General features: G+C 42.2%; 8 protein-coding genes, 1 long non-coding RNA gene and 1 other non-coding gene across 14 annotated transcripts in view; 6 read left to right on the plus strand and 4 right to left on the minus strand.

Moving 5' to 3' along the window:
- The first annotated feature begins 5,327 nt into the window (after nucleotides 1-5,327).
- On the plus strand, nucleotides 5,328-6,770 carry LOC4332658 (aspartic proteinase nepenthesin-1). Its single transcript, XM_026023736.2, has one exon. It carries the CDS (start codon nucleotides 5,358-5,360, stop codon nucleotides 6,660-6,662), a length of 1,305 nt encoding a protein of 434 aa, XP_025879521.1. The 5' UTR covers nucleotides 5,328-5,357; the 3' UTR covers nucleotides 6,663-6,770.
- Nucleotides 6,771-6,797: 27 nt separating this feature from the next.
- LOC136355602 (uncharacterized) lies at nucleotides 6,798-7,312 on the minus strand. The gene is made up of 2 exons (XR_010739918.1): nucleotides 7,245-7,312; nucleotides 6,798-7,008 (listed from the first exon to the last, which is right to left on the minus strand). It is a non-coding gene; the product is annotated as an uncharacterized lncRNA (long non-coding RNA).
- Nucleotides 7,313-7,391: 79 nt separating this feature from the next.
- LOC4332659 (inactive glucose-6-phosphate 1-dehydrogenase 4, chloroplastic) lies at nucleotides 7,392-13,356 on the minus strand. Its single transcript, XM_026023735.2, has 12 exons — nucleotides 13,177-13,356; nucleotides 12,484-12,703; nucleotides 11,983-12,239; nucleotides 10,674-10,768; nucleotides 10,086-10,200; nucleotides 9,741-9,946; nucleotides 9,418-9,526; nucleotides 9,300-9,340; nucleotides 8,659-8,779; nucleotides 8,377-8,576; nucleotides 7,854-8,054; nucleotides 7,392-7,780 (listed from the first exon to the last, which is right to left on the minus strand). The coding sequence occupies exons 1-12, from the start codon at nucleotides 13,258-13,260 to the stop codon at nucleotides 7,540-7,542; spliced, it is 1,890 nt and encodes a 629-aa protein (XP_025879520.1). The 5' UTR covers nucleotides 13,261-13,356; the 3' UTR covers nucleotides 7,392-7,539.
- A 275-nt stretch (nucleotides 13,357-13,631) lies between these two features.
- Nucleotides 13,632-18,856, minus strand: TGA2.2 (transcription factor TGA2.2-like). Of its 3 annotated transcripts, NM_001402144.1 has the most exons (10): nucleotides 18,635-18,803; nucleotides 18,095-18,140; nucleotides 17,822-18,009; nucleotides 16,710-16,790; nucleotides 16,564-16,623; nucleotides 15,404-15,481; nucleotides 15,248-15,299; nucleotides 14,876-15,147; nucleotides 14,486-14,731; nucleotides 13,645-14,220 (listed from the first exon to the last, which is right to left on the minus strand). In NM_001402144.1, exons 3-10 carry the CDS (start codon nucleotides 17,885-17,887, stop codon nucleotides 14,074-14,076), a joined length of 1,002 nt encoding a protein of 333 aa, NP_001389073.1. In that variant the 5' UTR covers nucleotides 17,888-18,009; nucleotides 18,095-18,140; nucleotides 18,635-18,803; the 3' UTR covers nucleotides 13,645-14,073. The 3 variants fall into 3 exon arrangements, with proteins under 3 accessions (XP_015632467.1, NP_001389073.1, NP_001389074.1); XM_015776981.3 differs by lacking the exon at nucleotides 18,095-18,140 and having other exon boundaries at nucleotides 13,632-14,220; nucleotides 18,635-18,856; NM_001402145.1 differs by having other exon boundaries at nucleotides 17,822-18,140; nucleotides 18,635-18,778.
- A 432-nt stretch (nucleotides 18,857-19,288) lies between these two features.
- Nucleotides 19,289-19,361, plus strand: TRNAA-CGC (transfer RNA alanine (anticodon CGC)). The gene has a single exon. It is a non-coding gene; the product is annotated as a tRNA-Ala (tRNA).
- Nucleotides 19,362-35,533: 16,172 nt separating this feature from the next.
- LOC4332662 (uncharacterized) lies at nucleotides 35,534-36,370 on the plus strand. Its single transcript, XM_015773731.3, has one exon. It carries the CDS (start codon nucleotides 35,633-35,635, stop codon nucleotides 36,164-36,166), a length of 534 nt encoding a protein of 177 aa, XP_015629217.1. The 5' UTR covers nucleotides 35,534-35,632; the 3' UTR covers nucleotides 36,167-36,370.
- An 8,955-nt stretch (nucleotides 36,371-45,325) lies between these two features.
- On the plus strand, nucleotides 45,326-50,055 carry LOC4332663 (SNF1-related protein kinase regulatory subunit beta-1). Its single transcript, XM_015777463.3, has 4 exons — nucleotides 45,326-45,703; nucleotides 48,085-48,266; nucleotides 48,358-48,520; nucleotides 49,338-50,055. Exons 1-4 carry the CDS (start codon nucleotides 45,476-45,478, stop codon nucleotides 49,650-49,652), a joined length of 888 nt encoding a protein of 295 aa, XP_015632949.1. The 5' UTR covers nucleotides 45,326-45,475; the 3' UTR covers nucleotides 49,653-50,055.
- Nucleotides 50,056-55,532: 5,477 nt separating this feature from the next.
- LOC107277387 (uncharacterized) lies at nucleotides 55,533-57,379 on the plus strand. Its single transcript, XM_015775615.3, has 2 exons — nucleotides 55,533-56,565; nucleotides 56,692-57,379. The coding sequence occupies exons 1-2, from the start codon at nucleotides 55,668-55,670 to the stop codon at nucleotides 57,090-57,092; spliced, it is 1,299 nt and encodes a 432-aa protein (XP_015631101.1). The 5' UTR covers nucleotides 55,533-55,667; the 3' UTR covers nucleotides 57,093-57,379.
- A 3,045-nt stretch (nucleotides 57,380-60,424) lies between these two features.
- LOC4332664 (calmodulin-1) lies at nucleotides 60,425-62,200 on the plus strand. Its single transcript, XM_015775616.3, has 2 exons — nucleotides 60,425-60,631; nucleotides 61,462-62,200. The coding sequence occupies exons 1-2, from the start codon at nucleotides 60,556-60,558 to the stop codon at nucleotides 61,833-61,835; spliced, it is 450 nt and encodes a 149-aa protein (XP_015631102.1). The 5' UTR covers nucleotides 60,425-60,555; the 3' UTR covers nucleotides 61,836-62,200.
- A 1,816-nt stretch (nucleotides 62,201-64,016) lies between these two features.
- Nucleotides 64,017-69,289, minus strand: part of LOC4332665 (CBL-interacting protein kinase 31-like) — a 5,699-nt gene continuing 426 nt past the window's right edge. The window contains exons 2-16 of one of the 3 annotated variants that reach the window (XM_066308141.1): nucleotides 67,860-68,098; nucleotides 67,305-67,433; nucleotides 66,888-66,950; nucleotides 66,709-66,780; nucleotides 66,483-66,590; nucleotides 66,321-66,401; nucleotides 66,174-66,227; nucleotides 65,945-66,070; nucleotides 65,775-65,864; nucleotides 65,359-65,481; nucleotides 65,155-65,265; nucleotides 64,897-65,010; nucleotides 64,704-64,760; nucleotides 64,550-64,624; nucleotides 64,017-64,458 (exon numbers count right to left, since the gene is read on the minus strand). In XM_066308141.1, coding sequence (XP_066164238.1) covers nucleotides 64,375-64,458; nucleotides 64,550-64,624; nucleotides 64,704-64,760; nucleotides 64,897-65,010; nucleotides 65,155-65,265; nucleotides 65,359-65,481; nucleotides 65,775-65,864; nucleotides 65,945-66,070; nucleotides 66,174-66,227; nucleotides 66,321-66,401; nucleotides 66,483-66,590; nucleotides 66,709-66,780; nucleotides 66,888-66,929 — 1,137 coding nt within the window. In that variant the 5' untranslated portion in view covers nucleotides 66,930-66,950; nucleotides 67,305-67,433; nucleotides 67,860-68,098 and the 3' untranslated portion in view covers nucleotides 64,017-64,374. Of the gene's footprint in view, nucleotides 64,459-64,549; nucleotides 64,625-64,703; nucleotides 64,761-64,896; nucleotides 65,011-65,154; nucleotides 65,266-65,358; nucleotides 65,482-65,774; nucleotides 65,865-65,944; nucleotides 66,071-66,173; nucleotides 66,228-66,320; nucleotides 66,402-66,482; nucleotides 66,591-66,708; nucleotides 66,781-66,887; nucleotides 66,951-67,304; nucleotides 67,482-67,859; nucleotides 68,099-69,289 lie in introns of all 3 variants that reach the window. The other 2 variants (XM_015775611.3, NM_001402147.1) reach the window with 2 other exon arrangements.

A 69,289-nucleotide genomic window follows, 5' to 3' on the forward strand; every position in this document is an offset into this window, starting at 1 on the left:
GAGTCGCCGCCGCCGAGGAACCCTTGACCTCGACCTCACGCTGTTGCGGACAGATCTAGCGGCCCCTCACCGGCCATTGACCCTGATGTGGACATCACTTCATCGGATACGCACATAACTTCACACGTTCCAATGATAATTCCAAGTCCAAGTCCAGTTCGGTCTCCGGAAACAGCACTGACTTTAAACGGACCTAGCGCCTTCATGCCAACTCCGATTTGGGTAATCTTGGACTTCGTGGAAAGCTTATCTCGCTACCTTTCAAGCGCATCTGGTCTCATATCCAAATTCATCTCGAGTCAACGGGAATCGCCAAAACAAGACAGTGTTGTTGATGAAACCAAACTTGGGCCTTGGGCCTTATAATAGACTAGTCCCTTCTCGGAAGTGTCTCCCTCCACCTCCACAAATTAGCACTTAACCCTAGCTTTATTTTCCTCTATAAATAGCTTTGTACATCCTAAAAACATTTGGGTTTTGTTTAGTTGAATTTTGCCAAGTGCCATTCACCTTATCTCTAGTTCTCGTTCGATTAGTCGGCGACTATTGATTCAGAGCCCCCAATAGTCGGTGTGTTAATTTGCCGGGTCGATTAGATCTACCACTTCAATCGAAACTATTTCTTTGTGCTTAATCACCTATTTGCAGTATTTAGATTGCATCTTATCTTGTTCTTGCAGTGTTCTCTCGTTTGTATTGCAGGGATCATCAACTGCGCGTCACGGTTGGTACGACATCATTTGTGGTGTAGCGATTGCACGACATCCTGGACTTGTTCTGGTTGGTAGCCACGTCGCAAACGTCGCACTCGATCAAAGCGAGAATTATCCCCTCACCAGAAGATCGGGCCACGAGAGAGAGCGTCATCAGACCCCGCCTCCTCATATGAAGGATGAGCGCGCGGCTTCTGGCTCTATCTGCTCCACCTGGGTCATCACCAACACACAGTCGTCCAGTGGGGATCCCACTGCCTCCCCCTCCCCCTCCCCCCGGCCTCGCCGCGGCGGTGTGCTCGGCCGGAGGGTGGTGCGGCCGGCGACGGTGGCTCTTGGGGGATCTTAGTTTCCCCCAGGTGGCGACGCGAGCTCGCCAGCCTCCCAGCCCCCCTCGTGCGGGCCGGCCAGTGGGGCGAGGCAGGAAAAGATGGCCGGCGACAGGCGGCGGGGTGGTGTGGTGATGAGGCGGCGGCGGGCCGGGCGCAGGCAGGAAAAAAGGGGAAAGAGAGTAGGTGTTGACGTGGACACCCTGACATGTGGGGCCCACGCTGACTCAGCGAGCACGTCGGCTAAAATCGGGGTCAAAACCACTTAAGGACCTATAGTGAACGGTTTTATATGTTGAGAGATGTTATATATCTGGTTTTATAGTTGGAGGACGATTTTGTAACACGATGACAAGTTGAGAGACTATCGGTGTACTTTTTCCTACTTCTCGTCCTAATCTCGCGGGCAGACTCGCTGAAGTTAGTGCCTGATCGTTGGTTCTAGGAGCCTGCCGATCCCCAAGTTCGCAACGTGTTCGTTCATCTTGCATGCATAATTCTTCCTCCGTTTTAAAATATAATAAGACACAACCATCCTTAACTTAAAAACCAAGAAACAACTATTATCACCTCTTAATTTATATCACCCTAATAAATATAATGAATGCATCCAATAGAATTAGAGATCTTGAGAGTAGAGGATTTAAAAATAATAATAATTTAATAAAGAAGAGGTGCTAATTAATTACATGCATGTATGCAAGTTTTATCAAGTTTTCTATTATGGAACATTTGAAGAAAAATAGTTGTGACTTATATTATGAAACTGAGGGAGTATTTATGTAAATACAACCTGCCTGCCTGCCTACCACGTCCCGGCCGGGTCCGTCACGGAGGTTGCTGTTGATGATCAACACAACGTCATAAAGTTCGAGTCCACCGGCGAATTCCTACCGATTCAAAACAAATGAGAAATTAAGTGAGGGTAGAGCATCAGAAACATCTTAAAATTCTACCCCCCAAAATCTATCTATCTATCTATCCGCCCGTCCGTTATATATTAAGATAGCCTTAAAGAAGTCATCATATTCACTATATATAGAGACAAAAAATTATCACATAAATCTCTACTATTATAAAGATTGAAGATATTTTTGTCGGTATTTTGATATGTCATCAGTGTATGAGTCGGTTTTTAAATTTGTTCGCTTTTGAAAACATAGATCCATATTTGAGTCGGTTTTTAAGTTCATTCACTTTTGTAAATACATAAGGAATGGTATAAGAAATCTCATTAAAAAAACTCGCATCCTAACCTAAGACGATCAGACTAATCCTAATTCCAGCCCATGATTTTCCAACAAAAAAATATATCCAAGCAAATTTAATACAGTAAATTTCATTCTAACTAAACCGTTTAGCAATAATAAGATTAAAATAGCATTCACCCGTTGCAACGCACGGACATTTTTCTAGTAAAAAAGAAGAAAATATTTAATTGTTAGGTCATGCTGGGTTCGAATTATAACGGTAGAGATTGATTGATACAGTTGTATACAAAATACGATTATATTTATAGAAATAGAAGCTAAGTGTTGTATATAAAATCTAAGTCCATAGAAATATATCTATGCATGTTTGGGGGACCTTCTAGCAACTGCAGTTTCTCCCAGAATAAGAAGCTCTCCCAAATAGTATAGCTTTTTTTCAGATTCTGAGAAGTTGTAGTTGTAGAATTCAGAAAATGAACTAGAAAACAGAAGCTAGAAAACCCAGCTTCTCCAGATTCTCATAAGCTAGATACTACCAGCTGCTTCTCAGAATCTTAAGCTACCCCCAAACAGGCCCAGTTGTATATAAAATTTAAATATACTTCTACATATAATGGTGAATTATCTAGCTCTACACAATACTATGCGGGGGCAATCCCCTAGATTTAGTTATGGGAATTCTAAACTGTTAAATTTTCCATCCCTTTCATAGATTGGTTAAAATTGACTTCCTAAAAACAAAAACGTGTGGACTCTAGAAAAATTCCAACAGAAACCGCCCCTCCTTCCCGTGATATCACATTCGATTATCTGATTGGGAGCCAAAGCGCATCCCTAGAAGTGGAGAAGGACAAATCGACAATTGCAGGATAGAGAATAGAAAATATTAAAAATGATTAAGGAATCAGTTGGAACCGATTTTTGACAAAAATCCTTAAATTATCAGATAGGGGATGCTCAGCCATGAAAAAGTAAGGTTTGTTCCAGCAACAAAACTAGTACCAATGAAGTCGGTCCGGATGACTCTTCGACGAAGTCGATCAGGACAAATAATACCAACTGCTCCGTGTTTTTTTCCCTTCTCTGCTTGCGCTGTTATCCCAGTCCAGTTGTCCCAAGAATCTTCCATTTCAGCAGCTTTTGGAGGTTCGCACAAGCATGCGGATGCGCGAGGCCAGTAATGCGTTCCCACTGCATGTTCGAAGTCCACCATAACCCGCATATTAAATTTGTGGATTCTATTGACAACGTTATCTGTATACGATTCAATTTGCTAGGTTCATATTGATTTTATTGTGAAATCGCACACATTTTCTATTACATAGTACAATGTTTTGAATTTCTCAACAAAATAAAGCTACTACTTTTTTGTGCATGGTTTTTTTTTGTACATTAAAGAACACATACACCACTCACGCATACCCCAGTCTTGATCCTTTTAACACACACTCAAGAACACTGAGATATATTCATGAACATCATTAAATTATTGTTAAAAGTGTATCCACATGCGTGTAATTATCTGTACATGTATTTAAACTATAATTTATTATAGTCATCAATTTTAATTAATTTGCTAATAAATCTACGTGGATTTCTACATTATGTGATGCAATTGTATTCATATATAATTCTGACCACTTGTTTATTTTATCCATATTTTGAAATCCAGTTGTCTTTAAATTGTACTATCTTCATCTCAAAATATAAAAGATTTTAATAATGTAGATGCATAACCAAAATTTAAAGACTTTTAGGATGGAGGTAATACATGTTACTTGTCATTGTCTTTTTTCTTTTCTTGGTTGTGTACATCTTGACTATAAGAGACCGAAAGTATCATGATATAATTATTTTAATTTTAATAAAGGAATTTATTTGCCTCTCTTCTAATCTAAGTCATCTAAGTATATTTTTTGTTGATATGGATGGCCATATTTTTTTATCCTATTGATGTAGAATTAAAAGGAATTTTAAAGTAGTAAATCTACTATCTAGCACTATTAATGTACAATCCAAGTTTTCCCATTCCTTCAAATTGACATGTTATATATCAGACACATTACTGACATGTCCTAAAATTAAACTATTTGGAGAGGGTAAATTCTAAAATCCCCTTACTACCAGCGCCACGATTATGGGGTGTGAGGGTGATGATGTGGTCAATGGATTAACTTTGGGAAACTCTTTTTAATCACTTAGGTGGACGTACACTCATTTATTACATGTCAACTAAATGATTACGAAAAAAATCTAAAAAAATTGACAAAACATATTAATATATAATATATTACTTCACAAACATATATATTTAAATTTGACTTCTACAAGTTATGAATATATGTATATATGCTAGTTAGAGTTTGATTTGTTATTTTTGTTACAACTGCGAAAGTCCAATTTAAACTTACATATTTGTAGAGTGATATATTACATAACAATCTATCTTTTATTGTTTCAAAGATTTCTTTCATAACCATTTAGTTAATATGTAATTAATAAATGAGTAAACATACATTCAAATGATTAAATCATGTCCGCTAATTTCTCTTTGTCAAATTCCTATTAGATTAGTAGTTTTCCACGGGACTTTTGTAATACCTGTACGTTCTAATTAAGTAGACCTAAGAGCTACTAATATATATTCAGTTATCTGAGAGGAACTTAGCTTTCATACGTTTGGTTCCTGAGGGAACTGCGAGGAAATATCAATGTTAATATGGTGTGAATGTGTGGTGAGTACTTTACAAGGTACTAGAGCTACCTTCCGATTAACCATAAAAAAACATCAAAATGTGAACGTGTGAGGAACAGACTGAGTCCGCTACGACCTGTTATGTTGAATTGCGAGAATCTTTTAGCGTGGAGAAGCGCGCGAGACCAAAAATAGTCTTATACAGCAGTAGTTTGTAGTTGCTGACGCTAACACGCGCATAAACTCGCTATATATAGAGTTAATACGCTTGGTACTTGCATCACAAACTCATCTAGCTAGCGGGCTAGCACTGGCACTGGCACTGGCACTGGCACTGGCACCGGAGAGAGTTAACAGACACAGTCAACAGATACTTCTTGCACATCGGTTAATCAAGCAACCGGTCGAGATGCAAAATCTAGCCTTCGTCATAGTCACATTGCTTGCAGCGCTTGCCATTTCTCGCTGCAATGCTGCGGCGACCGTCCGGATGCAGCTCACGCACGCCGACGCCGGGCGCGGCCTGGCCGCGCGGGAGCTGATGCAGCGCATGGCGCTGCGCAGCAAGGCCCGCGCAGCGCGGCGGCTCTCGAGCTCAGCGAGCGCGCCGGTATCCCCCGGGACCTACGACAACGGCGTCCCTACGACGGAGTACCTGGTGCACTTGGCCATCGGCACGCCGCCGCAGCCCGTGCAGCTGACGCTCGACACCGGCAGCGACCTCATCTGGACGCAGTGCCAGCCGTGCCCCGCATGCTTCGACCAGGCTCTCCCTTACTTCGACCCGTCGACATCCTCCACGCTCTCGCTGACTTCCTGCGACTCCACGCTGTGCCAGGGCCTGCCGGTTGCGTCGTGCGGCAGCCCAAAGTTCTGGCCGAACCAGACATGCGTATACACGTACTCCTACGGCGACAAGTCGGTGACGACAGGCTTCCTCGAAGTGGACAAGTTCACGTTCGTCGGCGCCGGCGCGTCCGTGCCCGGCGTGGCGTTCGGCTGCGGCCTCTTTAACAACGGGGTTTTCAAGTCCAACGAGACCGGCATCGCCGGGTTCGGCCGCGGCCCACTGTCCCTGCCGTCGCAGCTCAAAGTGGGCAACTTCTCCCACTGCTTCACCGCCGTAAACGGATTGAAACCGAGCACTGTCCTGCTCGACCTGCCGGCCGATCTCTACAAGAGTGGCCGCGGCGCCGTCCAGTCCACCCCTCTAATCCAGAATCCTGCCAATCCAACTTTTTACTACCTCTCGCTGAAGGGCATCACCGTCGGGTCGACGAGGCTGCCGGTGCCGGAGTCCGAGTTCGCTCTAAAGAACGGGACCGGCGGAACGATCATCGACTCCGGCACGGCCATGACGTCGCTGCCGACGCGTGTTTACCGGCTCGTCCGTGACGCGTTCGCCGCGCAGGTGAAGCTTCCCGTGGTGTCCGGCAACACGACGGATCCCTACTTCTGTTTGTCGGCGCCGCTGCGGGCGAAACCGTACGTGCCGAAGCTGGTGCTGCACTTCGAGGGCGCGACGATGGACCTGCCCCGGGAGAACTACGTGTTCGAGGTCGAGGACGCGGGCAGCAGTATCCTCTGCCTTGCCATTATTGAAGGCGGAGAGGTGACCACCATAGGCAATTTCCAGCAGCAGAACATGCACGTACTCTATGATCTGCAGAATAGCAAGCTGTCCTTCGTCCCTGCTCAGTGCGACAAACTTTAGTCTCGCATTGCTCTGACCATAATTTGTTATAGCTGAATAGTTTGGATTTGAGCAACTCTATGCCGTACAGACATCCATGTAAAAAAAAAAGCAAATCTCTTCCTATTACCATAAGACTCTCTGGTGATGCAACTGGCCGTTCAATCTCTGTTGCTTGCTGTGTCAAATTCCTTGCCATGTAAACTGCAAATTTATTATCAAGATCTCACATAAGAATGTAAGATCAAGAATCAAGATATAGGGTAAGCATAAGTAAAGTACGGACGATGGATTAAGCGCACTAAACAATATGCAGCATTTTAGACCCTTAAGCCAAATTTCCGTGCCCATATCCCCACCTGGCCACCTGCAATCGCGAACAGTCCATGCGACTTGTTTACAAACAATATCTTGCCAACGGAAGAATTTGAAAGGGGCAAACTTTCCAATACTACGGTAGTAGTCACTAAATCTACCAAATTATAAGCAAAGAATAACAAGCCTAAATCAACATTATGGATGTTACTTTGGAATAACTCATATACAACAACTTAACAAGCACTACTCGTAACAAAGTACCAGAGCGAGTTACGACTTACGAACCTTAGGTGTTACATGCATTTCTCCGCCTCCGCTGCCCCGGGTGGTGCAATCTGGGGAAACAATTTTAACAATCTGCAATATCGAGTACAATGGAACAAAACCATATAATAATGGGAAAAGACACTTATACCTTCAACAGTGACAACGTAGGAAAGGAACCATTTCTATTTTTGTTGCATTTCTTGATGAAATTTGTCAATCAGGTTTGGTAATAGAAGAGGGACTGTACATTGCTGACCTAAAAACGAAAAGAATCTCTCAATACATTTGGAGCAATTAGGCCAGTTATCCCCCCTCACCATTCATCATCCAATCTGACCCCATGTTTAGCAGCAAGGTAGTACGCATTAACGGGTCCTCTACCCCCAGCCTCGTAGAGCTCAGGAGCTATTCTATTCTGATCAATCTCATGGATTAGTGGAGTTAGCACGTTCCATGCAGCAGCTACTTCATCACTGCGCATGAATAGATGACTGTCTCCATCAAGCACATCAAGAAGAAGATGCTCATACGAATCTGGCAGTTCGACATTGTACCTATAAAATAAGTGAAATGATTTAATACCAGATTTCTATAGTAGATCACAAGATACCCAAGTGTTCCCCATACCTATCCCTGTAAAGCAGGTTGAGTTCTGAAGCATCTAACTGGAGCCCAAGTCCTGGGACCTTATTGTTGACTTTCAAAAGGATGGCTTCTTCAGGTTGATCACGCAAGATCAGCTCATTTGTGTCAAGATCTATGTCATGGCCAAAGCGTTCACGATAGATATTGCCAGGAACATGGCGAAACTGAATACGAATCTCAGCTCTGGAGAAAATGTAACATCAGCATTGTTTGGTTATGATTGACAATTTGTCTAGTGATACTTTCTATTTAAAAAGGAAAAGTGTGCAAATTATCAGAAAGCCAGGCATGTAAAAGTTCAGTCATGGGGACCAAAGGATGGTGGACTGTAGAAAACAGTTGACAAAAGAGTGCATACTTGTATATAAAAGTTTTGCACTTTCCCTCGGAAACTCTAAAGGTATGAAAACAATTTTCGTATTAACACAACACCACAATTTTGAGTCCAGAATCAGAAATTAACTAGTGTAGTGATACATCAACTAATAGAACTTATAGAGAGTACCTATTTTCCATGAGCCCAATTCCTGTCTTGATCAAAAATGGTACTCCATCCCAACGCGAATTGTCAATGTACATGGCAGCAGCAAAATAGGTTGGTGTCAATGATTTTGTATATCTGTCAACTTTCACAGAGGTATCTTTCAGTTGACCAAGAACAACATCCTCAAGGTTCACCTGTCGAATTGATCTGAGCACCTTCACCTACATACAACACAATGTAGTTCTTAAAATTCTGTAGCAGTTCTGCTTGGTTAACACCCCTAATAAGTTGTAGTTATTTTACCTTTTCATCTCGGATATCCTCTCCATCAAGGCTTACAGGTGGTTCCATCGCAAATAGTGCTATTGTTTGAAGAATGTGACTATGCACTATGTCACGAATTATGCCATAATTTCCAAAGTATCTGCAATAGATGTGACAATGCAAAATTAGAGCTCTAAGATAATCACGAGATGATTGTGAATTTCTTTGAAACAGCAATGAGCTTGTCATGCACAGATTTAGTAACAACTAGGATAAAAATTGGTATGTAATCACATCAGTTTGGAAATCAACAACTCATTAAGATTTCAGTTACATAACACCAGCATATCCCGGCTGTGTGCATCACATATGATGCAGAGGCTGGGATTTTTGTTCCATTATCTAAAAACATGACACCATCATATCCGGATTGTTTAATCTGAAACAAGGTAGTGCCTAATCATGAAATGGGCCAGAGCACATTGTTTGCTACATGAGGATCAAATCGTAGAGGCTCTTTTTCCTTTATTGAATGATGCTAAAAAAACAATCCCATCACCTTTGGGGCTAGGGATGGAAATACACACTTATTAAACACATTTATTATACCAAAAATGGTGGAAAGGAAGAAATATATCATTCAACAACATACTCAAAAAAATGGATAGAGTTAAACTCACCTCCCTTGGATTTCTGCTGCTGTTTCTTCAGAAAATATGACCTGTAACAGTTCGGGCATGTTAACAATGTACATGCAACAAGATAAAACGTTGTAAATTGAGCGTGTGTAAAATTTACCTGTACATTGCGTATATAGGTGCGACTCCACAAAGGTTCAAACACCAAATTAGAAAATCTCAAGACGGTGAGATTTTCAATCAGATCCTTCCCCAAAAGATGATCAATCCTATGGGATATATAACATTTCATGTTTTAGTCGGATACATGTAGAGTTGCAATTCAAAAACAATTGATGAGACAACCCATTCGTTCAGAAAAAGGACCACCATTTTTTTTTGTAGTTGCAGGCAAAAATAATGAAATTATTTTTTTAACCAAAAATAAATACTACTATAAAAGTAGCCAGTAGGAAAAATAAGATATATGACATTAGAGATAACCTGTAAATCTGCTCCTCCTCAAATCTTGACAGCAGTGATTGTGTTACCCGATGTGAAGACAAACCAGTGAAGCCAAATGGTTTCTCAATTATTATCCTATTCCAGCCTTGCATAGTTTGGGCACTGTCAGCTAGTGACAGTGCAACATCAAGAAGTGCCTCTTGGGGAACAGCAAGGTAAAATATCCTGTTTGCTGCACAATTACCCTTTGAAACAAATAGGCCTATTAATGAACCATGTAAGCCCTTACAAAATGATTTTTTTTTCTAAAGGAATTCTACGTTTAAGTATAAAGCTTAAATCTGGTCTCACATAAATAAAACAGTTTTTTAATCCGAAATTTACCTCTATCTGTGACATTTTGGAATTTAGTTTCACCATCCCATCTTTGTTGTCATATCCTGCATCTATATAGTATGTCCTTTTAAGAAATTCATTTAACTTTTCATCACAGTTTTCGCTGCATATCCACAAAAAAAAAAAGAATATATGTCAGCATAAATTCCTCTTAGTTTTGGAAAGCTAGATGGCATCAGATATTTTTAAGGGCAGATAAAGTATGCCTAAGTTTGTTGTAGGAATAGCTAATAATTAAAACTGTGAAAGAACTTTCAAAAGTTTTGGGGCAAAATATATCAGCGCGATGCACAAAATTGTTTGCCTGAAATAACATTCTGTCTAGTCCCAACACCACCAAAGCATGCATACATATGGGGATGGGGCCCAGCATAAACCATATTTGAAAAATCAAGGCAACTTAAAAATTGGGTGATGGCAATTATTTATCTGATTTCACTCCCATCATGAAAGAAAACCATAGTAATTTCAGAGCTAGAAAAAGAAATACAGAATTCAGCACCAATATTTTATCTATTCAACAGTGATGACAGATGAAATATTAGATTACAACTGGGTGCTACCAAAGAGACATACTGGTGGTCAACCCGGCAGGTCAAATTGGCTTCAATCATGGATCTTAAATCTTCATCCGTTAGTGTCTTCCTAGAATACCCAAATATACCGACATTCTGCAATATAAAATTCAGAAGTTGTGATATGACAATAGGCCATATGGAGAAGCTGACAAAGAGGCGATAAATTCAAAGGTTCAAAGGTACTTAACAATTCACGAGCAAATCAATGCATTTCTATTGGCAGTTTGGCGCTGGGCTTTACCATATCTCTACTACTTTAAAGACATAGTTGTCCACCTCCCCCTACCACGCACAGCGTGAACGAATCCCCTTAAAAACCGAACCGACCCACCCCTCCCACCTGCACGCTAGAAAATCCCGTAAAAAACCAAACAGGCCTACCCCTCCCAACCCATATTACTCCAGATCCCGTTGCAATGCACAGGCATAGAACTAGTAAGGCAAAAGAGGGACTGGCAATAAATAGATAATGAAGATTCACTGGGCGGATTGTGAACATAGGATCATGTGCATTAAGACTACCCCATGTGTGCGAATAAGATACTTGACAGCCAGTTGATATTAGGCGACGATAATTGATCCTTTAAATACATTCATGTATCATATCCTATGTATATAGATCGAAAGTTGGATAAGAAGTTAACCACATCTAAGTTAATACCTGGAAGTCTTTAAGGACAGCCTCTAAAAAAAAGTATTTAAGGACACTTCATATATCAAAACCTATATGCATGGACAGAAAGTTGGATGATGGGTTGCCAGATAGTTGTTAAAATATGGTTGAGTAAACATAGCCCATTCAATTCTAGCATTTACATGCGAACCAGTCTTTGAACCTTTTGGGATATTTACTGGACAGGACACTGAGAACATCACAGTGGAAATAAATTAGTTTTTTCCATAGAGCTCCAACAAATATCAAACTGAAGGAAAAATTTTGATTTCTTATCTATCCTCAACAAACAAGTTGAGCATCTTGTCTTTATTCATCTGTTGGTAGGTCTATTGTACAATTGATAACCAACTCTTTCCGCTTGCTACCAAAAATCATCAAATATATTTGGGAGAAATGCTCCTTTTACCCTTGTTCCTAACAGTCAAGTTTGATATGTCAAAACAGACTCTAGCATGTGTGTCGGTACAAGACTACGATATACTGGACTTCTCTTTACACCTATATGATTAAGACTTGCAATTTTACATATAACTAACTAGATCAAGAAAAGGGGTAACAGACTAACATGATGGCATTTGTATTATCAAAACAGATAAAAATGAGGGTAGCAAAAGCTATGACATGTCCATACCTGAGGAAGAAAACCACTGTAATACAGAGCAAATAGTGCAGGGAACACTTTATTTTTTGCCAGTTCACCAGTTGCTCCAATTACAGCAATGCAAAGAGGCGCTGCGCTTTCAGGTGGGTCGTCGAATAGAACAGGGTCTTCCTTCAGCACAGGAGGATGGGTTTCAGAGGGGTTAAGTTTGTGATGCATTGAACTTTGCTCAATGACTGAACTGTCCAAAGTATCAGGGCATGTATTTGATGTTTCACCTCCAGAATCTGCATAACAGGGTACAATAAGATGTATGCCAAAACATATAGATGCAAGCAGATGTCCACCGTTCAGTTTTATAGGATGGCACATAGTAGCAAGATAGTGTGAATACAAGTAGAAATTACATCTCTACTCATAGTATGAAACAAACCGATACCATGAAACCAAAGGAATGATAGGCCAATAGCCACAGAAATTCGGTGAGTGCATGCTTGGTAGCAAAACAGAATTGGTTTTCCCAATACCAACCATACGCGAGTTGTACGTCCCGAGACATTATATTCTCAGTCAGTGGTGTAGCCTCCAACCAATCAGGCACTTTATCATTGGCTCGGACTTCTAGATTCCTTCGAAGCTGCCATCCATGCCTCTTCAAGGCCTTCCGGAACTTCAGCTTTGCAGCGATCAAACATCTCAGTCCACAAACTCGTGTTCTAAAATTGGCAGCAGGTCCTGCAACCTGTGCACACTGCACAGAAGCATCAAGCAGAAATTGATCAGAACCAAATACAAAATGATGAGATGTGAGCTAAAGAAGCTCTATCCTATTGCCAATTTGCCACTCCCCACAATACCAACTAGTCAAAAGAAAAAAAAAAAGAACTGCCTCGGTCGCATGCCTGTAGTGTAATCTAACTTATCCAATAGAACAAGGAAGGAGGAAGGTTTATGCGCTTACTACAAAAACATAAACACCAAACGCAATTTCGATAGTTTGAAGCTCTCGCCCTTCCATTTCACCCCTCTCGGTCCATAGAGACCAGGCGAATCGCAACAGCCATGGGTACCCTGTACCCGAGAGTAACAAGGCTATCCTCGCCCGGCGACTCGGATAACACATTTCGTCGAACAGGCTAGGCGCACAGCGCCGGAGGGAAGAGAGAAATCGGCGGCGCCAGAAGTACAAGCGCCGCCACCAACCGCAGACTCACGCGGACTCACCGGGCCGAAGCGCGAGGCCGCCGCCGCCGGCCGGAAGGACGCCGGCGCCGGAGCTGGGGAAGCCGACACCGCGAGCCCCGCCATTCCTGCCTGTGCTGCTGCCGCTCGCCTCCCCCTTTCCCGAGTCACCCGGTGCAAAGATCGTGTCGGGCTCGAGAGAGTCAGACTGGTAGCAGCCGTGTCAATCGCTCTGGCCGTCACGAGGAAATGGATAGCGACGCTGTGGATGCTTTCGCTGCCGTTGGTACTGAACTGCTTACTGCGCTGTTTCGACGCAGTCGTTATAAAGAGAACGCATTTTACTGAACTTTTATGAAAAAAAAAAAGGCAGTTGTTTTATAAATACAGTATACTCTGATTAGGACAGGTATAAATCTACAAAGCTCAAAACAGTGGTACTAGCGCCCACTTGTGTGCATGTACATAATATAGACACCAAGATAATGAGTATAGGATGACCAAACAATCAGCAGAACATGTTCTACCCATAGTTTCCATTTCACCTATATTTCGGTTGTCATAAAAGAAAGGCCCTGCTTAAGTGCTTATCTATTCAGTTAGAACAATCGACCATCCCGTGCGAGATGTCCCCTTTGCTTTTCGTTTCCGACCACTGTAAGATCGCTGGGTATTCTTCCAGCCTTTATCTACCTTTTATTTTATTGCTAATACAATTGTACAATCTGCCAATCATAAATTCACCATAACTTACAAGTTACAAGCTTTACCCTACTTGTACAACATCAGGTACAACATGAAACCAAAAGGTGTCAATACAACTTGTGCCGAGGGAACTGAGCCACCAATCTTCTGCAAATGCATCCGCAATCAGTCCCGCTCCGCCGTTCCTCCCAGATCAGTTCATGAAGCATTAACGGTGATGCACCCTATGTGTTGTTACTCCCGTGGCCTAGCAAGCCAGAGAGAACTCAGGGCACGCAAACGTGAGAAGTAATCATGTATTGCAAGTAGAGCACGGGCAGCTTGTCGGATTGTCAGAATTCGCTGCATTTGATGTAAAGTCTGCTGCCGCAAATTGTCAGCCTGGCAGAAAGAAGATTAGAACTCTTCAGAAAAAAAAAGGGTCATCTAAAACTTGCAGAACTTGCTCGGGATCAAAAGCACAAATAAGAAAGGGAACACAAAAAATTTCAGTAACTCGTCAAGTCATCAGCAAACTAGTATCAGGTTTCAAAAAAATATTTTGCCTGTTACAGCAATAACAAGAGTGCATGCTTGCCAGAATCAGAGATAACAGAAAATTTCGAAACAGTTTGAAATATGCCACATGATTTTGAAAGACGCTTACCTGACGGAGGAAATTCTCAAGGGTCCCAAGTTTGCCCATGGCCATAGCCATTTGACCCATGTAGTTTGCCACGTTCCCTGAAGATCCTGATGGACCAAGGGACCCGGCCAACGTATCTGCCAAGGATTGTTGCAACGCTTCCATTCCCTGTGATAGAGCATCTTCAGCCTGCTGAGAGGACTGTTGGAGGTTCGATAGTCCCAACAACTGCTGCTCAGTTAATGGCTCGAGCTGATTCACAAGAAGCTGAAATTTTACAGGAGATTGAAATTAGTGTTACGATGCAATACCCATTAAAACAAGATATTAGATGACTTTTTTCTTTAGGACTAAAGTATCCCTGAGGTGTGCTTTTATAATTTTCTTATATGCAGCACACGGCTTATGCACCTTTAGAAGCTCAGAGGAACGAAAACCCCCAAGCCACAAGAAGCACCTTTCAGCAGGTGTTTTCCACATGCCTGAAAGTATATGAAACACATCAGCCTTTGCGGCAACACCCTTCAGCCTGAATATCTCATCGTAATGCGCCATTATCCCATCTACAATGAGACGGAGGTCGCTGTCACTTGCATGAGCATTTACTGCAGTCCTCAGCTCATTTATCTGCTTGTTTTGTTCCTCCAACCAACGGGCATATTCTAAATCAAAAGTCATAGCTCCTGCAGAGAAAACTTACTCTTATCAGTTCAACCCCTAACAAACACTAAAGTACACACAAGTGAGCAGGTACGCGTGCAACTGTGCGTACACAAATCTTACCATTTCCACTCATAGCATGAGTTTGGTCTCCTGAGCTCGAAATGTAAATTCCCTGCAGTACAATATCCAGGTGACATTTATAGCTACCATCTAAGACAGTGAAGCAAAAAAATGCAGTCGACTGAAACTTAACAACATCAAGCACGAAAAACTTACTTGTTGGCGAGCTTTATTGATCTCTTGCTCCAAGCTTGCAAGTTTCAGCTTACTGCTCTCTAATTGTTGTACATATGCCTTGAAAAGGAATAAGAAGTATGTTTTTTAATAACAATGGGTAAATCAAGAAGTGGACAGAAATTAATAGTGGATAAGGACAATGCATTTGCTTCAATTCATGAAATTCAATTGCTTATGCCTAGAATGTAAGTTCTCAAGGTTATAGATGTTACATGTACTGCATAGCTACCTGTGTATTTACTCTATTCTAGAGGGTGTTTTCTACATATCTGTATAGTTACCCTTGTATACCTGTTGGCCCAGTTAGCCCATAGTAATTCAATGCCCAGAACATTCAACAAGAAAGACATCAAAGAAAACAAAGACCCTTGCAGGTTAGTTATTTCTTGGAAGGGAAGTACCTTCTGGAATTCTTTTGTAATTCCCATAATATCATAAAACGATTAAAAAAAGAGGCAGTTTAAGTGCTAAATAAAACATATTTGTAGGCCAACCCATTAGTTGCACCAGTATTAGCTCCCTGATTTACAAAATTACAAACATGGACTTATCTAAATTGCTACTGAAAACATGATTGTCAGCTAGTTGCTTACTTAAGCATGCATATGCATAATAGCCATCCACCAACTCACCCAGTGGTGGACCCACGATATCTAAGACAGCTGTACACTTGTACAGAGTAGAAGAGTAATCAAGGTCTAGAAACTATTCCTACTAGAGCCGGCATCCCAAAAGAAAAGGAAAATTATTTGGGGTCATGAATATGGAGTATTTTCAATAGCTATTAGCATACAATATAAATATCCCTGCTAGCCTGCTATATAATGACCATTTTGCAACCAAAAAGTAGAGTTGGGTGTGCATCTGTACACCCATGACTCTCCGTCGGGTGCACCCATAAGCTCATCCATGGCATTTTCACATAACTGCACCATCATACAATTACAGTTCCCTGATTAAACAACCCAAAGTCACCTAAATAAATTTAAGGCAAAAAAAAAAATACTCGCATGCACACACATAGACATTAGACAGAGATAATATGGATGTGCATCCTTAGTTGGTGCGGAGACCAGAAGTCATAATTCCATTGTCCAAAAAAGGACAGGTAATATGACAAAAAGTTGTGGTTATAGTACCTTTTTTCTCAGCCGACTTTTTCTTGCAGCCTCACGATTTTGAGCAAGCCGGCGTAACACCTACAGAATAACAAACATACTTCCTAAATACCATCATTAAGAAAGGATAAGTAGCACTGCACAAGAAATAGGAGATAAATTAACACCTTTTGGTCCATGGGCTTGTCAGATCTGTCAGACCGATCAGATGAATTAGAAGGCACAATAGCTCCACTTTGCCCGTCTACCTGCAAAGATTTGTTAGGACAAAATTAGAACAAACATCTCAGTGTATCACACATGCAGTGTAATGAGAACTTTAGAGTAGCAGTACACAGAAGCTGGATTGATGATATCTGATAATTGTTTAGGCGACTCAAGAAATTTATAGGCATTTCAGCAGGACATACGAAAAATAAAACTCTTTACATGTGAAATTTAATAAATGTTTGTTCATCTATAAAATTACAAAGATGGAATTTTTCCATGTACTTGTCACACCTAAATAGAAAACATCCAAAATAGCACCTCACACAAAACCAAGATAACAAAATTCAATAACCATCACTCATAGGTGCTCAACCAATTTCAACTGAATAGGACAAGCCTTCTCCATTAAAGTGGGATAATTTTTGTATAAATCAGAGAAATTGGCATGGACAGTTGGCCAGTTTAATGGAAGTAGTAGTAACCAAAGTAGATTATTGGTTATAGTACCTGATGCCTCTATAGTTAGAAAGTCAACTTTTTAAAAGTTTTTACCTTAACAATCAAATTCTTCACAAAATTGATATCAAAATGATGTGCCTAGTGTCAACCCATGTTACATGTCAACAAAAGTTCTGAAACTCCCAGGCAGTTTAGCACCAAATCATGTATCATCCTTTTATTTGATAAAAATATTTTAGAATAACCAGGTGCTGCATGGACATAACATTTCAAGGCACTCCAGATTAGTAGTTACTGATTGTCCAACAGTAGTTGTCCTGTTAACTTTAGAGGTTCATAATAAATTTTCTGTACTGTTTCCTTTTGTACAATCATCTTGAGAGGGTCAAATAACCATAGAAAAAGAACTTTGTATCTTGTAATAAAAGTAATCCTATCATAGAACTGAAGTTCAACTCATCATATGCACCTATGGTGCTATCCATGACCTATTATTAGACTATCAGTCAGCTAGATACAGTGCCTATGTTGTTTTGGCTTTTGTACCTAGCTTGCATAAATGATCAATCACCAGGAGCATAAACAGAGTGACAGAGAAAAGAGAAGTTACCATCTGATTCTTATCGTCGGTATCCAGGACTGTTGATGTGTCAGTCCTCGAACTAGCATCTGCCATGCCGGGTTCTTCCCAGCTCCAAATAAAGAGACAACAAATTGCTTTGTTGTCCCTTACTTGTAACAGGGATGCAGGCCACCTTCAAATGCCCTATGATCACTGAGATGCCAGAGTCGCCACCTCTACATCAAAGCAAACGCACCGTAAAAGGCTGTGCATCCAGCAATGACAAAACCAATATCCCAACTAATACAGCCGTATCCTTACTTCTAGCTAAGGCGCCAACAGATCAAATTAGCTGTACACGTTGGATCTGCGAAAGAATCAAACAAATGATAGTATTCAGCCAGGGTTCATCAAATAATTAAAATCAAGCAGCATGCCAAACAGCACCTTCCTTAAAAACAGTATATAGCAGATAATAATTCCGACGGCAACAGCTACCCAAGTACAGGGCGACACAAGTAAGGACGAGAGAGGATTTAAGGCAAAACCAAAAAAAGAAAAAAGTACAGCTATCTCCGAGCTCGTAGCGTCAGTTCCTAAGCTCAGGGCTACCCTCCTCCTCCTCCTCCCAGCTGGTGTAGCTCACACAACAGCTTGCGAAGCTTCTACGGAAAGCAGCCGCGCGGCCAACCTCCCCAAGCCAAAGGCGTCTACAACGACAGCGCGAGATCAAAACAAGCCCTACGGACATCGAATTCGCGAGCAATCAAACCACGCGCGCGGGAATTGGACGGAATCGATCGGGCAGACCGCGCTAGCTAGCTCCAAGCAACTAACTCATCAGCGGGAACTAGGTCTTACCGAGAGCCAGCAGGTGCCAACCGCCGTGGGGAGCGAGGGGAGAGCCCCCGCCGTGTTCGGATTCGGAGGAGCCCAGCTGCCGGCGGCCGCCGCCTCGGGCGGCTTCGGCGGTGGAGGCGGGGTCGAGACGGCAACGCGAAGAGAGAGAGAGAGAAATGGGGGGAGGCGCCGAGGTCGGGTTGGTCAGAAGGAAGAGAGAGAGGCGAGGCGAGGAAAGCAACCACGGGGGAAGGAGCGTGCGCTCGAGTCAAAGGGTTGAAACTCGGACGGGTGGGGGAGAATGGGCGGGTGGCTGACAGGTGGGTCCAGGGGCCCACGGAGCAGTGGGGTTTGGTGAGGAGAGGGACTGACGAGAGCCTAGGGAGGAGGCTATTGTATATAGGCTTTCCTTGCGGTAGTACCTGGACCATTCCATCACGTCTCCCAGGCTTCCCAGCTCCTCCTGTGGAGTATACTTATTGCTGCTTCCATCTTTTTTTAGTCAAAATTGGGAGTATTAACCTTTTGTTTTATCACAGTCGCTGTGGTATATACAGTATACTCTACGCACTCTGCAAGACTGTACTGTACAGCTAATGTGACGTCGCATTACTGCCCTCTTTGGCCATTTTTACAATGACAATAAATAAAAAACATGGTTTACGACTGCACCAAGGGGGTGTAGCTCATATGGTAGAGCGCTCGCTTCGCATGCGAGAGGCACGGGGTTCGATTCCCCGCACCTCCATTTTCTTCAATTTTTCGCTGCCACATCATTTGGATCATTGGACCTCTAGTTTTTTTTTCCACATCATTTGGATCATTGGAGTTTCTAGTTTTTTTTTACATTTATTTTAAAATTTCCCACGTCAGTTGAATAATTGGAAACTGTAATCATTTGGATCATTGGATTTCTAATTTTCCACGTACGTCATTTGGATCTTTGAAGCCTCTAAAATCATTGGAATTTCTTTTTTTTATTTCAAATTTCCACGTCATTTGGATCATTGGAACCTCTATATCATCAGGCATATGATTTGGATCATTGGATTTCTACTTCTCCACGTCATTTGGATCATTGGAACCTCTATATCATCAGGCATATGATTTGGATCATTGGATTTCTACTTCTCCACGTCATTGGAACTCTACATCTTTTGCTGCCAAATGCGCGCTTTGGATCATTGGAACCTGGAAGCTTAATTACCTGAAGCATTATTGTTTTTGGCAACTGCCAATTGGTCAGGTTCACATGACGGAGTACTTAGTCCATTCCCAACACAATAATTAGGATTGTTTTTATAACATTAAATAAACTGTCACCTAAAATGAAAAATGATATGGCAAGTGAATAAACGAGGAAATAGAAGGAAGCCATGTTTTACATGAAGACATCATGTGAGATAAGTAGCATTAAATTTAAATATGAAATAGTGGTGTTTATATTGGAAGAGTAGTGTCTAGTATATATTAGTTTCTTGATGATGTGGAGTTTACGGAAACTATGTCCAGTGTATTGGATTGGGAATGGCCTTAGAGCAAGTACAATAGCAGGCTATAAGCCAGCTATAAATATATTTTAAAGAGATAAAGATAGTGAAAGAAGAGCAACGGGCTATAGATCTATAGCCAGCTGCAGCACGGACTTCAAGACGTAATGTGTGTATGACAGGTGGGACCAGGTATTAATAGTATAATAAGCCGTTATTGTATGAATTGACTATTATATTGGCTATACATAATTTGGAGTTAGTAGTGGGCTATGCTATTAAACTTGCTCTTAAGGGTGGAAGCTTGGTCGGCTACCACATGAACCCACCACAGCCATGCCGCCACGATGCCAACAGCCAACTGCCTCCAACAAACGATAAACAGATCAGGAAGAACTCGGGCCGGCCGCCAGCCATCGAGCAGCCACGCAGCAAAAGTATTTCCAACAAGAACTGGAGTATATACTACTAACAGTTTGGCACAAAATCATCTGGATGTAGAAACGAGTGGGTTTTTTTTTTCCTTCTCAAATCCAGTTCAGAATTTACTCCGTGCTTGATCAAGGTTTGTGTTAGTTAATTTGTTCTCTTTATTACAGTACGTACTAGTCTTTATGCAGTAATTTGACTTGTTTGGTTTTGGGAATTAGGGGACTACTACCCTCTTTTTGTTAATTCAGGATGTGAGTATTCAGTCTTATTCTCTGATATCTCAAGTTTGGCTTGGTGATGTGCTGCTACCAGCCTACCACAGAACCATGGATTGGCGACGCAAGAAGAGCAAAGCGCCACGATGACAGTGTAAGTTCTACTACACAGTAGCATCTGATTTCCAGTTTGAACAAACAAGAAGGTGGCGAAATATGATACCGGTAATAGTATAGTACTGATATTTTTTTTTGACCGGTATAGTACTGATACTTTGATGCATCAAATTGTGGAAATCTCAACCCACAATTTCTTTTTTTTTTAAAAAAAAAAACTCTTGCTGATACTGATAATAGTGGGCCGGCCTGGATGCCTTCTGTCAGATAATGGGCCGGATTCTTCTCATGGGCTCGAATCTTGAATTGTTGATGCCTCACTGAACCTGGTAGCCTACCTATCAACGGTTCCAACGGGCTATCCGCAATTATTATGCATTCGCTGTTCCGGTAAGTACGGTCATAAAATTATCTAAAACAAGAATAACATGCTTCTTTCCATCTTGATGAGTTCTTTGACGCCAAAAACATAGGGTGCGTTTGGATCCTATACCATGAATGATTCGCCTTCTTTTCCATCATTCAATGCAGCTAAAGTTTTATACCCTGCGCAGTCCAAAATGTCCATTACTTAACTAGAGAACCATGACATTAGCATGCTAGTAGTATTCTGTAGTCCATTGTCCCAGTAAAACGAAATCTAGCATGCTCAACTGTCAACTCGATCAACTGCCTCCACTCAGTCCAAAAGCTTGAGCCCATTTTCCAGAATTCAGTGAACAATCAGCTAGCTAGGGTTCCAGATTGACATGAGGACGGTCAAACCCTGCTCTGTAGAAGGTGCAAGATAACCTGCCATCTTCAATGACTCCTTCTCCCTAATGAGAACTAATTAAGTTTGGGATGGATTATGTGCTAGTAATTAATGATGGCGTCCCAGTTAAATAATCCAGCTACCTACCCAATCACACTTAGCAGCGATGACTGCACGGTTTCTTGTTCCTGTCGCATTCCATGCACGCTGCTTGAGTCACAACAATTAATGCAGTTGACAAACAATCTGGTCAGGAGGGTAGACTTCTTCATCGGTTGGCAACAGGGCTTTGTCGCTTTGAACAGTTCTTGACCTGAAAACGGTATGAAATTTTTCGAGATTTCCGACTGCCATTTCCAATTTGCACCAACTGCTTCAGTCGATATCGGTAATTATCGGTGTCAAAAATGAAAACAGCAATATCTTCCAAAAATGATAGCGGAAATAGAATGGAGGTTTTTCCGACCGTTTTGTCAGTAGCTGTATTTGTCTGTAACCGTAATTGTCCGGTGATTTTTATAAAAAAAATTCCGAAGTAATCTAGCGACCCTACCAGCCCAACCCATCAAAAGCCCATGAATAAAGAAAGAATGGCAAGCTTGTAGCCCATGAGGAAAAGGAAGTGGCCAGGGAAAAATATTGTTAACCCTAAGGGCATGTGTACTTTGCTGAACTTTTATCTCCTTAACTTATCGATGTTAAAATATTGTTAAACTTTTATTTATATTGTTCGTCAAACTTATTATTATATCATTAATCATCATACAACGGTGTTATATGAAGTGCGATGATGCACGAATGAAGTTATAAAGTTATCTTCATGCATAGTTAAATATGTGATTATGCTACACTCCGTAGTTTCCAACATGAACTTTCGACTTCCAATCAATATCGATAGATTCCGTTCCGGCGGTCCCGTTTTCGATATACCGATGTTACCAATATTGTTACAGTTTTCGGGTCAACCGTTCTGCTTCCGTTTTCAAGAAAAAAAAATGGAAATGTAAATGTAAATGGTAGAGTTTTTTCGACCGTTGCCAACTATTTTCATCCGTAGTTTGCTGTAGGGGATGGAATATGGATCAAGCCATCGATTTGCCGAGAAAACTGCTCCACAGAGTAGTACTTACACCGTGTTTAGCTGTAAACTTTTCTTTTCAAACTTACAACGTTTCTATCACATCAAAATTTTTCTACACACATAAATTTCTAATTAGCTTTTCTGTCACATCGTTCTAATTTCAACTAAATTTTCAATCAGCGAAACCGTTGAGGCGTTGACACAGCGCGTACGTGTAGAAGGAATCCGTCATGCTTGTGCGCTTCAGAGTTCAGACTGAAAAAACTTGAGCTATTTTTCGTAGCTTGTGCGTGTACTGATTTGTGGTTCCAGGTTTGCTTCGTGGGCAGCAAGCTAATTAAATTGCTTGCTGCGATCCCTGAATTTCGAGGAAAAAACTTGCCCGATTGATTGCTGGCCTGTTCGACTCTCAAGTTTCTTCTTCCTTTGTCTTCAAGGTACCAATCAACATATGCATATATCGATACTCTCTCCGTACTCGTAAAAAAAGTTGTTTTTGACAGTGACACGGTCTTCAAATTATAACTTTAACTTCTTGTTTCTATAAAAATATTTATTGAAAAGTGATATATGCATACTTTTATGAAAGTATTTTTCAAGACAAATCTATTCATATAATTTTACATTTTCAAACTCAATAATTTGAGAGTTATTTATAATTTATATTCTTTAGGTTTGGCTTAAACATTATCCTAAACGACTTCTAATACGAGTAAAGCTCATCAGTTCTCATGTGTGAAAACTCTGGATATCTTAGAACGGGATCTGCAGATTCTTGCGCATTTCCTAAACACGTTGTGCTACTCGGGGCTGTGTTTACGCATTGTCTGGTTGCGAACTAATCTCGTGCACAAAACGGAGTACATGATTAATTAATTGTTAATTAAAAATAAAAATAGATTAATACGACTATTAAAAAAATTATTTTTTAAAAAAATCTACACAGTTTAGCTATTCAGAAAACTTATACGTGAAAAATGGAGAGTAGTAGTTAGGAGAGGGGAGAAATGACCAGGTGTCTTCCGGCTAGCTTCACAAGGTGGTGGGCTAGACGACCTGGGTTCAAAGCCTCACCCCTTCTAATTATTTGATATTAGGTTCTACTCCCTGGAATCTTAATCTTGGCTGTGTTTAGTCCCTTCCAAAGTTAAAAGTTTGGGTTAAAATTGGTACGATGTGACTGAAAAGTTATATATGTATGACAGGTTGATGTGATGAAAAAAATTGAAAGTTTGGATCTAAACCCATGCCTTATTCCCAAATCCCAGTAAGATCTAGACTGAGCATGCAACGTACTCTGGTAAATTCCGACAGCTAGCCTAGCCAGCAATCAACCTTGACCAGATTGACCTGTCTGTTTCAGACTGTTAGCTTAGAGCATCCCACAGATACTCATCGTATCCTTCATCATCTAAGGGTGTGTTTAGTTGGGGGAAAGAAAATTTTTAGGTGTCACATCGGACGTTTGACCAGATATCGGAAGGGGTTTTTGGACATGAATGAAAAAACTAATTTTAGAACTCGCCTGGAAACCGCGAGACGAATTTTTTGAGACTAATTAAGTCGTCATTAGCACATGTGGGTTACTGTAGTACTTATGGCTAATCACGGACTAATTAGGCTTAAAAGATTCGTCTCGCGATTTCCCCTATAACTGTGCAATTAGTTTTTCTTTTTATCTATATCTAATGCTTTATACATGTGTCCAAAGATTCGATCTGATGTTTTTAGGAAAAAATTTTGGGGAACTAAACGGGCCCTAAGAAATAGTGTGCATGGACGAAATCTGAGCCTCCAACGAATACACCCACCAGTCATTCAAAAATAGTAGCGCATGTGCTAAACAGGAGAGAGGATCGTTCCTTTCTCTTCACGCGATATTGCAATAGCCGCCTCTAAAACAAGCTCCCGCCTCCATCCGAAATTCCGTGGAGGAGTGAGGGTAGAGAGGTAGCGGTGGCTCACTGGCTGGTGTAGCTGTGGAGGAGTGAGGATGGAGAGGGAGGGGTGTACCAGATCTGGAGGTGGGCTGTTGGCAGCAGCTGTGCTACCAGCGGCCGCCATGCACCCATCCACGCCGCACCGCAACATCGGACGCTCCCGCCGTTGCTCATGCGCGCCGTCGCCCGCGCTGAGATTCACGCTAGCTTCCGTCGTCACCCCTCCATGTTCATTTCCTCTGTCGCCCCTCCACGCCCATTGTCACCGTTGCCCTTGTGCGCCCACCCGTTGCCTCTGCGTGCTCGATTTGCAGCCGTCGTCGCCCCTCCGCACATGCCCGCTCCTCACCGTTGTTTGCTGGATAAGAGAGGAAGGGGAATAGAAGTTGGGTCAGAGAAGGATGAATAGCTATGTTGCTATACACTTTGCCGCATGTATTTTATCTCGCTATGATTTTAATGTACCTATTACAAATGTATTGGTTAAAATATACTCATTTCAAATAACTATACACTACAAATACCAATGTTAAAATTAAGTCATTCAGAATATAGCTTCTATGAAAAAATTAATATAAATATATGAGTAGTTAGAAGATATTACTAAAATATAGGAGGGTGTAATATGAAGGATGAAGTATATATGATCGGTTGAAGTGGAGAGGATATGAGAGGGAATCTTTTTTTATGACTATCCAAATAGATATACGAAGGGTCAAATTTGAATGAGCTACTGGAAATGTTCTTAGATAGATCCCAGTCCGAACGAACATACAAATCTCTCTCTCTCTCTCTCTTCAAATTACCCAATTAATTTGTTCACACTGATGTATAAAACACCCTCCTACCTAGTGGTAGTTGTTGTACGTAATTAAGGACACGAACAAATACAAGCCCTTTCTAAAAGGATCTCATAAAAAAATTGTCATGTGGGATTAGGCCACTTCTAAAAACTCAATCCACAATGGAGATCACCTCAAATACTTTTCTATTTTAGTAGTTGGTTTTTGGCAATTTTTGCTACAGGATATCGTGGCTTTGCAGTTTTAACTGTAGGACACTACGCGAAGTGACTTTTGGGGGAAGAGACTCTCAAAAGTTGGATATTTATTAGTGGACACCACACCAATTAAAATAATAACTTCTGAGTGAGGCGGAGAGAGAAATTGCATGAAATGTCAAAAATGGCCTTGGGCCCACATGACAGCTCTCCTATCCCCTCCTTCCAATGCCGCATTGCACGTACTCGATCAGCCTCCACGCTGTCGGCTTTGGTTGCTGCGACTGCGGCGGGGACGGGGGCTCCTTGGCTGGCTTCTATGCCTTCCGCTCCACTGCCTACAGCTTCGGCGTCCCCGTCGGCGTCTGCGGCTGGTTCTCCGTTGGCGTCGCTCTTCAACGGGTCCATGTCATCGGGGAGCCACGCCGACTGCGATAGTCGCATGTACTCCAACAGTGGCACCGTCTCCTCCAACGACACCCCGCCTTCCTTCCCGCTTCCGACGCAGTCCATGAGCAGCAGTTGCTGGTGGCAGCCTCCCGCCTACCCTCTGCTTCTGCCGCCGCGCCCTGAACCTCGATCCCCTCTCGCCGCCGTCATAGCGCCTCCTCTCCTTCACGGCGTCCCCAACCTTGTTGTCCTTCTTCGTCGTCGGCATCACCTACACCAGCGGGGTACTTGTCTAGACGGCCGGCAACGGCGCAACCGTTGACTCGGGTGGCGCACGCCGCCTATCGTCCAACGGCGACCTCCAGCTCATCAACGGCTCCAGCGCCGTGCTCGGGTCGTCGAACACCAGCTAGCAAGGGGTCACCGACTCACCGTTGCGCGCACTCACCTTCCTACCAAGATGTGGCGGAGATGTGATGCGGCGCTGGAAGGAGGAGACAAAGATAAGAGATATAGGAGAGCTGACATGTGGGCCTAAGGGTATTTTTGACATTTCACGTGATTTCTCTCTCCTCCTCACCTAGAAATTATTATTTTAATGGGTACGGTGTCCACCAGCAAATATAACTTTTGAGAGTGTCTTCCCCAAAAGTCATGTCCTACAGCTGAAACCGCAAAGTCATGATGTCTGTAGAAAAAATTGTCTTGCTTTTTATAAGGCGGATTCTATATTACATTTTGTTAGCAGTATAAATGGATTTTTTTTACAGTCTAGACCACGTGACAATAAATAAATCAACATATATACCCTTTGCACCCACTGTTAGCCGGCTATTGCTATTCCCGTCCCAAAGGCGTTAGCCCATCTCCCTCTCGTATGCCACCACGCCTTCGTCGTCCGTCTCCCCTCTCTGTCTCCCTCTCGTACGTCCTTATGATTCCCCTCCGTCTGTTGGCAGCACACCTCCCCTCTCCTTCTTTGGCCACCACTCCTGCCATCGTCCTCTTCATTTTAGATTATAGAATATAATTAATATCCTGGTCTTTACTCAAAAGATCAACAGTGGATTGTTCTCCGGTGACAGATCAAGCTCACGTAATAGGCTCCGCAGCAGATTGTCCTAAGGTTGAGTTTGTCGTATAGTAGGCATATCTTCTTCCCCATCCCGTCGATCGTGTTGCGCTACCTGCCACTTTCTTCTCTGGTCCTCGTCTATCGTCGCTCGAAGTTAGGTTTAGCAGGCACCCATACCCTTGCAAAGGAATGAACGTCCCCGTAGAAACACAGCCCGCATCGACGTCGACGGGAATCTAGCTCCGAGCTGGCTTTTCAAAACCATTCGTCATGTCACCGTTCTATAAATGGCCGAAGTAATCAACAGAGGTTATCTAATCCGATCCGTATACCTGGTATGCCACCAATTATTAATCTGACCAAGCTATAATTAATTACCATCGTGTTTGAAGCTATTAGTTTAACACGATGGCGTTCAAAGTCGGTGCTGGTTTATCCCATCCGCCCCATGTTTGGACTGCGCACGAGCTGCATAATGAATTATTAACGGTGCGAGGTTCAGAATTCCAAAGGAAGTCTCTGTTCTAGTTGAACTGGAGTACCAAAGTGACACGTATATTTTTTTTTAATGGAGTGGTTAATTAAGCAAACTAGTTAGATCATCGCGCTGATTATAACTTCTCTTGACTGACAGAAAACGAGAGTCATAGATACGTATTAATCTGATGATCCATAACAAATCTAAGGCGTAAGGAATATAATTATTGACACAGTACTCTTCCTAGCAAAACAACTGCACGCAGGAAAATGGGTGCGCAGAGCAATACACTCGATGATGATCTGGTTCTAATTTTACCTAACGCTGTTTTCCCTGCAAAGATCTCGAGAGAGAATCCACCGGAGAGAAAAATGGTGCGAGAGGGACAGATAGTGCAGGAAAATATCAAATGTTGCATGCATATGGGAGTTACTGCAGCAGGCCTTGGCGAGCAGTAATCCACTAATCCTGCAGAAAGTGACACATACGTAGGGATCGGGTGCAGTTATTATAGTGACAGCAACTTTGGTAGTAGCCGCTGATCCACCATCCAGCAGTTAAGGAACGTCGAGAATTAACTGTCTTTGCTTCCTCCTTTTAGCTATTTGGATATGAAATGTTTTCTCCTTTTCTTTTTATCTCAACTTTCTCAAGTTTAAGAGAAATCAAATGTAGTTTATAAAGAAAATGCACATATACTTCACTTCAATAATATTTTGCACAATTGTACATAGCACTGGCAAATAAGCTAGTGAGTTTAACTTTTCCCTGTGTTTGGGAATAATGCATCCACTGAGTAAAAAGAAAAAAGAAAGCTAAACTAGCACTCCAAAATCTTCCCGTAAATCAGTGTGAAGCTTGTATTGATAACTTCTAAAGAAAATGTTCCGTTCAAAAAAAAGTAAAGAAAATCAACAGGATTAATGTTTCTTAGTTGAACAGAGCATGAGTGACATAAAAAAAATTAAAGGAGTTACATCAAAATATGAGCACTGCTTTAAGCCCTTCAAATAAATGCCAAGCTTCTTGTACACATCTAAATAAGTAGTATTAAGTTTCTTCTCAAATGAAAAATAACTGTGCCCGTATTTGATGTTCAAAGAGCTCAAGGAGGGAGGATACAACTAAATCTGAACATTCCTTACTAGCTCGATGGTTGGATCAGTGGTTACTGCCAAAGTTGCAGTCAATATATAGGGACTGCAACTAATCCTAATCCTATGGATCAGGATCCTCTGCAGTCGAAGTATGTGGGCCCGATGATCCCTGAGCTCACATGTCAGTGATAAAACACCGTGCATTCAACTACAGAGGATCTCAATCCCAATTCCATACGTAGGCCTCATTATTTTGGGATACAATCTTAATTTTTGTTAGCGTGTTTTTTAAACTATTAAAAGGTACATTTTATATGAAAACTTTCCGTTAAAAAGTTGTTTTAAAATATAAGATAAGTCTATTTTTTTAAAAAATATTATAATAATTAAAACTTAATTAATTATATGTTAATGTTATTTTTACTTTATCTTTATCTTCGCTGCGCCTGCAAGTGGGCCGACGACGACGGCGCGGAGTCCTGCCCTCTCCGGTGGTGCCGACGGGGAGACGGTACGTTGAGTTGAGTGATAGCGGCGGCACCATTGACTAAGAGTGGAAGAATAAAAAAGATGAGATGGATGGATCGCTACAGGGCTAGCTGGAAACTTCACCCGGCAGTATGCACGGTCATTATTCAGTTTTCAGATTGCACTTTCTTTCAGACTTCAGTACAGATCACACTATCGATCGATCACACCGCGCGTTAATTCTTCAATCCTGTCTCCTTCCAAGCCGTACCGCAGCTTCCTCCCGGCCTGTTGCTGATCGCGCCGGGATTACCTTGTCGTGGTGATGATAAAACGCTGGCGTCATCGGCCTTGCGTCTGACAGGATTTTTGATTACCTGGTAATAACATGTAGTAGTTTTTTTTTCCAGTTACATGGTTTTTCTTCCTTTTTTAGAACACTACAGTTACTTCCTCCGTTTCCTCCGTTTCACAATGTAAGTCATTTTAGCATTTTCCACATTAATATCGATGTTAATGTATCTAGATAGATATATAAATTTAGATTCATTAACATCAATATAAATATGGAAAATACTATAATGACTTACATTGTGAAACGGAGAGAGTACATGCACGGTAATACAGACTCGCATAACTTCCCTAGAGACAAGGGATCATGTCCTCTACAGTACAGCAGAGAGGAACTGTAGCTATAGTATTCTGAGTCTGCTACAGCGAACCAATGCAACAAACAGTCTTTTGGTACTGTAGCAAAGTACTTTGTAAACAGTATTTTTACTGTTTGCTTGATTACTGTTTTCATTTACTGTTTAGATCTGCTGTAGCGATTTGTTTTTGACCGTTGGATGTGGATCCAACAGCAAACAACACATCCTAATGCAGAGCACTGTAGCTCTCTCTGCATTCTCTCCTCTCCGCTGCAGAGGATCCAAATTGGGATAGAAGCCGTTTCTTGCCGGAAGTGGATTAAATCTCGTTCAAACGGTTAGTGGAAGCTACCTAAAGCTTTACTTATATATAGATATATATATATATATATATATATATATATATATATATATATATATATATATATATATATATATATATATATATATATATATATATATATATATATATATATATATATATATATATATATATATATATATATATATATATATATATATATATATATATATATATATATATGTATACATACACTATAATAGTGTATGATAAATTAAGTCCGTTTAAAGTACGGGGAATAAGTAATTAACCTGAGCTTTTTGACCGTGCATGGGTGCCTACGTGCGTGCTTGCGGCATGTACAGCGCGCAGGAGAAAGTACCTCGCACTTGCAGCTCTACAGGCGAGGTGAATATTTTACGGGACTCCTGTTTAATGGCAATGGTTGGCAAGCTAAGCACGTTCCTGGACGGGAGATAGACACAATCTTGGACCAGAAATTATTTGTTGCATGTCCACGTTGCTTTCCGTTGATTGGATCGATTGTTTCAACGGCTCGACCGGCGCGGGAGCGGAGATCGTTCGATGCATCGAGCTGTTTAATTAGGGGAAGTCATCGGTCGGTCGGTACAATATTAATCATGGAATGCATCTGCAATCCAAATCGGATTACTCGATCCTTCCTATATAGAACATTAGCTTGGATTATTTAAATAGTCTGATGATCTCCTTTAAAAAAATAGTCTGATGATCTGGCTGTTGTTAATTAGCTAATGTGTGCGTCCATGGAAGTCAACATTGTCAATTACTTAAAATTCAATGGAAGTACAATACAACATCTCTCTTCATTTATAATGATGATGGGTGAATTTATAAGGAGAGGTTTGTAGACAATTGGAATAAACATTATTCGACCAGAGAGGAGGGAGAGCAAGATAGAAAAGGACGAAGCGGGATTGGGAGGAAAGAAAGGATAAAAGCCAGAGGAATGGGAGCGATCCGAGACGCGCTACCTACTGATTAGCATGCATCACGTGTATTAGCGTGACCGTATAAAGTAAACGAAGGCAAATATAGTAATTAGACCCATAAAACTCTACATGAGTACGTGTTTTAATTTGTTGTGTATGCAGGATTTAGTTGTTGTAATAGGATATGATTAGTTTTTATCCGATCTATCTTTGATAACTTAATATCCAAGTCATATACTCTTTGTATATCACTGCAAAGGCCCAACACAATTATACCCGCACACATAATTTATGGTATAAAAGTGGACAACCTAGAGCTAGAGGCATCATCCTTAGGAGGAGCTATCTCACGGCCAATCTTTAATTTTCGGTGATTGTCGTTTGCGTCAAGCAGCAGCAAGCAACCTACCTCCGCACCTGATCTAGCGGCCCTAGATCTACCATCACTAGTCCTCCATCGCACCAAGGCGCTAGGGCCTCGCCATTCCCCTGTTCTCCACAGCCAACCCCACATCCTCCTGGACACATTCCCCTGACTCCGTTAGAGGATTCAGGTACTATAGTAGGATATTATGTTACCTCTCATGGATTTCTAAAGATTCAAGTCATGTGCTATTTTATATATTTGCCTCCAAGGTTCAAGACAATAATCCACAGAATTACGTAGTCATTTCTGTCGTACACACTTTCAATTTTAAATTAAAATTAGCAACGGGTGAAGGCCATTTTTAATCTTATTATTGTTGTACGGTTTAGCTAAGGTGAAATTTACTATGGGAATTCGCTTGCATATTCTTTTTACAAAATCATGAGCCGCAATTAAGGGTCCGATCGTCTCAAGTTAGCATGCAAGTTTTTTAAAAAGATTTCTTACATGACTCCTTCTGTATTTCTAAAAACGAACAAAATTAAAAACTGACTCAAACACGGATCTGTATTTCCAAAAGAGATTGAACTTACAAACCGATTCAAACACGGATGACGTACCAAAAGTAATGGCAAAAACATCTTCAATTTTTATAATAGTAGAGATAGAGATTAGCATAATTTTTCACACAATTTTACACAAAGCTAGTTTTGATAAGGAATATTATGTGTTATACAATCCTTAGCTTTTGTTTCTATAGATATAGTTTTATTTTGAATATAATAAAATTTAAAAATAAAATTGGATTTAATAGACAAATCAGTTCTAAGTAAATTTAGATTTGATATACAATTCTAATCTTATACTACCACCTATACAATTATATCAATCAACTTACACCGTTATAATTTGGATTGATTATGATATAGCAGCGTATTATTTTAATTCAATTTTAATGTGTCAACTTTTAGGCATTTAGAGCGAACATAATGGCTCTTTTCTTTACCTATTTAATGATATACTATATAAAAAATAGGCTATGAAAATAATAGAGCACATATATATAAAGGCGATGGGATATATAATGATATACTTGCTACTCCCTCCATCTTAGATCATATATAGCTACTTTTTAGAGTTTTTCGCGAAGATTAAGGAGAGAAGTAAAAAATAGTACTAGTTTATCCTTCATTAATTGTCTTGGTTGGTGGGAGGGATTATGGAGAGGTGAGGAGTATTTTGGAAATTTCATTACTATATAAACACCCATTGGTATTGTACATGTTGCTATTGAACTATATTTCATGATAAAATTTAAATATTAAAAGTAGCTATATTTTAAGATGAAGGAATAGCAACTACCACTTCTTTTATGAGGGCTGCCACTTGCATTAAGAACTACTGTTGTACTCCCACCGTTTTATACTATAAATTGTTTTTAACTTTTCTTCTAATTAAACTTCTTTAAGTTTAACTAAATTTATAGAAAATGTTAGCAATATTTTTTACACAAATTGAACATATTACAAAAATATTTGAAATGTTAGTTTGAATGAAACTTATTTCGTGTTGCAGATATTATTAATTTTTTCTATAAATTTGGTTAAATTTAGAACAAGTTTAATTAGAATATACTACAACATACTACAACATATAGAGGTGAACAATCAAGCTGCGTTTTTTTATGACCATGCTAGCTGCTAGAGTGCGGTCATGGCTCATGAGTAGTGACGAGCTACTTCAATATGATAGTACACGTCAACCAGTGTGATTTATTCTTTCATTTGAATGGTAATGGCGCAATAGGATGTGCGTGCGTGTGTTTGTACACAGTGGCAGAGGTTGGCGGCATGCAGCCGCCTATGCAACGTCTACCGTGATTTCTTACGAAATGATGCCGTGAAATGATTGACAACCAATAGAAACCTACTCCACCTCGTAAGTATCCGTGTTCAATGTTTGACCGTTTGTTTTATTTAAAAAACATTAGTCATATATACAATAGTATTTATGTTTTATCATCTAATAACAATAAAAGTCCTAATCATAAAAAAATTTCAAATAAAACAAATGATCAAACATTGGACATGAGAAGTACAACTGTATTTATTTTAAAATAGAGGGAGTGCTAGATTTATTTTATTGTCTGGATCCATCGATGATGCCATGGCTCCGCCATTTGTTTCTGTTCGGACATGCGCTTCACCACTCCCATCATATCATAAAAAACAAATCTAATACAAGACATGACATATTTGGTATACCTCCTTCATCTCATAGAAAAACAAATCTAATACGAGATATGATACATCACAATATTAGCAATTATTACCATTTTAAGTAGTGATCTTAGTTTTTTAAGATCCATTCCAAGACCTTTTAGTTCACCAATTGTACATATTACTATCTTCATTTTATATTTTAAGTCATTTTAATTTTTTTTCCTAGTCAAACCTATTAAAGTTTGATCAGGTTTATAGAAAATATAGCAATATTTAAAAAAAATAAACACGTTATCAAAATATATTAAATATTAGATTTAATGAAACTAATATGATATTTTAATATATTTTTTTAACTTTTCTATAAGGTTAGTTAAATTTGACTAGGAAAATTGTCAGAGTTAAAGTATTATTTTGCGGACTAAATTGATGAGCCTATCTTATCAATATATATCGAATTAACTTGACTAACATATGATTTTTACTCAAATCCAACATAATTAACTCTTTAAAAAAAATCCAACAGAACTCAATGAATTGATGTCGTTTGACCATATTACCTTATTCGAATTGATCCGATCGTCCGTATCCCTCCCTAGTGGCCATTCCCCATCCACGGAGCTAGAGCGAAATAGAAAGGGGTGCCACATGTTTGCTTTACTCTGTTTTAGAGGTGGGTGCTTAAATTTGTATTGAGGGGTGAATATATGGTGTAAATTGATGAACTATAGCTTAAAAAATTATCTTCACCGGGTTCCTGGGCACCCCCTTTAAACATGTAGCTCCGCCCCAGAGTCAGCCCACCTCTATACCCCACGTTAGCTTCTCCGTTGCCAGCGCTGTGTCCATCGATCGCTCGCCCGCCGAACAGGAAGACGATCCACGTCGCCATTCTCGCCGTTGTGTGCTACTATTACGTGTGCCACACGATTGGGTCGACGGTAGCAGAGACGGCATGCATGTACATCACCATCGATATCTCCACGTTGTCCGGCGCGAAATATTTCTCCAGCGGAACCGTACGTTGACCGGAACGCCGGCAAAACTCTCGTGTAGGCTTCCAGGGCGACATGCCATCCGAGTAATCAACAGATTTATCGTTGTACGTCAAAATCTCCTGCGCCCCTTTTTTTTCCGGGAACCTTCCCTACTCGATCGATCGATTGATCTATTGTGCAGATCGTCGATGTCGATGGAGATCGATAATCAATTCATCATCATAGATAGAATTTCATTCCCCTCCTCACCAACCTTCCGACTACTGGACTATTACTGTAGTTATATTTATCGCGCTAAATAATCGGAGAAAAATTGTAATCAGATGTTCACTCGTTTATTACATGTCAATTAAATAAATATAAATAATAATAATAATATATTAATTTGTGTAATTTAAACATGCTTGTGAAGTGATATATTACTTATTAATTCATTTATATTTTAAAAAAATACAATTATTATAAGCAAATTTGATATCCATCCAAGCGAATAAAAAGTTTCCCCAAAACAAGAAAGTACTACTCATGGCATAGTAGTCGCAACTTGCAACTAGCAAGCTGCAAGCTAATCCTACTACGTAGGATGGCGAGACGCGAGAAAGAAACCGTCACACCCAGCGACCGTACTTGCCTGCATGACTCTCCAACTCCAGAAACCACCAAAACCGCATGTGCCTCAATTTGCCTCCAAAAAAAAACTTTACTATTCTCCCGTGGATTCGCGGAACCTGCGGGCCGAGCCAATCCGTAGCGCGGGCGCCACAGAAACCAGTGATCCCTGAAACAAAAATCACCACCCCCCGTAGTACATCAAACAATCTTTTGCGGCGGCGCGCGCCCTATATATTTATCGCGCCACCGAAGCCTAAGACCCACCACCACTACTTCTTAGATCATCATCATCATCATCTCAATCTTGTCGAGAGGTGGATCGATTGATTGGTTTGCGTTTAATTAATTGTTGGTTTGGTCGATGGAGGCAAGATCGATGGACAGGCTGAGCGTGCACCACAACGGCGGCGGCATCTCGAAGCCGTGCCACGGCGGCGGGAAGGGCGGCGGCGGCGGCGGGAAGGGGAGCAGGGGAGGCGGCGGGAAGGGGATCAAGGTGGTGTACATCTCGAGCCCCATGAAGCTCACCGCCAGCGCCGAGGAGTTCCGCGCCGTGGTGCAGGAGCTCACCGGCCGCGACTCCAACGTCGCCGACCACGACCTCGACCATCACCACCACCACCACCAGCAGCAGCGCTACCACTCCTTCTCCTCCTCCTCGTTCGGCCGCGCGTCGATGATGATGCCGGCGGCTGCGGCAGGCGGCGTCGTCCCCCGCTCCAGCATGCCGCCCACGATGGCGACCGCGAACGCCGCCGGCGCGGGGCGGATGATGATGGCGACGGCGGATGCCACCGGTGGTGGCGCCGCCGGCGTCATGGCCACGGCGGCGCCCATGCCGTTCCAGAGCGTGTACGACCATGGGAGCTTGCTATACGGTCAAGACTACTGGTAGGCTGGTAGCTAGCTACATCGATCGGAGCTCCGTTTCCTTCTACATGCCACACCACCATGGATACGAGTATATATACCGTATATATACTGCTTTCTGCTGTGCATGTACGCTTGCTTCTGCCTTAGTTATTGGTTCGATCATCTTGTACTTCCCTTGTACGATCATACTAATATGTTGTTAATATAGAGGAGAGGTTTGTAATTATGCGTTCGCTGTCTCAACTTTTAACTGATCAACTGGATATTTTTCTTCGTCTTCGCCCATGGCCGGATCTCGCGCGTGGTAGCTAGCATCTACATCGATCATAAATTCATAAGCATATATAAATGAAAACATATATGATAATATGAAGCGGATCTGCAGATGGATCAAGCAAATGGTGCAACAAGTTCATACCTATTTGTTTGTTTAACTCGAGGGCAATGACAGTATGACATGGTCAGAAATGGATTGACGCCGAACGATCGATCAATCGGTCGGAATCGATCTACGGCATAACGTGTGAGCTGATATACCGTAGGTCCATATGTTAAGATTGCGCGGGGTACTTGATGAACTTGTGAAGGTTGGCTAGCTCGACCTGGGACATCAAACGCATGCTGCAGCTAAATCTAACGTGTTCGAGTACTGTTCGTGTACATCGATAGTTATCTGCCTCTCATTAATTAAGTTGCAAACTGCGGAAGGTGGTCATGGTCTCATACTCTCATGGACACTCGTCGAGACCTGTTTGGCATGAGAAGGAACGGAAATACCGCTCCACTGTTGTAATGTAATTTTCAGGAGCGGAGCGATAACTCCCCTCTATATTATTCAGGATCTCAAAAGTTTTTGGTATAGTTCTCTGTAGGAAGAATTTCAGAGTAGAATCTATGCTAAATGGACCCATCGTCTCCAGCCGCTCCAAGGACCCCTGAGTCCCTGACCACCGTGCATAGTAGCCCGAAAAATGGTGCCGGTAATTTTTTTTTATCGACCAGACCGTTTTTTATATGACGTTTAGAAACGTCATACCGTGTGCGTAGCTGGATCAATAGCGATTAAGCTGGACGAAAAACGATCGAGAATTGATGGACATGTTAAAAATAGGAATGGGGTGAACTTTGAGTGCTATTAAAGTGAACCAGTATTTTTCGGTGTTATAAAACTAAAAACGTGAACTTTTAATACTATATAACCAATTTTGTCTATTTTAAAATGAACTTTGAGTACTATATAACCAATTTTGCCTATTTTAAATGGAGCTGAAATTATGTGGTTGGGCTTAAGCCTCATAGCCATGTCAAACAAGCTCTATATTAATCATTGTATTCTTTTTATCTTGCGGCAAAGAGGGGGATTAGCTTAACTAGTCGGGAACATATGTGTACTATTTGCAATAGGGCTAACTCAATAGTAACTTGCTAAGATTTTAAATCTTTTTCTAAGGGCCGGTGAAAAAACTTACCTAGTGGTTCATGAACCATAGTAGATATATTGGTTTAAGGTGTTGTATGTCCATCTTTTTGAAAGTTAAATTGGGGAAATTAAGAACCGTTTTTTGTATTCTAGGTGAAAATTGGAAGAGTTTGAGAACAAAAGTTATTTTTTTTTAGCCTAGATGGGTCCAATTTTTCTAGTCAAATGGTAATTTGGCGGTTTGGCCCAATACTGGAGCACGTACATGATGCGATTCAGCCCATCTTGGAATATTGTCTCGAATTTCCCCAGCTTTGCACAAAACTGGCCTCACATTTTAACCAGGCCCAATTTTTAACACGCAAAGAGATGCACAAGCAGAAGGCCTACTACTGTACTAGGGAGTGGATTTTGATCCCTCGAGGGAATGTCCACTCGTTGTTTATATGTCACTTAAATAGTCATGAAAAGTTTTGAAAAAAAATGAGAAGATGTATTAACATATTATATATCACTCTATAAACATGTAACTTTAAATTCAACTTCTACATCTCGCAACGAAAAAAAACAAATTAAACTACAACTGGTTAATGTATATTTACAGTCAAATTTGTTTTTTTTTGTTGTGAGATGTAGAAGTTGAATTTAAACTTGCATGTTTGTGGAGTAATATATCACATGTTAATACATATTCTCAATTTTTTTCAATTTTTTTCATTACTATTTGATTAATATGTAAACAACGATGGGACATCCCCTCGAGAGATCAAAATAGTTTCCCCTACTACTGATGTGTTAATATAAAACCGAAGAATAAACAAAAGGAGTTTTTTTTTCTAGCTCCATAGCCGAGTTGTGTTAATATCTCTATTTCAAGGCAAGGCATCTTATTACTGAACTCTTAAAAGTAACCCTATGGTTGATGCCGCAATTAGCATATGCTTTAGCTTTGTTTAGCATTTTAATTACCATCTTGGCCTCAAACTAATATGTCACCAGAAACCTATCCCCGCTCCCCTTGACAACCAGATAAAAAAAATCTATTTCCTCTGTTCTATAATATCATATTCTACTAAAATTTATTATATTATGGGACCAAAGATTAGAGTAATACTCTAATCTATACTCTCTTCCAGCCGGAGCGAAAGAGGAGAAACGAAAGCGATGACAAGTATAATGCATTAATTAAAGAGAGCTAGTGACGGCAGCAAACCTCAGTCGAGCGCGACGCTTTAATTCTCTTATATATTTTCTCCGGTAGCTCCTACGTAATCTAGGCGTATTATCTTTTTTCTTTTAAAGAAACTAAGTACAACACAGACGTCCATAACACATGCACACTTATCTTTATAAACATATATAAACACATCCTATCTATATGAGTACCTCTGAAAAACTAGACTGACATATCTTAGATTGACGAAGTCGCCACGAACGTTTCGCTGTCGACCGATACATCGCATACCATTGAAAAAATAATTAGTCGTAAATACGAGTATCCGTGTTAAATTTAGAATTTGAACCCATGTGAGTCGATTCAAGAGCTATACACTCACTTGGCATCTAGGCGTATTATCCTGATTTTACACGATAAAAAAAACAATTGCATGTGCTCCATCTATTCCAACCCAAGTTTTATCCTAAATCAAACAAATATACATTTTTACCATTAATTTTTAAATATAGTTTAATAATATATTATGAAAGCTAAAAATATAAATCTTACATTATTAAATTATATGGATTTGTAATATTGATGGTTGAAGATAAAAATATTGTTTTTTTGAGAATTACACGAAGGTAAAAATATTTGACTTACGAAAAATCATTATTTAAAGAAAGAGCTAGCGTATTTGTTAGGTTTGTGCGCTGATAGCACCCTAACTGTTGTGTGTTTTTCCGATCTTTTGGGACTACTCGTTGATGCTTTAAATCTAGTACAATATACCATTGGCAGCATAACCCACACCACTACCTAACAATAATTTTTTGGGAAAAAAATTATTTTAATAAAAAATCACAAAAATGTGCTCGTCTAGATATTTTTGTCAAAATAAGACTATCGAACCACCATAGTTAGACAAGTACCTATCAAATGGCGTCTGTTTGACAACGCGACCGATCAAATGACTGTTGTTCGACTAGATCCTGTTGACCCTATCGAACAACGGGAGTTCGACAGGAGCCTTGTCGCACAACAGCACTTCAACAGAGCACGTGTCAATGACTCCTATTGTTTGATAGAGGTGATGGTTGGGACCTCAAACAACGGGAGTCAATTGGGCCTGCAGTCGAATGAATGTCGTTCGGTAGCCTCTACTTGTTGGATAGGCGGTGTTCAATATGGCTCTATTTAAATACGGCAATTCAACATAGCCCTATTTTAGCAAAAATATCTTGGCGATCATCATTTTGGCAACTTTTCATTAAAACAATAATATTTTTTTTTAAAAAAAACTACCTACCCACATCTGAACGCACTTAACAGCTAACAAGGGCCAACCCACTACGGTTAATTTGTTTGGCCCCCATGGTTTCCTACCAAAATCTAAATTTAAAACTTATTTTCAAAATTAATAAAGTTTTTAATCAAAATTTATTTTTTATATTAACATTTAAATAGTTAAGAAAAATATATAAAAGTTTTATCCATAAATTTTTCTTTCTAATATGTTGTGCGACATATTTTCAGTATTTGGTCAAAAACATCGGGGCCTTTGTTGATACCGACTTCTGCTTTAATACCGCCATGAATTTTTGCAGGAATGGAATTGTTTGACGTTTGATTTGCATTTCAAATGGGGTCTAACATGAGCAAGCAAGCAAACAAACAAACAAACAAACAAACAAAATAGAGAGTGAGACTTTCCTTGTTTTCCTGAAACAATATATTTATCCAAATCATCCAATAGCACATGGTTGCGTAGGAATAAGGACGACTATAGCAGAGATGGATCGCACGTTGATGTGTAGTTCCATTTTTATAATAAGGAGCATAATCATGTGCAATTATCTACTAGCGGTTAAATTAATGATAGTACCGTACAGTGAGTTAAAAAATGATGACCTTACTGTTGGGATACGCGTAGACTACGATAGCATAAATCAAAATTTTTTATCACGTAAACCAAAAACCATGCAAGTATTAGATCATAGATTGGTACCACTCGACGCGCTGCGCAGCGGAAGAAGACGCTGAGAAGTCGAAGGAACTCGCGAAGTAGCGCGCGTCGATGTAGAGGAAGTAGTCGATCGCACCGGCTCGACCTTCTCCTCCTCGTGCGTTCTCCTCGCCGTACTCCCACGCCGATCAGCACCGCAAACTAGCGGCACCTCTACCGGTATCCACACGTACAGGGACAAAACGCCACGCGCAGATGTGCTAGCACCCGCGCGCGGCTAGGGTTTTGCTCGGGGAGAGAAGTGACGGCTAGGGTTTCTCACGTGATGCAATACCTCCACCGGTCACACCCCTCACGAATATATAGGATCCATCACCGGGCCTCCAAGGCCCGTAGGACTCCTATTCGGATCCCTATCCGAATTAAGCTCATATTGGATCTCCATCCAATCCCCTTATTCCGGCCCATTAAGCGTGCGACCCTGTAGGTTCATGTATACTCGGCTGTAACCCGAAAACTCCTTTGCGGTCCACGCGTCAACAGCGGCCCCTAGCAGAACGTATTGACCCACCGGACATACATAAAGATCATATCGGCTGAACCTCTAGTGTATACTTGTATGAACCCCTTTGCCTCACGATATCGATTAAGCTCAAGGCTAGATATGTGCCATCATCTAATAGCTTAATCATTCACTCGAACCTGTTAATAGATTATATAACTTGTGATTGACTCCTCAATCACCTTTGGCATGGCCATGCACTTCCATAATCTACAACATCGAGGGGCCTAGAGATATCTCTCCATAGGAGGGGCAAATCTCATCTTGATTATTCATATCCCACTACATGTTTCATAGCATATCCGAAAACTACTTTTATAACTACCCAATTACGGAGTAGCATTTAGCAGTCCCTAAGTAAGCTATTACACATGTTGAGAACCATGATAATCTCAGGTCTAAGGATTCAACACCAACACTAAATGAGATCACTAATGACACAACATATATGGCTCTTGCAGTGTCTCATGTTGGGTCTATCCAACAACATGTTCACCAACATATATCCACATTATTAATTTGGTATCTCTATACCATGATCCATAAGACATGATCATCAATTAATACATGTGCTGATCATATAAACAGATTTGTTCCACATATGATATTTGATCAGGGATCCTTTAGAAATAGTAACAAACAACATAAAGAGTCTCATGAAAGAATCACATATTCATTAACTAATAAGGAGTTATCTATTTCAAAGAACAATGTCGGATGAATATGTAAACATAGTGTGTGATACAATCATCTCTATAATTGCCTCTAGAGCATATTACTAACACTTACTTCAGTCCAAATGATTAGACATTTAGACGGTGAACGTTGACAGTGTTGGAAAATTCTCTACCAGGACTGGTATTCGAATTGGACAACCACCAGCTTCAGGATTGAACATCTTTCGCTAAGTAAAGGAAATGCGTATGTATGCGACATAGAGAAATAAAATATCTGACCCGTCTCTGATAGTGTTATTAACACATAGGAGTAGTAGTTTTTTAGAGGCATATTTGTTCGTTAACACGAATTGGAGGCTCGTTTAGTTCTATTCAATATTCATCTGAATATTCTGTTTTTTTTCATTGATACCTAAGTTACGTGCACGTACTAGCTTAACCACAGCATAATACTATATTAGGGCCCCTTTGATTTGGAGGAAAAACATAGGAATTTTAGAGGATTTCAATCCTATAGAAAAATTTCCTATGAAGCCCTTTGAAACAAATGATTGAATCCTATCTAATACTTTGAAATTCCTATAGAATGGACAGTTCTATAGAGATTTTGGAGGAAATTTAGTAAGAGCTTCAACCTCTTGCTAACTTTTCTTTGAGTCTATATCTCTCATCCAATTTCTGTGTTTTTCCTGTGGTTCAATCAAATGGTCGTTCCTGTGTTTTTCCTGTGTTTTTCCTGCGTTTTGCAATCCTCTGTTTTACACTTACATTCTTATCAAAATCCTACGTTTTTCCTATTCCTACGTTTTCTTAATCCTGCGATTCAAAGGGGCTTATGAGTTGTGCAGTATACTTTTAGGACGCTCCTCTCTTGCATCGTATACCAAGCACGGTAATAGACACTTAAAAAATGCAAAATCTAGAAAATCATCTTTCTTTTATCCCTAGATACTCTCTCTTTTACGAGGAAAATTAGTATCCTGAATAAGCTTAGGTAGTATTAAAACTCTTGAAAATCATACGCCCTCCGTTTTACAATATAAGGTTTTCTAGCATTGTCCATATTCATTTAGATGTTAATGAATCTAGACACATCCCTCCATTTCACAATGTAAAGCTTTCTAGCATTGTCCACATTCATTTAGATGTTAATGAATCTGTATCTAAATGAATGTGGACAACATCTAAATGAATGTGAATAATGCTAGAAAGCCTTACATTGTAAAACGGAGGGAGTACCTAAAAGTTTTATAAATTTATGAAAAAATTACTAGATATGGGTGGAGATATGAAATACATTTTCACTAAATCTCAAATCCAAACTCAACTTTATCTGAGAAATAAAAATGATAAACTTTAAGTGATAGTGTTCTATTACTTATTCAATATTTTTTTTTGTTACCTCCAAATAAAGCTGAGCTTGAACTTGAATTTTGGTGAGAATGTATTTCATATCTATATCTATCTTTATTAAATTTTCTATGAATTTACAAAACTTGTAACCATGATTTTCATGAGTTTCCACCACTTAGCTCGTTTTCACCGGTCTTCTTTTATATAGTATTGTAGTATTTGTTTTTTATTTGATGTTTTTAACTAACCATATAATGAAATAGAAAGAGTAATAATTTTTTGTATGGTAACTAAAAAGATATACTCCATCCGTTTCAAAATAAACGCAGTTATAAGTTTCCGTGTCTAATTTTTATCGTCCGTCTTATTTATTTTTTATGATTAGTGCTTTTATTGTTATTAGATTATAAAACATGAATAGTACTTTATGCGTGAGTTATGGTTTTTTAGTTTTTTTCAAAAGTATTTTAAATAAGACAAACGATTAAAGTTGGACATAAAAATTTATGGTTGTACTTATTTTGGGACGGAGGGAGTAATATTTTAGGACGGTTTGTCACATCCATCTAAAATTCCTAATATTTTTGAACGGAGGGAGTACGAGCAAGATACCAGAGAAAATATACGACAATGACATATTTGTGGTTTCTATAGCGACAAACCAACCCCTATCTAGCTTTGCTTCTCAAAACACAAATCCTTTTCACGATTCAAGGATCACCACTACAACACGCTAGGCTGACCAAAGAAAACTTTAGCTTCGTGCGGCCTGAAAAGCCATCCAATCCAATCCTAGATATCCACTACTGAAATCAGACCGCCAGCGACAGTGAGATTCAAGGGCAAAAGCCTGCAAAGCAATGAAACAAGCGTGAATATCCCGAGAAAAATATTTTGTGAAATCATAAAAATTATAAGTTCTCGTAGGATATAAAAATAAATGTCTAAAGGCCTTGTTCAGATTGTAGCCAAAATAAACCTTACCAAGTTTTAGTAATGCTAAAATTTTGACAAGATAGCAATATTACTAAAATTTTGGTAAGATTTCTTATGTATTGGCCAAATTTAGCAACAAACTAAACGTGGATATTTTTTTGGCAACTTTACTAAAGAAAATAGTATGATTGAAAATGACGTAAAGTGAATAGACCCTAAAATTTATCATGAGTAAATGAATAAATCTCAAACATCTTTATTTTTAATCTTACAGTATGTAAGTCATACAGAGTGAGTCTACCTTAACTAGTTAGATTTTTTGTGGTGGAACCGATTTACTCGATTTAAATTCTAAACTTAATATGGATACTCCCATTTACGACTAATTATTCTTTTAGTGATAGACGGCATAACCATAGACAACGAGGTGCTCGTGCTTCGTTAATATCAAAGATAAATTCTTTTAGTGATACGCGACGTAACTATCGATAAGTGATATGCGACGTAAACATCGATAGCTAACGCCCGTAGTGACTATGTCAATATTAAGATATACCGGTCCATTTTTCGGAGATGAAAATGTGGCCATGGTATTCCGTCAATATTAAGATATGGTTGCTCAGTCTTTTGGAGGTGTGACCGTGGTGACTTCATTTAAATTAAGATAAACTAGCATAGTTTTTCGAATATAATCATAGGGGTAAGATATACATGTATGTTTTCATATGTGTGCGCGTGCTTCTTTCAAAAAAAAAAAAAGCAAGCCACAGCCGCTGACCGTTACCGGGTTCCGGGTCACTGGACCCGCCACCCAGGACCCGGTTTCCTCCTCTCCTCCAACGTGCGAGCCGTGACCCCGGGCACCGGGGCCCACTCAACGTCACCCGTGTATATCATCAGCACGGCGACCCACCTGCTCCGCTCCCGTGCGCTAGAGCCTCGTGCACCAGTGGCCTACCCGACAAAGTGGGCCCCACGAGACAGTGACCAGACACCGCGGTGCACGGGCGGGGGACGAGTGGTGGCATGGCGCGTAAATTCGAGCAAGAGAGGAGCCCAAAAGCTTTACAAGTACAAGACGAGACGAGCCCCCCTCCTCCCTCCCCTTCCCACCTTTCTTCCTCGCGCAACAGCAGCGGGGCGGGGGCGGGGCGCGGCTTGGCGCGACGCCGAGTGGTGCATCCCGTGATTTCGCCGACGTCTTCGCCGCCCGCGGGGCGGGGGGCAGCAGCAGGAGGAGGAGGAGGAGGAGGGGGGAGGCATGGGGAACGCGAGCGGGCGGGAGGAGGACCCCGCGGCGGCGGCCGGGGAGGGGGACGTCGAGGACTCGTCGGTCCGGTCCTCGGAGCGCGGCTTCCCGCCGTACGGCGGAGGGGGCAACCACGTGCGGCGCGCGTGCTCGGTGGGCGTCGTCGGGGGCGGCGGGGGCGCCGGATCGCCGCCCGGGAGCCCCGGCCGCTCCCTCTCGCCGCGGATGTTCGTGCCCCAGGTCAGATCACGAGATCCCGCGCCCTCCCCCTCCGTTTGGTGGCTCGTTCGGTTGGCCCAGTGGTTGTGCTCGGGCGCGTGCGTAGTTTTGCCGGGGATGTGGGTTGGGGTGATGTGGAGGTTCGACTGATTAGGTTGGTCTGGCTAGGTCCCAATGCGAGGACTGGTAGCGATCTAGAAGTGGCTCGGCGTTATCATAATTCACTTGTAAATTGGTGTTACCCTTTCTAGGATAAACTGTGTGATCTCTGTGCTAGAATAGGGAGAAGCATGTACCGTCACGGAATGTTGGTTGTTTGATTTGGATAATTAGATGCCTGCTTGCTAGTAGTTTATATGATTGTTTGTGACTACAATGCAGCAAAAAAATCATCTTCAATTCACTATCATGCTTGCAAACTTTGATTGGTTATTCCTATGTGGTACATCGTTCGAGATTAGCTCCTTGCCAAGACAGTTGAACTGTGCAGCTCAAAAGGGAGGCTTCACTGTGGTAAATTATAGTTGCTTGGTCTTGTATTTGAAGAAAAAAAATCATGGGTTTTGCTGTTTTATTTGAAGCTCTGGTCATGCTTACAAACTGAATGATTATTTGTAGTATTCTCACTTGTTCCTTGTCTTGTGATTAATTTAGATGGTGTAATGTTGATGAGGGAAGTTCGTGATGTGAATGATGTTTCCGTGGGTTCATTTCATATGGTTTGCTCTCATTTACAGCACTTTCAGATAACCTAAATAAATCGATGTTTATTTTCAAAATGAATTGGTCTTGTTTACTACAATCCTATGTTTAGTTGTGTTTAAAAATTCGATGTTTTCAAATTTTAAATGCACTGGATAGTATGTTTGGTTGGGGCCTGGCTACATAATGTATAACTTTTCTAATACTTCTGTTAGATTAGATTGATGTTCCGTTCACCTTCCATCAATTTTTCTAGAGCACCATCTGTTGTTCCTGAAGATGTATACAAACCTAATTTCCTTTTATGCTGTGTTTCTTGATGATCTTATTGCCCGTGAAATCTAAATTTGTAGTCCAAAACAATCTTTTTTTTACATGCTACTCAATTATTCATGTGAAATAGTAAAATTGTGATAGCATCTCCCTTCCATCATCAGTGCAACTGTGCAACATCCTGCACCACCTCACACACAAAGATATGCTTTATTATGTGAAATGACATTATTACAGTAGATAAGACACTGCCAAGGTATGCCATTTCTTTAATTAGTTCAAATACAGTATCAATATATAGTCACCAGTAAACGCAATTAAGAATTAGCTATTTATTGTTGCTTGAGCTGTTGTGTTGAATATTTTAGTACTGTTGCCATTTTATATCCCTTGGATTTTGTATGCTGTGCCACTGTTTCAACTACTGCGGTTGATTTCATAATACTAGCATATTAGTATTGGTGGTCATTGATCAACAGATTAATTTATGACTGATTGTCCCAAATAAGTAAATATGGGGAAAATATCTTCTTTATATTATAGAATTGTCTATAGTTTTTACCTAGATTTAGTGAATCTTTTTTTTTCTTTTCCTTGAAAATAGGTATGCACAGTTTTTTCTTTCTTTCTGTTCAACATGGCATTCAGGCCAGCAGTTCTATCACTTGCTTCATTCTTGTGGTATTCGTATTCCCCCATTGCTTACATTCTTGTGGTATTCGTATTCCCCCATTGCTTTCATATTTGCTCTTGCTGCTACTTGGGTAGTTTTTGTTCTAATCATTGGGCAAATGACAGTTCAGTTTTTTTACCTATACTCACAGGAGTGGTCTATCTTGCTGCATTTTCTTAAATATGTATACGTGTGCAAACTCTAGATCTATGATTTACATTCTTCTTATGTTTCCATATTTCTTTCACATTATTTTTGCTTCAAATTGGACTACTCTGTTCAGCAACACGAATGGTAGTTCCATTATTTTTCCTTTTGTGACACGACGGTTCTAACTTTGGCATGTTATATTCTTTCATTCATATGGCACCAATTTTGTGTGGTCTGTAATCATATTATAGAATGCGATTGGTGTACATCATAGCTTGTATGACGAGTATACTTGTTATAGGAATATTTTATATTCTGACAATACTTTACTGCTTATGTCTTGATTGCATGTGTTCCAAGATCATTTTTCCATCTGATATAGGTTTTAGTAACTCTTACAAATCACACCATGCCCAAATACAATTTTGACCATGATATTTCTGGGCATGCTATTTGGTTCATTTCTCATCTCTTTACTCCAAAAGTTCTCTGGTATACTGTTGTCCAACGTAAATTTTGTCATCTGTTTTGTTCAGAATGATTAATAGGTTTTAATGTGTTGAGTAAGAACTTTGTCAGTATATTGACTACTACAATATTGCAGACACCTGTGCCTCCACTCCAAAGAGCAGCTGATGTAACTCCAGTGTTCAACCGGATCTTAATGAATGAACAAGAAGAGGAATTTGATGGCCCCCCTCAAAAGGAAATTCCTGTCTTGATCGTGTGGACGCTTGGAGGAAAAAATGTATCTGTTGAAGGATCCTGGGATAACTGGAAATCAAGGTATAGCAATCAACTTTAAATCTCTTTTGGTAAAAGGGCAGCATCAGAATACAAGAACTTGATTCTGATAGTGTTTATATGTACATTTCAGGAAACCCATGCAGAAATCTGGGAAAGATCATTCGCTCCTGTTGATACTTCCATCGGGAGTTTATCGTTACAGATTTGTTGTAGATGGAGAAAGGAAATGTCTTCCTGATCTTCCTTGTGAAACTGATATCATGGGCAACGCTGTTAACCTTCTTGATGTTCATGTGAGTATATTGTTCTTTTGCACCAGCGATCTGAATTATGGTCACTGACAATAGAAAAATGCTAGTTTTGATGATGAAACTGATCATTCGAAGCACAACTTCATTTAGCTTAATCCAGGCGCTATAGGCTGTTCGCCAAGCGCTTAAACTGATAGGAGAGCTTGCTAAAATGCCTGCCTGTATAAAATTTTGTTCATTTCTGGTTCATGTATAAGCTTTTGATAAACATCTTAATTTTTTCGCTGGATAAATATCTGCACTTTCAGGCAACGCTAAACAATTTACTCCCTCCGGGTTGATAATACTTGTTGTTTTGGACAAGGGCATGGTCTTCAAAAAACAACTTTGACCACTATTTTCTATTATCATATGTATAGAAGTGTTAACAAATATATGATTTTATTGAAGTACTTTTTAAGACTAATCTATACATATAGTCACCATATTTCGAAGACGAATGTTTTAGAAATTATTCATAATCAAAAAGTTTAAAGTTTGACCTCACCCTTGTCCAAAACGACAAGTATTATCAGCCCGAAGGGAGTATATAATTTCATAAGCCACTGCTAATTTAGACAAGCCGCTGTTCTCCTGAAACAATTAAATTACATGACTTCAGCAGGCAATAAGGCATTCAGAATGACTAGTAAGGAACTCTTTTGACACTTAAAGAATAAGAAAGAAAGATAGGACTCTTTATATGCTTTTTCCCTAGCACATTAAGCCAGCAATTGAACTCTTGGCATGTTCTGTTTTGCCCTTTTGTTAAGATTGTACATTATGCATTGTTTTGTTGATGGTGTTGTCATATATGTAGGATTTTGTCCCTGAAAGTGTTGAGAGTGTGGCAGAATTTGAGCCTCCCCCATCCCCAGATTCTAGCTACAGTATCCAGGCACCCGAGGAAAAGGATTTCTCAAAAGAGCCACCGGTTCTTCCATCCCAACTCCATCTGGGTGTTCTCAACTCACAGAACTCTGATGAAAGTTGTGCACGGCCCCAGCACATAGTCCTCAACCACCTCTTCATCGAGAAAGGCTGGGGTGCCCATCCGCTGGTGGCCCTTGGTCTAACCCACAGGTTTGAGTCCAAATATGTAACCGTCGTCCTGTATAAGCCCATTGAACGATAGCATAGTCGCCCCCATGAAGTCGAAGTTAGCTTGACAACTCACTGCGGAACCAACAAGGGCGAGGCCTCGCTTCCTGTAAAAGCACTTCAGGTTCAGGAGTATTTCCGATAACTTGCAGGAACTTTGGTTGGTGTTGTACATGATGTACCATCATGATGTCTGGCGCCCTGGTTTGTTTACCTCCGAGGGGCCAAAGCATCATGAGTTTTTACATATCAGCATTTCGTTGTTATCGATGCTCAAGGTATGAAATGTGTAGAAAATACCACTTAGAACCGTGGAAATCCACAGAAATCTTAGGTGCCAGAGTTAGATCTTGTGATCCATAGATTCTTAATTATTTTGAACGATGCTGTTGTTTGTTCTTAATGTAATAAAAACAGAGGTGCTCATTTTACTACTACTAGGTGATTTTCCAACCTAGTGCTGTTGTTAGGCTCGAAAAAGCAGCAAAATTATCCGCAGTGTCATCCTGTTCCGCACCGGCTGGAATACTTGGCTGCTTCGCCACTTCATAAGTCGCTGCAAGAGTAGTGTGCATCAAGTTTGTGCGCACACGAGCAGAGAAAAGGATTGTGCGATGGGCGGCGACACTCACACCTGTCGTGCCTCCGGCTAGCTGTTGCAGACGCGTAGTAGTGGCAGTTTTGGTTAAAATCAACTGGGGAATTCAGTTTGGTTCAGTCAACTGGGGAATTCTAGAAGGCGTGCCTGCCGATGGCGCATCTCCTCCGGTGTTGGGAAACAGTTGGCGACGGTAAAAGAACCAGAAAAGGGGAGCCATTGCTGCTGGTAAGAAGTGTCAAATCTCTTAACACTCCACGGCCCCTCCATGATGCTCCATGTTGGTGCATTGTGCACTTGTGCAGTACCTCCCCTCCCAACCTCCCGTCCCATGGTGAAAAAGAAAAGGAGCGCTGCCGGGGCATCCACGTGGGGTGGTAACCAAGGAGTGCAGCCGCAGCAGCAGCAGCAGATGCAGCAAAACCCAATCGATTGGAGCGGATCATTTTAGCGTCGCCGCAGTGGCTGACTGGCTGGATGGCGGCACGCCCATCAATGATGCCTGTCTCCTCACGCCCTCCGTCTGCCGCACTGCCCCGCGCTGTCTCGAGTGCACAGGGCAACCGTCCTCGCCTCGCCCACTCCCACTCCTCTGCTCCATCTCTTTCACCATGATTCGGTCCGGCCCACCGTGGCGCCGGGGGCTGAATGAATGAACGTCGACGTTATAGTACGTATACTCGGTCGGCAGGCCCCCCCCCCCCCCCCCTCCGCTCCGCGGCTCCGCGCTCGCTGTCGCCATCGGTCGCTCGTCGCCACCTCGCGCCTGTGCGCGCCTGTGCTGCTGCCTCCCGGGCCGCGACGAACGCGGCGGTACGTGCGCGGCTAGGCCATGCATAGCTACCGCAACGCAAACCGGAGAAGCATGGCGCGCGCCAAGGCAGCGGTGAAAACTTTGTTGCTCGTTCCCGCGCCCTCCGTTGAAAAGGTTACGTCTAATCGTCTCACACCTAAGCGACGATCTCGCCGTGAGTAATTGCTCCAGAAATCACAAAAGCGAACAGTGACATACTGCTCTCTACGCTGCAATTATTGGTGCGCTACTCTGGCAGGATAGGGAACTATCGTCGGCGGCGTTTCATGCAGTTTTAGGGGCAGCCGTACGTGAGACTGAGATAGGTTCATCGATCGTCTTATAGCAAGTTCAATAGTATAGCTCACTACTAGCTCCAATTCATTTATAGCCAATCTAATAGCTAATTCATATAATAGTTGTTTACTATACTATTAATACTTGGTCCCACATATCATACACACATCATGTCTTGGAGTCTGTGCTATAGCTGGCTACATATCTGTAGCCCGCTGTTTTTCTCTCTCCTCTATTATCTCATTAAAATATGTTTCTAGCTGGCTTATAGCCTGCTATTGTACATGCTCTTACGGATCTAATCACCACGTACATTGTCCGATGAGGTCTCAGGAAGAGGTAATGTATTAGAGCACCCGCAATGGTAAAGTAAGGTGCTATCTATAAAACATGTACACCTCAACAATAGACTAGATTAATAGTAAACCACTTCAATGGTATGTCTACATGGGTATCTATAGCTCTCTAATCCATTGCCTCGTTTTTCTCTATAGACTATCTCCATGTTAGTAGATAGCTTTGCTCTCTCTCTTCATTTAATCTCTTCCAAGTAGAAAAATATGCTGACATGGATCTCTTGTAGAGAGCTTATAGATAACCATTGTGGGTGCCCTTATGGATGCATCCTGTGCAGTACTACTAATACAGTAGCTGTGGTTAATATGCGTTTAGATTCACGTGTTAGTGTCTATTGTACTAACAGAATTGTAAAGAATCCCTATTGAATGTGCATTATACTTAAGCTATCGATTTGAATTTAGATCATGTGCAGTATTGTTGATATAATAGCAGTAGTTTATATACGTGGTTTCATATCTATATATCACTGTATTGCTAGTGGTATTGTAGACAATCCCTATTGAATGTGTTTTATAGCCATCTATTCTGAGGGTTGCTTCCACCATTTTATATTATATATAAGACACTTTAACTTGTTTACTAGTCAAACTTCTTTGTGTTTGATTAAATTTATATAAAAGTATAGCAACATTTTCAACTTAAAACAAACATATTATCAACAATATATACAATATTAGATTTAATGAAATTAAATTGATGTCATAGTTGTTACTAATTTTGCTATAAATTGATCAAACATTAAAAAAAAGTTTGAAAAAAAGAGTAAAATATATTGGTGGTACACAAACTTATTAGGTGGATGCAATTTAGTAAATAAACATGTAAAATGCTTGTTTGCATGAACTTGTTTAGTTCGTGCGAACCAGAACCAAAATGGCTTGGCAATGTTAATTTTACGAAGGTGATGTTGATTAGTAGGATGTAACATGTATACGTGTAATGAGTATGCATAAAACGTGATATATTTATAAATTTAGTCTCTACTTTATTCTTCAGTGGAAATGATGAATTCCATATATTTCTAATCCTTATATCAATGCTTGGTTTTTCCTACTTTTTTTCTACGATCACTATATCACATTTTATCTTTTTATTGAAGAGGTGTATATCTAATAGCAACCTTCTCTGATATATGTTTGCGTAGTATCCTAATCAAGCCCTAAATCAATAATAAGGTTAGCCATGCAGTATCTTTTTGGCCTTTCTCTGTAGGCATCAGATAAGTTCATATATCAAAACGAGTATTTACAAGTTCGTGCAATAAATTGCACTCACCTGACAAGTTCATGTGTCGTCAATACAATTTACTAAGAAAAAAAATGTCTCTTTTAATATGAAAGGGATTGAGTAATCTGGAAGATCAGGAATGCAAATGAATTGTATTGCGAAATCACTTGCGACCATATTTAGAAATCTGATCCCTATAATCGCGGTCCCATATCGGTTTGTCTGACTGCCCTCATTTCTTCGTATATATGCCCTCATGCTAGATAGCTTTATCAAGGATAGCTTCATGAAACCAGGATATATTGGTGCAATTGCAGGAGTACAAAACTGAGCATAGCTGTCTATCATATATCATTACTGGTGTTTTTAGCATTATGGATTCTATATCTAGTAGCCGACCAATCGCTCGACCATAATAAAATCGAAATATCGAATGTAGAAAATGGAACACACGGTTACGAAAACCATTGAAACTTAACAGATAGACAGAGAGATGTTCTTGAACCCTTCTCCTTTGCATCCTTCTGTACTTTGTCATGACTCATGATCTCAGCATTGAATCATTGTTTTCTTTGTACGCTGTGTTTAATTACTATAGGTAGAAATTTCGGCACAAATTAATTAGAGAAAAACAGTAAGTCTGCGTAGTTGATCGCGCACATTAAGATGCAATGAGTGTAAATACATAGAACAAACCGTACAAGACATACTACAATCGTACTACTCCTTTCTAAGATAAACACACAACCACTCTACTTAATGTGCGCTAGAAATTAATATTCGACGATAGTCACGCATTATAACGTTTAATTAGCACTACTATAACACTCCGGAGTATGTACTGAGTACATTATACAACGGTTATTAGCACTGTAAGTTCATTAACTGACTGGAGAGTGCTAGCGTCCGGGCGAGAAGGAATCGTTCGGCAGCTCGCCCGACATGTCTGTTGCGCTAACCGGGCCGTTACCACCGAGCGCTACCGGACACCGCTGCACAGGCCCGCAGCCGGCCGGCACGCTCTCTCTCGCTGGACGCTGGCGCGCTCGCGCCCCCAGGCTTAGTACGTTCACGTACTCCTACTTTCCGGCCGGACTCGCGCCCGGGACGGCCACGGGCACGGGCCACCTTAGTAGCTCTCGCTCTCGCTCTCTCGCGCGTGCAAGTCTCACGGAGATCAGCCGGGAGATCGATCACCGCTCACCGAATCATCGCACTCACCCGGTCACTCGTACAGAAACACGGCCGGTACAGGTGCCGCGCCTACACCTACAAGTATACCACGCGAGATCATGGGCAGCGTACTTGCTCTGTTCCGTGCACGCGCGCCCCGCGGTACAGGTCGGCACGGGTGCTATATATATGTACGTTGAACCGTGGCGCCATGTACCGGCCGCGTACGTGCGTGCGCGTGCGGTGGTGAATGAATCAATGAACTGGTGGCTTGCCATATCGACCTCTCCGTCCGGTTGGTTTCAAAAAAAAAAAAAAAGACCTCTCCGTCCGGTGCGGCGGGGCGTGGGCGGTACGTACGGATGCCCGGTCCAAATTAGCCTAGGATTCGTTTCGACCTCGGAGTGATGGAGACTTTTCTTTTCTGCATGCCCAGCCACCCCAGCCACGGCCTCTTTCGCTTTGCTTTTACCCACTGTACGTATCCACATTCCTCACCGTCTCCTAGCTCCTCGTTAAATGCGGCCGGTGCGCTGCAATCCCCTGGCCTTTTCCTCTCGCACAAAAGAATCGCAACACATGATCAAAGCTACCTAAAGCACTTATCACCAGTACGTACTGGGATCAGTAGCTAATAGCTGTGTGTAATCCCCAAAAGGGGCACTCATCATCCTAGTACTCTCTATATAGTAGCGTACTGGCTATGTGCATGGCCGGTCTAAGTTGGGTTACTGCCGCAGAAAGGAAGATAGAAGGAAACCATATATATACGCATCGATCTTGTAACAGCCCGAGCTTCCATCTAAGTTTATAATCATGTACAACCGAGCCAAATCTACATACTCCATATACTTGCAGAGAAGGTGTAAACTTGAAGCTAAAGCAAAGAAAAGAACAGCAAACGCCTCATCATCCTAGTTCATGCCGGGGGCTGATATAGTAATTAAGTAGGAGTACCCCGTAATTAACCAATGTGTAGTGAGTTGTGTACTTTCGCCTGCCCCGGGCCCCGGGTAGACCCAAGCATTCCAAGACAGCACTGATGTAAAATCCGGCAACAAATATACCACTGTCAAGTGGTTGCGAGCTCCACGGATCGACGCACATGATTGCGATCATTATTCCTTAATCTCCACACTAGCTAGGCCCTCCCCATTCAAGCCTGCGTGCAGTAGCAGTAGCACTCCCTGTTCCCTGTCACGTTTAATTAATGTCACCTTAATTAACTATTACTCCAGCGCTGCACTGCCTGCCCTGCCTGGTGTGTGTGTGTGCAACGTTAACGCAGCTCAGCTGCTGCCTCCACTGCAAGCTAGCAAAGCGGCTTAGCTAGCTGCCACACTGCAGCAGAGTGCAGTTTAACTCTGATACACCCGGGACACTTCGCCCAGCTTTTGTCCCGTCTCTTCTAACACCGATGAATACCGGAGATGCCCTTCCCATTATTGTGATTGCCGCGGGGAGCAGCGGGGGCGATTCGGTCATTGCGCGCCACTCCACGCGCGGATTATAATGTCACCCACGCGCGGCCACGCTTCGCTTCGCTGCTTCTCGCTTGGACGTCGTTGACGGCGGCGGTCAGGAGGCGGGGAGCTAGTGCAATGCAGCCGCCGGAGTCAGCCCATCGCCACGGCGCGTCCTCGTCCTCATCCGGCGCTCAGCGGCGGCGGAGCGTCGGGTGCATGGCCGGTCTCCTCCGCCTGCTCTCGCCGTACCACCGTAGCCACCACCGGAAGCGCCTCACCGCCAAGAACGCCGCGCCGCCGGTGGTCTGCACTCCGCCGTCTCCACCGCCACCATTCAGGCAGAAGGTGCCGGTGGCGACGTATTCACCTTCGTCGCAGGGACAGCCGCCGCAGCAGCAGATGCATCCAGCGCCGACTCCGGTCCGTCGGCGGCGCTCCTGCGACGCGCCGCGGAGCCCGACGATCGCGCCGGAGCACCGCCGGGCCAGCTGCGACAGCCCCCGCCCGACGCCGCCGGCCATCGTCGCCCGCCTCATGGGCCTGGAGGAGTCCGCGCCGCCGTCTCCCGCCGCGACGACGCCGCGGCCACTACCGACTCGACCCCCTCCCCCTCCCCCGGAGACGGCGGCGGAGAAGCGGCGGAAGCTGCTGGGCGCGCTGGAGAAGTGCGACGAGGACCTCAAGACGCTGCGGCGGATCATCGCCGCCGTCCGCGCCGCCGAGATGCGCGCGGCCGCCGCGTCCGACGCCCCGCCGACTCCAGAAGCCACAGGGAAGGGATCAGACAACCGGTGGAAGGACGACGGCAGCCGCGACGTCGATCCGTCGCCGTCGCCGACACCGCAGAAGCCGCGGTCCGAGGAGCACTACCCGAGTCCTGACTCCGTGCTGGACGCCATCACCTCCCCGAGATTCCCATGCAGGAAACGGTCGTCTCCCTGCACGGATCTCGATGCAGATCGCAAGCTCAGCTGCGGTACCCCCGCCGTCGGATCGAAGATCGTGAAGCCCTCTCGCACGCTCGTTTTCTCGGGTACGTACACGCCGCACCTCTCCATGCTGATACTGCTCACGTATTGCATTCGCGAAGTACTCCATCAAGTTGTTAATTTTTTCCAAAGTACGGTAATTAGTGACAGGTCAACATATTTATGTATAGGCGACTATTGCAAGATCAAACCATGCAACGAGCTGCACGCCGTCGCCATGTACCACCACCCGGTGGTGGCCATCGAGGCCATACCGAGGTGGATACCGCCGCCGCCGCCGCCGTCGTCGGAGATCAGCTGGCGGCACCGGCGACGGTGGGGCCTCGAGGCGGCGGCGGCATCCGGGCGGAGCCGCGCGATGGCGGAGAGCGTGGGGGAGGTGTGGGGGCATGGCGCCGACGAGGAGCGGCACGAGGCCGGCCGTGTCGGCGCGGCGCTGGAGCGCGCAATCCTGCACGACCTGGTCGGGGACGTCGTCGCGGAGATGCTCGCGCAGTCGGCGGCGCCAACGCCGCACCCGTTCGTCCACGGCGCCGGCGCCGCCATGTGCAGGAAAAGGCTGGTCTTCTGATCGAGACAACCAAGCTAGGAATTGAACCGCTACAGCTAGCGCGCGTCTGCGAGTACGTCTCCAAGTCCATCTCCATGGGTGTCAGCCACTGACAAGCCCATGATCTCATCATGGCCGCCTTGAAAGAAAAGGATTCGCGACGCATTTGGCGTAGTACACGCTGTTGTAGGTGGAGGGCAATAAAAGTGATGCAACTCTTCACAAAATGTGGGAACTGCCTGTTGCTACTACCGTCCCTACGAGGATGGATTCTAATCTCTCGGGTGGAAGTCCACTCGTTTCTTTCATGTCACTTAAATAATTATAAAATAATTCTAAAAAAAATCACAAGATAGGTTAATATGTAATATATCACTTCACAAACATGCAAGTTCAAATTCGACTTCTACAAGTTGTAACAAACATAACAAATCAAACTTTAACTAGTATACGTATATTCACAGTCAAATTTGTTATTTTTGTTACAATTTATAGAAGTCGAATTTGAACTTGCATGTTTGTGAAGTGATATATTACATATTAACCTATCATGTCAATTCTTTTAAATTTTTTTATAACCATTTAGATAACATGTAGGAAACGGATGGACGTCCACCCAAGAGTTTAAAACAGTTTCCCCGTCCCTACCGATCGATGAGGTGAGGGCTCTACTACAGCTGCCCAGCAGGCAAGTAGTACCAACCACACAAAGAAGCAACTGACAACGGGCTCGATATGATTATGCTAGCTGCCAGGGTCTAAGTACACCAATAATCGGAGTAATCAAGATTAGTACATGAAACTTACTACGCTATAGTACTATTCCATGAGTGGTACAGTACAGTTTTGTCTGGATTTCTGAAAGTTCATCGAGATATGGAATATGTTCATTCGCCTTCATTTTTATTTTTTATTTTTGGTAAGAGTCTGCTCTTTCTTCCCTTGTCATAATCCTCAATTTCTGACGGAAAAATGCGGATTGCAGAGTGGCATGAGAAATGTTTGGGTGTGGCTAGGTAGCTTGGCACAGTTCAACAAATCTGAGAAAATATACACCACATTTTGTAGGAGTATTCGTTTGTGAGAGTACACCCCCCCCCCCCCTCCTTTGTTTGTGAAATAGTAAAAAAAAAAAGAAGTGCAGATTCTGAACAAAAGAAAAGAAAAGGGAGATGCTTGGAATTCAGTGATTGCAGCTGGTAGCTTAGGTGCACGGCAGGGCTAGGCCAGCTGATTGGAATATCCTGTACCTACGGCCTGTGGTTGCCTAGACTTTGCTCCATGCTTGCAGCGAGCTTTTGCGATAACTTTGCACGATGTGTCCTCCTATTCAGGGACCAAATATTTACCGTGCCATTGCCGCCAAAAAAACATCAGCACTGGCCTGCTAGTATCGTCGTATGGTGCAGGAAGCTAGCGGCCAACCAAAGTGCTAGTGTACTATACTGTTTTGACTGCTTGCCTCGACAAATCTTTCTGAATGAGCATGACAAATACTGTTACTTTTTTTTAAGGGCAAGATGCTAGTTAAACTTCAGTCTTCTCTTCAGGAAAACTTCAGAGAATCTTCATATTAGAAGAGCAGTGATCAGTGCATGCTTGTGGAGAACTAACTGGCCATGTAGGGCAGAAAAGGTGCGTTTATTAAGAACTCATCACTATGAATTGTTAATTTCAAGAACATTCAGAACTTGTGGTGTGCTGGGTATGTATATGAGATCCGGAGGTTGAGTGGACAGTGCACCTTCTCGGTACAATGATACTGAATTCACGGAATAATGTGGAACCGCAAGTCCGCAACTCTGCAAGCTTACAAGTAGAACTTCTTGGCAAGTTGAAAGTTACTAGTACGTACAGATTTGCGGTATAGAGCCTTGAAGAAACCAAAAAAAGCGAAAGAAAGAAAAGAAAAAGGGAGAAAAGAAGAAGCGAAAGCGAAAGAGAGACGTTGATCAGGTCCAGGCGTCCAGCCCAGCACCGAAGGCTCTCCGCAGCTAGATCTGGGCCCATTTGCTACGGCGAAAAAAGACAGGGATGTGATCTTGCTAGCTTTCGCCAAAGAAAGCTACCACGTGCATTGCTGCCCATTTTACTCGCCGCTTTGGACGCTTTCACCGTGCTTCTCTGCAGGCTGCGATGATTGGCTGCAGCGGTGCGATCTGCCTGCATGTATAATCTCGCCTTGACCAGATCCCAATCCTCCCTGCTGATGTTGCCGGAGCAAGCGATCCAAATCTCCTCTCCCAGGCTTTTCCCAAAGAAAGGTGAAAGGATGCAAAGCGACCGACCGCCATGAGCGACCTCGCGACTCCTTGCTCTCTGATCAAGAAGTTCGAAGCCTCAAAAAGAGAAGAGGAAGGGCTCGTGGGCTTCTGGCGATGTCAACTTGGGGTACGTTACGTTCTATTCCTGACAAGCGACAACGGCATGATGGGCCGGCTGAACACACTGGCCCGGGGCCCATCAGAAGTATTCACGATCTGCGCTGGTGACGTGGCACCGGCCGGATTTGCAGCTTTGAATAATTTTTTTGGAAAGTGGAAAAATAAAAGAGGGAAATCATCACTCCGCGTCCAGACCGCGTCCGGGGTAGTACGGTAATCTCCGGCCTCCTGGAAAACTGACACGGAGCCGGTCCCTCTTTTGGAAGTCATGGGCAGGTTGACTGTACCACATGGCAGCACGTTCCCGCAATTCACAGGCCTTGTCCCTCGACGTTGCACCGTGTGACCAAAATGTCCTCGCATGTTGCCCTGTGTCCTACTTGCTCGGTGCTCGGTATAATGATGCCATCCATGCACGTCATACATATATAGAACTTATACAAGTCCAGATAAAACATAACACCGCGGAGAAAAAAAACGCTAGTAAGAGCCAAATCATGATGGATTGATGGGGTGCACATGTATATACATACCTTCAGACGGAAAGAAGATATTCATGCACTACAAATGTTACAAAATCACATCCTAACATAGTACCAACGACGCTGACAACACCACCGCGCGAGCCAGCGACGGACTCGCGCGCGTCGTCGTGGACTCGTGGCGCCCATGTCGCGTCGCGGTCGGTGACCGCTTTGCCCGTCGCACGTTGCGAGCATCGCAACGCGTCCTCCACTCCAGCCTGTGCCAACGAGACGAGGGACGTTAGGAAAGTACAGCCGCGCATATCTTGGTTGATTGATCAGGAGGAGACGGGGGAGTGAGAGGGAGAGAGAGGAATTGAAGGGGGGGTAGTTTGGGGAATTCGCGGGGGCGCGACGTTAACGGGAGGCGTGGACGGCGGAACGGGCCGGTCGGGGAACGGGCGGGCGGGTATAAAGGCCGGCGAAATTTCCCGGACGCGAGGCCACAGATCGCTCCCAGCCATTCTCTCCGCGACGGTCTCGTCTTCCCCACCCCTCGCCTCCTCGCGCGCTCGGTGAGAGAAGCGAAGAAGAAGAAGAAGAGGAGGAGGAAGAAGCCAGGCTAAGCCCAGCGGCATGGCGGACCAGCTCACCGACGACCAGATCGCCGAGTTCAAGGAGGCCTTCAGCCTCTTCGACAAGGACGGCGATGGTAAAAGAACACCCTCTCCTCATCCCTGTTCTTGCAGCTTGCTGTTATTCTGGATATCCATGTCGTTGTAGCAGAATATTTTGGGCGTTCTTCGCTAACCGCTCGAATTTTGCATCGCTGTCTTACACTGTGCGCACTACATAATGTGAAGATCTCGTGTTACGCTTAATCTGGAAAATTTACTCCGAGAATTTTACCGAGCTGTAGAGCTTATTGGGTTAGATTAATTAGTGGCTTCCCTTAAAGATGAAACTGCAACTGTTGCGATGCGCCGCAGCGGCTTGGCATGTCTCGAGATGGGGACCTTTGTGTTCCTCTGCTTTTGCCATTGGATCGCGGATCCGGATGCCTTAGATCCGATCCCAGCGTGCACAAAATTTTGACACGTTGAGAACTAGAAATAGTGTAGTTTCAGGATGATTATAGCAGATGGATGGTAGACTAATAGATCCAAAGATCTTTAGCAACGGAGATTAAGAACTATTTTCAGAGTTTACGTGTTCATAGCAGTATTTGCCATGATTATTATATATAGATTGCATTTTGATGTTCATCTGAATTATGCTCTGTGAAAAGCATGAATTTGTAAGGATTACGTGGTTTGTTTACATTGGGCATGTTGCATAAAACCTGGATGATCATGGCTTAGTTGTCAAGCTCGACATAATAATTTATCGGATCGGGTGCAGCTTGATCTGTTCCTACATGTCTTTGATGTAGCTGGCTGTTAGTTGTTTGCTTTAGTTGAAAGCATGTGCTAACTAATGGAATAGTCACTAGTAGCAATGTGAAGATGATCTGAAATCTGTCCGTGATGTCACATTTGGCAGGTTGCATCACAACCAAGGAGCTGGGAACCGTGATGCGTTCGCTGGGGCAGAACCCAACGGAGGCCGAGCTCCAGGACATGATCAACGAGGTCGACGCGGACGGCAACGGCACCATCGACTTCCCGGAGTTCCTCAACCTGATGGCACGCAAGATGAAGGACACCGACTCGGAGGAGGAGCTCAAGGAGGCGTTCAGGGTGTTCGACAAAGACCAGAACGGCTTCATCTCCGCCGCCGAGCTCCGCCACGTCATGACCAACCTCGGCGAGAAGCTGACCGACGAGGAGGTCGACGAGATGATCCGCGAAGCCGACGTCGACGGTGACGGCCAGATCAACTACGAGGAGTTCGTCAAGGTCATGATGGCCAAGTGAGGCACCACTTCCCCTGCCGATGATGGCATAGTACCCTGGGAGGAGGAAACCGTGCATTGCCGTATTAGTAAGGGGATGCAAACACTGGTTTCAGTCGTCTTCCCTGATGAAGAAAACCGAACCGTACTAGTTGTAGTTGCTGAACATTTTTCTATCTCTCCAGTCTCTCCGGTGTGCCATGGAACTTCTTGCTTGATTTTTCTGTGTGAATCTGTTAAGGCTTGCTCTGATCTCTCCGAACCCTGAATTGCATTGCAGTTGAGTCCCGTCTTTTTGTAGCACTGTTTTTCTTTTCCGTCAGATCTGATCGGATCATTTTTAGCATCATCCATCAATGAACAGGCAGTTGCTTTCCGTTGCCGTTATCCTATTGGTTATTCAGATTGTTTTGGACCTCTTGGTTGAAAAGTCAGGTCGCATGTGAAGCATCTCGGAGTGTCTGGCTGGCTGCTGCTATGTTCGGTGAAGTTTGGCCGGGTTTCAGTTTTGGTTATGGTAGGTAGGTGTTCTGAATCGTGATTCGTGTTGTCCATCCAGATGGCCTCTCTGAGACTCTGACCTCGTTGGGGTGGCTGTCTTTTTCGTCAGAGGGGCGGCCTGGCCTGCTTTGCTCGCGCGGTCTTGACTTAGTCGCATGGTCCCATGGAGGACATGTGTGTGTTGGCATCGAGGCTCAACTGGTGCAGTGGTGCTGCGAGAGCACGTGGTTTTGGTAAGGATTGGATGCGAACTGCTTTCGGGAGAGAGGGAGACAGATAGACTAGAACAGTTAGGAATAAGTCTATTTTTCATCCTTTATCTTTTACCTATGATCGAATCATCTTCCTCAACTGTAAAACCGGGAATAACACCTCCCCTATCCTAGGCCTCACCTGAGTCAATTTGCATCGGTTTTAAAGGATAGGGGAGGTGTTATACCCGGTTTTATGGTTGAGAGAGACATTTCTATCAAGGGTAAAAGATAGGGTTAATTCGATCCATGCGATTGCAAATATGCCATTTCATATAAATGCTATTATAATTCGTCTATTCGTAACCGTGCCACTGCCGTCACATTTTGCATCCATCTCCTCATCTGCACGTGGGACTCACACGTCAAGATTCATCTTATTCCTTTATCCTCCCCTCTTCTTTCTTTCCCATCTCTCTCCACCACCTCTCAACCTCCCCACCAGTCCATCCCATCCTCTCCTCCCTCCTCACTAGACGCAGTGAGTATGGAGGGTGGTGCGAGGGCAACTGTGACGAGGTCAGTGCGAGGGCGGGAACGACGACGGCAACCAGCGGCGACGGTGGAGGAGCAACAGCGATGGGGGCGGCGGGAGCAAAACCCTTGAGCAGCGCTCGGACCTGTTCAGGGTGCGCGTCTTAATGCACAATAGCGGCATCCCGTTGCGCCCTCCCTGCGCGCTCCGCCATCCTTCCTCTCTGATGACGAGGACGATGACGCCTTCATGTCGTCATCACCCACCGTGGCCCTCTCCATGCCTTCCTGGCTTGCGGCTTTGAATGCTAGGTGGCTGGGCTGTTTGGGGTGGTGGTGGCGGACCTCCCTCCACTCTGGGTCCTAGGAGGTCGCACAATCGGCCTAGGCCTAGGGTCGGCACTGGAAGGAAGAGAAGGGGAAAGAGATGGGTGATGAGGTGGGTTTCACTGCATTTATTTAATTTTTAGTCAAACACTCATTGACATGTGGGCCCTATAGTTTTTTTCTAACTTTAATTGTCACGACAACACCACGTAGGCATCACGTCAGCCAAAACCATTGTCCAAACCGCCTTAAGACTTTTATTTGTACTGGTTTTGGAAGTTGAGGGATGCATCATATCTAGTATTGCGATTCAGGAATGAATTTTAGACTTGACAACTAATTGAGAGACCTAAAGTAAACTTATTCCATTTCGAGCACACTGCTCAGCTCGAACTCATCGCAGAGCTAAAAGAGAACAAGAATCGAGCTACCGAGACGACGGAGCCAAGCAAACGTTGTTGGAATAAGTCCGTTCTACGTCCCTCAACTATAGGCCTGGCCGAGTTTGATTACATCCTTCAATCAACTGCAAAACCGTTTACTGTTTAAACATAATCAATTTACCTTCTTAAGTGGTTTTATTCTTCATGGCACTTTAAATGTTGAGAAAGTCTATATACCTAGTTTTACGGTTGAACCGTAGAAGAACGTGAATCAAACTCCGCCTATAGTTGACGGAGGAGGCTAGACTTATTCAAATGTTGTTTGAAACTCACAAACTGTCAGCCCGTTGCATTGCGGCATCTGATTGTGTCCCGTTACAACCTTCCGAGGCCACAGAATAAATGAACTAACACGGCGACAAGCTCATCCACAGCAGGCATCGCGCCCGTTGTTTCATCGGAGCAGCCTACCTATCAACGAACCAACGAATCTTTCCCTCTCTTTTTTTCTTTCCTTTTTCTCTTGTTACAAAAAGCTACTCTACGGCGAACACCCCATTGATGATGGCAGAGCAGCTATGTACACGAAGAACCGGTGCCCCGAAAGCCATGGCAAAAACCACGTTCACGCCGCGGCGCCGTTGCCTTCGACCTCGCCGTCGCACTTCCAGACCACGTCCTTGAGCTGGGTCGACAGGGTTCTGTAGAACTGTTGTTTCACAGCAGAATTGATTTTGGTTAAACTTGGCAGTAAATAGCAAGTTGGAAATAGCGAAATTTCCGGTGTCAAAGAATGGCACCTTTTGGAACTCCAGAGTGTCCCCCTTTGCCTTCTTGAGCTCAACCACATGTAAGGATGGAGCTACTTGGAAAACCTATTATTGGTCATAAATCTCAGTGAACAGTGGTTCCTTGATGTTTTCAGTATTTTGTTAGAATGGGGTTTCAACTTACCTCAGTTGCAACATTGAGATTGCCTTTTCTACCTGCTTTCAGGTTCTCCATGCGCATCTGGAGTGAACAAACAAACTTAGTAGGACTCGAGGTATGGAAGTCGGTTGTAAGAACTTTATTTCCTGATAACTTTTGATGTATGTGGGAGTAGTAAGAGAAGTTTCTCTGTGCACATAGTAGGCTATATGAATACCTTGTAATTTTTCTTTTGAATATCAAATCCAAGTGGCTTTGCAGCTTCTTCAATCTTGGTGATAATTTCTTTTGGAGGACATTGTGATGTGAATCTTGTCTCTCTTTTATACTCCTGTAACAATATTTGCACTAATTAGTCCACTGCAATGATAGTTTTTAAAATACTTCACAAAAACAAACTGGTTCTGAAAAATGGGGAACTATAATATTGAAAGGGTTATAATATACTTTACTAATTGGAGCAGAATTATCTGACCTTTTTTGCCTCGAACAAATTGTCCAGATTCAGTGCCTGATTCAGTGAAATGAGTTCAAACGCGTTCATAGAGGTAGGCTGATCTTCAGTTTCTTCTTTGACATGCCGGTCCTGTTAATCGGTAAATGTATAAAAAAAAGTTAATCCTCTTATTCCTACCACAAGAGGCTGAATGTTTTGAAATAAATAGTCCAATTGACTCACTTCGGAGTCTCCAAAAGCAGCATCGACATCGTCAAAACTAGTTTCATATTTCTCGTCAAATACAGGCGGTTTGTAACCCTTTTTGAACCAAGGATCTTCCAGTATTTGAGAAATGGTGATCCTCTGCACAAAATTCAACAATGGCAGAAATCAGGTAAATTGGGGTTCAATGACTACTTTTTGGAATTGAAAAGGTTAACAGAACGACTCGGTTAAACAATAAAAGATGCAAGGTTGTAAACAAATTTCATTTCAATGTGAAAGATCCACCTAGTCATAGACGCATAAAACCACATTCGTTCCACGACTGATTATTGCTTGCTCAAAATGCTTGTAGTTCTGTTTAGATATGTTTTAGCCTACTGTATATCTGAGTCCTTTGAGCAATAAGATCTCAAAATTTATACGAAGCTTACAGTTGTAGGGTTGGGATCCAGAATTCTGGTGATCAGCTTCTTAGCTCCAGTAGAAAACCAAGAGGGACAGGTAAACTGAGCTTCAGAGATCTGTGATCGAGAAGAGAGTAAGAAAAAATAATTGGCATTCACAAAACCTGGGTGTTTTGTATAGTTTTTGTATGTATTACCTTTTTATAAAGAGCAATGATGTTGTCATCCTCAAATGGTAAAAACCCAGCAAGCAGAACATAAAGGATTACCCCACAAGACCAGATATCTGCAGCTGCCCCATCATAGCCTCTGTCCTCAATCACCTACAGGAACAGATCAAACACTATGTTAGAAATGTTAATGTAGTGCCAATGTGCAATCAACATGTGTAATACTAATCTACTATGACAAGAAAAAAAAGATTACCTCTGGAGCAACATAATTAGGAGTTCCACATGTCGTGTGCAGCAAACCGTCAGCCTGTATAGGTGAATTCAATAATATCAGACCAGTGATAATTTAAAAGGCCAAACAAGAACAACAACGCAACTATTATTGAGAACATTATGATACCTTCACTTGCTCGGTTAAAGCACTCAAACCAAAGTCAGATACTTTCAGGTTTCCAGAAGCATCAAGCAGCAAATTTTCTAACTGAAAACGCATGTTAAAGATCAGCATATGCTCATAACAGTTGTTGCTCACTTGTTCATGATCAGGACGTTAAGCCTTTACCTTCAAGTCTCTGTGGTACACACCCCTACTGTGGCAGTAGTCAACTGCATTGATAAGTTGTTGAAAGTATTTTCGTGCTTCCTCCTCCTTCAACCTTCCATTAGTTGCCTTTGTAATTGGTATATAATGTCAGTTAAAATCAACATAACATGATAATATACCATGAATCAATATTCTGACATCGGGCAATCCTTTCATAAGTTTTAGATCTCAAATTGGCACTTACAATGATTTCAAAGAGCTCTCCTCCAGTAACATATTCCAGAACAATGAAAATTCTTGCTTTACTTCCCATGACCTGAGGTAGACATATTTTTCAGCCTAAGGTTATTACTGTTGGCATGAATAAACATATTTTTAAGAGGTTTGATAAATCATGAAGTGCAGGCCACTTTGTGACTTTACCTCGAACAGCCGAACAACATTAGGATGCTTTACTAACTTCATAGTACAAATTTCACGCCTAATCTGCATTGAATTTAGAATGGCATGAGCATAAAAATATCAAATAAATAATTTCTTCCTTTCAAAAATGTATATGTGATTTGTTCCTTGGAATTGCACATATGTAAAACTATACATTTGTGTTATGAGTTCTAACCACAACTTTTGCATCTAATGTTATTCTGTGTCTAAAATCTCTATGGTTAGAACAGTATAATGAAGAGCAAAGCCTATTCAATGGAATTGAGAACATGAACATCCATGTGGCATGGGCAAAACATATCTTGAATTGTACAAAATGAGGTCCTTTCTTTTTACTTCAACTTTTCATAAAGTTGACAGCAATTAGAAACAGCACAAGGCACCAGGAGAACATACTGAGTTGGTAATATGACTTCAACTGGAAGATCACCATTTGGGTATATCTCGATGTCATGCAAATATGTACGTAGTCATGTGGACACGGAATCATTCTTAATTGAAGTTACATCTTCCTATGCTCCCATGCTGGCACGGCAACATCCAAGGAAGAAAATTTTTTCTTCAGTTTTGTTCCTTGATACAAAGATGCAAGTTGATTGTAGTAAATGTTGATGAAAGAAAATCACATATTTCAATTACACATGTGGTCAATTACGTAAGAAACATACATTTTTTTGGGAGGTAAACTTTGTTGACTATTACAAATGATGGTAAGATTGGCTGTATGGTTTACTGAAAGCGATATAGGAAACTTCGATTTTTGACCACTTTATTCCTAGTGGACTGTTTACCTCAAAAAAGGATATTCCTAGTGGACTGAATCACAGAGGTTAGTCTGATATATGAATTAAAGATATTGGACGAACACAGTGATTGATAAAAAAACTGATGCAATGCCTTATAAGGGAATTGATTGAGAATTGCTCCAAAAAATAAATGCCTGAGAATGACCTGTTCAACCAATCTGTGCTTCTGAACCTTCTCCTTGTCAAGGATTTTGATAGCAACTGGTTCGTCATTTTCAGTGTTCTTCGCAAACCGGACCTTTGCAAAGGTTCCTTCTCCAATGGTGCGCCCGAGCTCATACTTCCCTACACGGCGCTTCACCTTTGGAGATAATGCAGCCCTCTTAGCCCTATACATCTTCCAACAAATGAAGGTTCCTAGGAACCTTCAAGTTATTCAAGTACCTGCAAGTATTCAATAAATCAGGCTATGAAAAGGATTTACTTAACATTGGACAATTAGACATTGAAATGTCAAGGAACAAAAGCCATAACTAAATCATGATATATGAGAGAAAATTCAGAGAAAATTGGGACAGCCTGACACAAAGTGTGTTGTCATATCTATCGCAAAAGGCAAGTGATATTACAACTTGAAAACCTGAACTATATATGGTGGCGAGCTAGATCTGATCACACAAACATGTGTTTTAGAATGGTGGCGAACTATATATGTGTTTTGGATCTGATCACTACAGTATCAGTGATACCGTATCACAGATGCAGCAGAAATCTTGAAGCAACTGTTCACATGGACAATTCTACAGAAGATGGGTACCAAGGACTCTCAATAGATCTCTTTAAAAAAAAAATGAAGAAAAAACTACGGAGAATACTGTATCCAGGTTGGTAGCAAGAATTGATTAAAACATCTTAGGAAGTTAGAACTGTTGAGAGTTCTTCAATAGACATACATACAGCTGATAGTAAAATTCACAATTTGACAAGCAATAGTATACATAGATTCACTAAGAACTAACAAGGAGTACCGGTACAAGGCATATCGACAAATTTAGTTATTCATCCTACTGTAATTTAATCATTCTATTTAAAAAACCGGAAGTACATTTCATGAAAAGAATATTCTTTCAGGAACCGGTCTGCCACAAGGAAAAAGGAAAAAAAGAAAGGAGAATGAGGTAGTCATTTGTAAATTCGAAATTTTAGTACCAGGAACAGTAAACAACACCTGATGAAAATATATAAAATGACCAAACAACTCCAAAACAGCGGTGCTAAATTAACTTTGACTTTATCCACATAAAAGATGGCAATGACTAATGACTGATGACAGAAGCTGAGCTGGAGATGCAGCATCTCTGAGAAAACGCACATGCAAGTGCAGCCGAAAGGCAAAAGGACCAGCACAAGGTTATCTTTTTGAATGACTGCATCACTACTAAAAACCTCAAGATCTGCAAAAAGTTCCCCGGCCTTTCGCAAGTAAAACATCGATAGCATCCGACAGAAGCACTGCCATATGTTCAATCATGCAAGTACATGAAAGACCGCATAGGGGAAATCACCAGTTGCCGAATGATGATATGCTATCAGATGGCACTTGTACAGAATCACTAGAATGCAAAACAAAATATC

The sequence above is a fragment of the Oryza sativa genome, chromosome 3 (assembly GCF_034140825.1).
Source record: "Oryza sativa Japonica Group chromosome 3, ASM3414082v1".
Taxonomy (NCBI): Eukaryota; Viridiplantae; Streptophyta; class Magnoliopsida; order Poales; family Poaceae; genus Oryza; species Oryza sativa.

Bases quoted from the DNA above. Each gene is read 5' to 3' on its own strand.
- LOC4332662 (XM_015773731.3), top strand. From the start codon at position 35,633: ATGGAGGCAAGATCGATGGACAGGCTGAGCGTGCACCACAACGGCGGC.
- LOC4332664 (XM_015775616.3), top strand. From the start codon at position 60,556: ATGGCGGACCAGCTCACCGACGACCAGATCGCCGAGTTCAAGGAGGCC. The intron at 60,632-61,461 runs GTAAAAGAACAC...CACATTTGGCAG, and splicing joins CTTCGACAAGGACGGCGATG to GTTGCATCACAACCAAGGAG.
- LOC4332663 (XM_015777463.3), top strand. From the start codon at position 45,476: ATGGGGAACGCGAGCGGGCGGGAGGAGGACCCCGCGGCGGCGGCCGGG. The intron at 45,704-48,084 runs GTCAGATCACGA...ACAATATTGCAG, and splicing joins CGCGGATGTTCGTGCCCCAG to ACACCTGTGCCTCCACTCCA. The intron at 48,267-48,357 runs GTATAGCAATCA...TGTACATTTCAG, and splicing joins TGGGATAACTGGAAATCAAG to GAAACCCATGCAGAAATCTG.
- TGA2.2 (XM_015776981.3), bottom strand. From the start codon at position 17,887: ATGGCAGATGCTAGTTCGAGGACTGACACATCAACAGTCCTGGATACC. The intron at 16,624-16,709 runs GTGTTAATTTAT...GTTATTCTGTAG, and splicing joins ACAAGCCCATGGACCAAAAG to GTGTTACGCCGGCTTGCTCA. The intron at 15,482-16,563 runs GTACTATAACCA...TTCCTTTTCAAG, and splicing joins AAAGTCGGCTGAGAAAAAAG to GCATATGTACAACAATTAGA.
- LOC4332659 (XM_026023735.2), bottom strand. From the start codon at position 13,260: ATGGCGGGGCTCGCGGTGTCGGCTTCCCCAGCTCCGGCGCCGGCGTCC. The intron at 10,201-10,673 runs GTATGTCTCTTT...GTGGATATGCAG, and splicing joins ACCTGCCGGGTTGACCACCA to CGAAAACTGTGATGAAAAGT. The intron at 8,577-8,658 runs GTAAAATAACTA...TGTTGTATGTAG, and splicing joins AGGATATCCGAGATGAAAAG to GTGAAGGTGCTCAGATCAAT.
- LOC107277387 (XM_015775615.3), top strand. From the start codon at position 55,668: ATGCAGCCGCCGGAGTCAGCCCATCGCCACGGCGCGTCCTCGTCCTCA. The intron at 56,566-56,691 runs GTACGTACACGC...ATTTATGTATAG, and splicing joins TCGCACGCTCGTTTTCTCGG to GCGACTATTGCAAGATCAAA.
- LOC4332658 (XM_026023736.2), top strand. From the start codon at position 5,358: ATGCAAAATCTAGCCTTCGTCATAGTCACATTGCTTGCAGCGCTTGCC.